Below are 69,934 nucleotides of genomic sequence, written 5' to 3'. Positions count from 1 at the left end.
TTTTTTAGTTTCTGTTATAAAATTTTGCAATAAAGTAATTTTTCTCCTTCACTGATGTCCATTGATAGACTGCACCGATGGGCACTAACGAGGCGGCACTGATGAGGCTGCACAAATGTGCACTGATGAGGCACTGATGAGGCAGCACTGATGAGGCTGCACAAATGTGCACTGATGAGGCACTCATGAGGCGGCACTAATGAGGCTGCACTGATGGGCACTGATGAGCACTAATTAGGGGGCACTGATGGGCACTAATGAGGCGAATTTAATGTCCACTGATGAGGCTGCACTGATATGCGGCACTGATAGGTGGCACTGATGGGCACTGATGGACACCGTTAAACAGCTTTGATGGGCACTGATGGGGGTGCACTGACCATCAGGACACTGATGATCAGTGCTTTATCTGTGTACATGTCCCCAGTGTCACTGGCCAGTTACTGGCTCTGCTTTCCTCACGCTGTGGCAGCCAATGACGAAAGTACTGCAGATAATTGTCAAGTCTATTTGCAAGTCTACTTACATTGTGATAAGCTGTAATTAAACACAGCTGATCACATGGTAAAAGGATTGCTTAAGCTGGCCATACACCATACAATTTTCTTATTCAATTTTCTTTAGATTTACCTTCAACTATGTAGTGCAAGGGCCTGCCTGATTGCATACACATTGAAAGTGTTTAGGTTTCACCCTAATATTATATGGTTTTGGTAAATCTAAAGGAAAGTTGAACAGGAAAATTGTATAGTGTATGGCCAGCCTTAGATTGCCCCTTTACCTCGATCTGTGATCCTTCAGACACAGCGATCACAGAGTGCGCCAGATGCATGCCCCAGGGGGCAGGTGAGGGACGTGGTTCCAGGAGGACGTCCATGAACAACAGAGCCGTGCTGCAGCTGTCTTTTGGCTATAGTGTGGTGAGGAAGTGGTTAATTGAACAAACTGAGGTTACAAGCTGATTGGCTCCCATGCACAGTTGCACCAGATTTTGCATTCTCCAGTTTTAGTAAATCAACCCCATTGCATTTATTCCTCAACAAAAGTGGCGACAGCCAAAGTTACACTGGGTTTATGTTTCACTTTAATAGTGGATATAAGTAAATTGGTGTTTTAGGGCAGCGTTTCTGAACCAGGGTTCCTCTAGAGCAGGGGTCTCAAACTTACGGCCCTCCAGCTGTTGCGAAACTACAAGTCCCATCATGCCTCTGCCTGAGGGAGTCATGCCAGTAACTATCAGCCTTGCAATGCCTCATGGGACTTGTAGATTTGCAACAGCTGGAGGGCCGCCAGTTTGAGACCCCTGCTCTAGAGGTTATCAGGGGTTTCTTGAGCACTGAGTAATTTTTGATTCTCAGGTAAGTTACCACTAGTTGGACCAATGATTCTTTTAGCTATTTTTAAAGGGGGACATTATACCCACTGGCCTCCAATCAAGAGGCGTTATTCCCACTGACCACCACACTAATGTGATCTGAGTTGTGGATCTAGTAATTATTGGCAGGGGTTGTGAAAAGGTTGTGAAAAACTGCTTTAGGGCTTTACTTTCTTCTATTTCCCTTAGAGTGATGAGCCTTTTAGCCACTTGCTAAGACATTTTTTTAATACTTCACCTGATAAAAAGCAGACTTTTTTTGCTAGAAAATTACAATCTTTGTATATTTTCTGAAAGAATAAAATGGTAGACATGTGCAGTTAGTTTTGTTTCAATTTTTTTTTTTTCGGAAATTCGGACGTATTTGAATTTCCGAATGACAATAGTACCGGATTTAAATGAATCTGAAATAACAATTTTTTTTTTTTTTTTCACGAAATTTGAATCAAATATTTTTCAGATCAATTTTGAATAGTTTTCTAATTTGAATCATTTTCAAATTCGAAAATGTTTCCAATTTTAATAGTTTTCCAATTTCCAAAGGGAATAAAATAGAATAGAATATAATAACAGAAAATAAAATGAAAGAATAAAAGCCCCCCCATAAAAGCCCCCCCCCCCGCTCCCCCCCTTTTTTTCCTTTTTCTTTTGTACGGGTGAGTGTGGTTTGGTTGGTTTTATATATTGCATAGAAGTTGACCTATATAAATGGGAAAAAGGACCTAAGATAGAGGAGAAAGGATGGAAGTATACAGATAACGGTTCATTCTCTCATTTATTTTTTGTAGAACAATGTGTGGTCTGTTGTAAATGAAAAATTTAATTAAAAAATTAATTATAAAAAAAGAAAAAAGAAGAACAAAATAGAATAGAGAGTAAAAGACTAGAATACAAATAGAATAGAATAAAATATAATATAACCATCTTCTGAAAATCGAGGTTCATATAGAATAAATTCAAAGTAGAATGCATAAGAATAGAAAAGAATAGAATAGTAAAAAAGAATATGATAGACTATAATAGAATAGAAAAGAAAATAATTTAAAAAACAATAGAATACAAAGAATATATCCATTTACCAAAAATTCAAATATCTTCTATTCTATTCAAATTTGAATTGATTCTAACAGATACGTATAAAAAAAAAAAAAAAAAAACAGAATATAACAGAATAGAAAGAATATAACCATCTTCTGAAATTCGAATTTCAAATAGAATACATTTTAATTTGAATAGAATAGAGTAGAATAGAAAAGAGTAGAATAGAAAAGAATAGAATAGAAAATAAAATAATAAAATAAAAGAATAGAATAGAATAAACAAATAGAAAAAGAATAGATTAAAAAAAAACAATAGAATATAACCATTTCCCAAAATACAATCAATTTGAATAGAATAGAATAGATTAGAATAGGAAAATGGTTATATTCATTATATTTTATTGGTTTTTGTTTTATACTATTTTGTTATTTTCTATTCCATTCTAATCTGTTCTTTTTTATTCTATTCAAATTGATTCTAAATTAATTTTGGGAAATGGGTATATTATTTCTATTCTATTCTATTGGGTTTTTTTTATTCTTTTTGTTTCTAATGTCTATTTGTTTCTAATTGTTTTGAATGTCAGAAGATTGTTATATCCTTTCAATTTTATTCCATTCTTTCTTATTCTATTCCATTTTATTCTGTTCTTTTATTTAATTTTCTATTCCATTCTTTTGTGTTCTTTTACTCTCTATTTTGTTCCGTTTTACTCTATTATATTCTATTCTTTTATTTTCTGTTATATTCTTTTCTATTCTATTGTATTTTTTTCTGCTCTATTACTTTAGTTTCTATTCTATTTTAATCACTTTGGAAATTGGAAAACTATTCAAATTCGAAAACTTTTCAAACTCGAATTTGAAAACTATTTGGATCAATACAAACGCAAATTCAGAAACTTTTAATTAATTTGAATAAGAATAAACTAAACAGGGGGCGTGGCCTGACGCGGACCGTGATGGATGCCTAAAGCCTAAGCTCCGCGCCGCTGACGGGATCTAACGCTACTCTCCGCCACCATCCGACCCTCATTCCGATCCCACGGAGGGGGGAAGGTAGCAGGACCACCCCGGGCATGTCTAGGAGGCGGAATAAACCGCCAGCACCTCGCCGCCTCACAGATTATTATTCCCCTGCAGCTATGAACGAGGCCCAAGATGGCGCCGGCGCCGGGAGCTCCACCTCAGAAGCGTCCCGCGCTGCACAAACTGTGACACAGCTGACAGCCTCTCCTCACAAGGATCTCCTCTCCCAACCGCTGGATCGCTCAAACAGGGAGGACATGGACATTCTCCCACCACCAGATGCCTCCTCCTCACAACTAGGAACAGACAGAGGTAAGAGACTGGCCTCCTCCCCAGCCATCTCCCCCAGTAAGGAGCCACAGTATAAACGACATCAGTGGGCTGACAGAGAGCTTGACACTGCACACACCCCAGCTCTAGCAACCATCCCTGTCTCTGATAGCCCTGTGACAGAATCAATGATGAAAGCTATGCTCCTTACCCTGCAGAGAGACCTCCACAGAGAACTGCAACTCTCTGTCTCTCAGATACATGGCAGAGTAGATCACCTGGCAGAAAGAACAACTGTGCTTGAGGATAGCATGCAGGATCATGTCAGGGCTCACAATGAATTACTAGACGCACACGAACACCATGCGTCTGAAATACACCACATGAAGCTGAAATTAGCAGATTTGGAAGATCGTTCCAGAAGGAACAACATTAAATTCAGGGGTATCCCCGAATCTGTTAAGCCGAATGAAATTACGCCCTACCTGCGAGAGATGTTCTCCAACTTACTACCTCGTCTAAACGCACGAGACATCACGATTGATAGAGCACACAGAATCGCCAAGCCAGCACACCTCGCCCCTGACACCCCCAGGGACATACTAGCGAGAGTGCATTACTTTCAAACTAAAGAGCAGATTCTACAAATCGCCAAAACCACTAAACCGCTGCCAGCACCCTATACTAATGTCCTCATGTTTAGTGACCTTTCCAAGGCCACGATGGAAATGAGAAGAGCATTCACCCCTGTCACCTCTGTGCTACAGGAGAAGAAAATTACCTACAAATGGGGTTTCCCTACCAAGCTACTAGTCACATACCAGCAACAGATAATTCCCATCCTTACTCCCAAAGATGGATATAAAAAGTTGACCAACTGGGGATTTCTACCCGTGTCTGCCAACCAAAAAGATAACAGGGGCTCCTATTCATGTCCTCCGTCTGCAAGAAATGGAATACACGATCCCGGCGAGGTCTGTAACAACAAACAGGCCCCTGGTCCTCCGCACCACCACTAAGATCCCTGATGGGCGCAGTTGTTGAAACACATCCACTCCCTAAGGTTATAGTGTGCTAAGTACACTGTTCTAATTGTTCTATTTACTTTTTGTTCCTAAAGAGATATATATTGCTTTTCTCTTTTTATTCTTATTTTTTTTTCTTTTCCTTTTGGTTCTCCTAACAGTGTTTAAGCATTCATACTGAACGTATACTCTATTTAACATCTGACCTACTTCCGCACTGTAACATATTTGACAGTCCTGAGGGACTGTAACGAGTGTCTCCTATACGATTTTTGTATATAACAGTCGTACTCTGTATAGATACCTACTCTATTGTTTGATTCATATTTAGTCAGGGCAAACAGAAGAGGTGTGGAATCTCGCTCCTTTCATTCCTAACCCGGGTCATCCCACACTATCATGGCCCTCAAAATCACCTCCCTAAATGTAAAGGGTTTAAATTCCCCATTCAAACGCAATCTCCTCTGGAAAGAGGCACTGTCCCAGCACGCTGACGTGTTTTGCGTACAAGAAACGCATTTCGCTAAAGATAACTCCCCAAAATGCTTGCATACGCGATACCCACACTGCTTCTTTGCCAGTGCCCCCACCAAAAAAAGGGGAGTAATGATTGCGGTCAGTTCCTCTGTCTCCTTTCAATTACACCACTGTGAAGCTGATGAAGACGGCAGATACCTGATTCTCTCAGCCACGATCGCAAACCAACGCCTCACCCTAGTAAACCTATACGCCCCTAATACTGGCCAAAAGATATTTTTCCACACATTGATCTCCAAACTGGCACCGTATAGATGCAATCCAGTTATACTATGTGGAGACTTTAACAAAATCATTGACACAACCCTAGACACATCCAATCCCACTAAACGTAGGCCCTCTGCCTTGTCCTCCCTCCTACATAAAGAAGATCTGTATGACCCGTGGAGATGCACCCATGACATAGAGCGAGATTACACCTTCTTCTCCAGCTCCCAGCAGTCTTACTCTCGGATCGACATGTTCCTCACGGATAAATTTCTCCTCCAATCAATCGCTGAAGCACGCATAGGTACAATCACATGGTCAGACCACGCACCCATATCCATCACATTATTTAATTGCAAAAAGACTACTAGTCATACTATTTGGAGGCTAAACACATCCCTCCTCACCAACCCATCCTTTGAGAATAAACTTCGATCCGAGATTGATACTTACTTTGACATCGATGTACAATCTACTGCTAACCAATCCATGGTTTGGCATGCACATAAAGCTTTCTCACGGGGCCTCCTCATTAAATACGGAGCACAAACTAAACGACAACAAACGGCCACCACGGAAACAATACTAAAACAGATCAGAGCCTTAGAATTCGCCAATAAACAAACTCCATCTACCAAATTATCCCTAGAACTCAAAAACCTACGATATGACCTTAGCGAACATCTCCACAAAAGATTCGACTATTACGTAAAACGTCTTAAGCTACAATATTACTCCTCAGCCAACAGGTCAGGTGCGTTCCTGGCCAAACAACTCCAAAAACAACGGGCCAATAATAAGATACAATACTTATCCGACCCCCAAGGTAAAAAAGTTCATAATCCTCTAGATATAGCAAATGAATTCAGTACCTTTTATGCCAAACTTTACAATCTCAATGACATACATCACGAAACCAAGCCAAAATTAGCAGACATAGATGAGTTCCTTTCCTCAATTCACCTCCCCTCACTCTCCACTGAGCAACTAGACTCCATCTCTATGCCTTTTTCCCCTGAGGAAATTCGCACAGCCATCAAACGACTACCCCTCCACAAGGCCCCAGGGCCCGATGGATTCCCGAACGAGTATTACAAACACTTCTCGGACGTGATCACCCCACACTTATGCACTACCTTTAACCAATACACTCATACCGGCAAAATCCCCACAGAAGCCCTGGAGGCCCTCATTGTCACCATACCCTAACCAGGCAAATCTCCTGATAACCCAGCCAATTACCGCCCGATCTCACTCCTAAATACTGATACCAAGCTCTATGCAAAAATATTAGCCCAACGTTTGTCCAAAATAATCCCCCTCATCATCCACCCAGACCAGGTCGGATTCGTGCCTGGTAGGCAGGCCTCCGACGGTACCAGACGCCTTATTGACTTGATCCAATGGGTGGAGCACAGTCAAACGCCTTCTCTCTTCCTCTCCCTGGATGCAGAGAAGGCGTTTGACAGAGTGCACTGGAAATACATGGAAAAGGTCATGCTCAAATTCGGACTGACAGGGAATATCCTCCAGGCTATACTCACCCTTTACTCCTCCCCCAGCGCCCGAGTTTGGACCTCAGGCATAATATCAGACCCCTTTCGCATCACTAATGGCACTAGACAGGGGTGCCCACTTTCCCCCCTGATTTTTGCCATGGTGATGGAACCACTTGCACAAGCCATTAGATCCTCACCAGCAATTTCGGGCATTACTGTGGGGACGGTTGAACATAAAATCGGTCTCTATGCGGATGACGTTATCATTACCCTCACAAATCCCAGATCTTCCCTTCCCAATATCCAAAACACACTGGAAAAATTTAGTTCAATCTCTCTATATAAAATAAACCACAGCAAATCCACCATGCTGAACCTAGGGATAGACCCTCAAACTTCACATCACATCTCGACAACCTCTCCTTTCACTTGGGCTAAAAATTCCTCGCTCCCATACCTGGGTATCCAACTAACCTTCCCCAGTAAATCTATACTTCAACTAAACTTCGCTGCCTTACAGGAAAAGCTTCTGCGCATCTCCAAAAATATGTGTAACTACACTGTCTCTTGGGCGGGTAGAATAGCTCAGGTCAAAATGTTTTTACTGCCACATATTTTGTATATGTTTCGCACAATCCCGATACCTATGATACCCCAGCAACTGGCACAGATACAAAGTATAATTAATACACATATTTGGCAACACAAACATCCCAGACTCAAAAAAGAAATCCTCTTGTCTCCTGTACAAAATGGAGGAATGGGAGCCCCCAACGCCCACGCATACTACAAGGCAGTCATACTAGATCAACTACGGGAATGGTGGGCACCCACCTCGACCAAGACCTGGACACAAATTGAAACCACGGCCCTCAACGCGAATCCACAACACACGCTAATGGCTGCACTACTCGGCTTACAACCACTTCAACACTTCTTACTTACGGTAACCGCAGCCATCCGAGTGTGGTCAGCTACTGCAAAAAAATCCAGGGGCACTCCCAAAGATATCCTTTCCAAAATACACCTCCAAGCACTAGAGTTGATCTCTCCTAATTTATCCCTTCGGATATGGATACAAAAAGGACTTACCAACTTGGGACAACTCATCTCCACATCTGGACCCCACCCTTTCCCACATCTACAACAAGCTTTTGATCTACCTGCTAATTCATCTTTTTTATATATGAGGATCCGCTCTATCATCGGTAAACTTGATCTCACAGCATGTGAATCCCAAATAGCTGACATCCTGAATTTTTACAATACCCCGAACCCAGCAATTAAAGGCATTGCATGGATCTACAAGGTGTTAACAAGCCTCTCTGACGATCACACCTCTTCATCCATCACATTCTGGTCCACATTCACAAGCTCGCCACCGAAGCCCTCATTGTGGCACAAAGCCCTGACCATCCCTCTTAAAGCTTCAAAATGCATATCTCACTGGGAATCAACGCAAAAGCTGTTCCACAAGTGGTACTACACCCCAGCCAGATTGGCAACTATTTACCCGGCTACCTCCTCTCAATGCTGGAGAAACTGCTCAGGCAAAGGCACCCTAAGACACATCTGGTGGGACTGCCCTAACATTCGCCCTTACTGGAAAGAGGTCTCCGACCTCCTCTCACAGCTCTGCAAAATCCCTTTGCCGATATCCCCACTGGACCTCCTCCTGGGTCTCAACATCCCCAACTGGCCCAAAAATATCAGAGTCCTGGCGACACACATACTCATTGCAGCCCGTTTAGCTCTAACGAAAAAATGGAAAGCATCACAAGCCCCCTCTGGATCGGAACTCATCGTTCTACTAAACAACCAATTTCTAATGGAATTCTCCTTTGCTAAGGCCAACATGTATACCGCGACATTTCATCTCAACTGGGAACCCTGGATCGCTGACCCGAGGAGTATAACATTACTCTGATTGCCTTCTTCTTCCACGTCGCAAACTATCTAAGATTCTGCATCTTTGACCCCGCGGTCTGCCACAACCTCGCATATCTAACATGCACAGAAAGTAGAAACCCCCTTCCCATGCACCGCTCCGCCTGGGGACATTTCTCTCAGTTACTACTTAGGGTGGGACATGCACTCATGTCCTACACTCATAACAAGTAGGCTCGCAAGTTACCTTCGCTCTACAATTAATCTTTTTTTTTGGTCTGTTCTTTTCTTCTTTTTCTTTTTAAGCCTTACGTATCTAGAATGTTAGTAGCTCTACAAGTTACCTGGCTTTCTCAGGTAGATGGTTGGTGGCACCACCTCTAGTCTCATGGCACAGTAAGTACCCAGATGGGGTGCCGGGGAGTGGAGTTGGTGCCTCCTCTCATCGAACTTCAACTTTAAATCACTATGTACTCGCTATATGCATTTGTTACAAAACAACGCTGGTTATTGCACTATGTACTAAACCATGTAACTTTGCTATTACATCAACCGTCTGTACTGATAACCTGTGAAAATTTCAATAAACATATTGTTAAAAAAAAAAGAATAAACTAAACAAATTCTGAAAATAAATTCAAGGGATTAAACAAATTTAACGAAATAAATTTATGTAAATAACAAATCGGAGCAAAAAACATTTTTTTTTCGTTCTGCACATGTCTATAAAATGGTGACCATTTCAAATTTTTATGTCACAGGATTTGTGAGCAGCCATTTATCAAACACATATTTTCAGGAGAATATATACTAAAATTAATTTTATCAATAAATTTTTATTAGTATTTTGAATAAAACAATACAGAATCAAAGCAGAGAGCCGCTGACTAATGCCCCGTACACACGGTCAGATTTTCCAACAGAAAATGTGTGATAGGACCTTGTTGTCGGAAATTCCGACTGTGTGTGGGCTCCATCACACATTTTCCATCTGAATTTCCGACACACAAAGTTTGAGAGCAGGCTATAAAATTTTCCGACAACAAAATCCATTGTCGGAATTTCCGATCGTGTGTACACAAATCCGACGCACAAAGTGCCACGCATGCTCAGACTAAATTAAGAGATGAAAGCTATTGGCCACTGCCCCGTTTATAGTCCCGATGTACGTGTTTTACGTCACCGCGTTCAGAACGATCGGATTTTCCGACAACTTTGTATGACCGTGTGTATGCAAGACAAGTTTGAGCCAACATCTGTCGGAAAAAATCCATGGATTTTGTTGTCGGAATGTCCGATCAATGTCCGACCGTGTGTACGGGGCCTTAGAGGTAAATAAACAAGTCGTATGGGCTGACATCAAGATAGTGGAAGCCAGGTAATCCAAGGGTGCCATGCTCTAAGAAACATTGGGTATTTATCCTGTCAAAGAGCTAGGAGTCGTTCATTTACAAAATTGGTTTTGACCATTTCAATAGTTTCTTAGAGGCTCGGTGCCAATTGTTTCTTCAAGGTAAAAAACAAGGTGCACCAACTAAGTGCAGTATATTAGAATGAACCGAATTTATTGGTAAAATCAGCCAAATGGCTACTCACATGACAATAGTGAGAAACAAGCATGGGTGTCTATGTGGTATTCGTGGTCACTGGAAGTCCGGAACTTCATCCAGGAAGCTGTCCCAGCAGGCTGCAGCGGTGCGTCAGCAGGGAGATACAAGAAGATGGAGCCGGCCTGTTTCCCGCTAGGTCAGTGGTTCTCAACCTGGGGGTCGGGACCCCCTCAGGGGTCGAATGATAATTTGCAAGGGGTCACCGAATCCTGGGCTGTTCCTGAAGCCCGCACTGCTCTCCCAGCCTTTTTGCGGCTACCCAGCTGGGCTGTCCCTGGAGCCTGTGGCCGTCCACTTAGCCTATTCGCAGCCGCCCATTCAGTTCACGGCATGGCTGGGGGACAGAGACTAGAGGCTAGAGGTCAGCTGACTGGTGAGGAATGTGAAGTGGGAGGGGCTGGAGAAGACCCTATCTCCTGATTTCGGCATAGGTGCCACTGTTACGAGACACCACAAAGTCAGAGACACAGTGAGTAACCTGTGATTCTGGTTGCCATTAAAAGTGCCCACTACAGTTCTCAGATCAGCAGATGACCTTGATCAAAAGCACCTAAGTTGGCCGATCAGCACTGCCACTTATCCCAACTATCCACCAGCACTGCCACTCATCCCATTCCCCCCACTCCCCACCAAGGAGTAAGAGAAGGAATACAAATAGAGAATACGTGGAAGGGAGAGGAAAAGAGGGGGAGGAACAAAGAAAAAGGGAGAGAAAGAATAAGAGAACAGACGGCTAGAGAGAGGAATGGGGGAAAAAAAAATAAGAAATTAGGATGGTGAAAGAAAGGCAAACAAAGAGAAAGAGAGAGTGGCACATCCTAAAATGTACCATAAGGGGTTTCAATACTGTACAAGTGGAAGGAACTCAGGGAGCGCTGAATGTCCATTAGGGGCGCAAATTACTTGTCTTGCCTTGGGTGCTGACCACCCACGCTACGAAAATAATTTTACTGTTGGGGTCCCCACAACTTGGGAAATTTTATCAAGGGGTCACAGCACTAGCAAGGTTGAGAACCACTGCGCTAGGTGATGACATGCACACCAGAGTGGGATGCACACGGAGAGATCCGGAAGTGACGTCGGGGCGTGTCAGATGACACGTTTCAAAGCTTCCGCTTTTTCTTCAGATCTAATTTGTTATCGGGGCTGTCAATCTTATATAGGCTCACCTGGGCTGGAGCAGATGAAACGAGACACTGGCTAATGTTTAAAGGAGGATTTAAAGGAGCCACTACTATGCTGTAACATAGCAGATGTCGTTTTGTGGAAATACAAATACAATAGAAGTGGTAGTAATAGAAGATTGAATTGAAACTATAAAAAATATATATGTATATCGATATATCAATGGTGAGGTTCTAATGACCATGGGAGATTATTAATATGATCAAATTAATAATTAAAAATTAAAACAATAAATAATTCTAGAAAAAAATATTGAATGAAAAAATAAGCATATAAATATAATAATAAATATAATACATTTAAAAAAAATAATAATAATTTGTACTAATAAGAGAAGTGATAAACAGACACATCAATCAAAGAACAGCAATCATAACAATGCAGCAAACATAACAACAATATGTGCATTTTTGTTTTTTGTATGACAGAAAGTTTATGTCCACTAATAATGATTTTCAAGAATTTTTAGTGAACATATCGTTTTGATATTTTCACACGCAGGAGGAGGGCGTCAGCTAGGCTGTACGGGATTTCTAACAGTGGTCCTGGTCAAGGTACAATTCGGAAATAAAAACACAAATCTGTTGCGCTAAATATGTGAATAAATATGGAGGAAGCAGCTAACACTAAATTGCTGGATACAATTGACGTAATGTGAAAAAAAGGGTGTAGTGCTTATGATCATATGCAAAGTTCATAATAGGAGGAAGTTCCAAGCATAAGTAAAAGTGGAGCCAATCAGAGCCATCATCATCAAGGAGAAACAAAAGCTTCTATTGGACGAGATCCACCATGGAGAGAACTTCAGAAGGGAATAGAAATACCATCACCATCACCCAAACTGACTGACCCTTACCATCAGTGTATGGGTTATACACATAAATTGTAACCAAGTGATGAAAACGATCTTCCTAGAATCAGAAGCGATCCTCTGCTCATACAATCCCAAAACATTCCTCTCCCTCTGGACCAGTTGGAAATCCTAGAAGACCCTCCTCTCAACAGGATAAAGTGCCAGGTACGTTCCAGTGGGTCTGTAATAGCTCGAGAGTTATGTACATGTAGGGAGTATAGAAGGAATGCTCATTGCGCAAAATTCATAACCAGGGGTATTTATTGTAAAGATAAGTAAAACAAACTCACATTCAATAAGAAATCCAAAGGCAATATGAAGCAACCAGCGCTTCTAACCATCAAGATAGCCGCCGTGTCTCCGTCCAATCATGTCCAGCGTCACTCGTCTCTGACGTCACCCAACGTTTCGTCATCAACATGCATCTTCAGGGGCGTGGATATTTGCATTTGATCATAAGCGCTACACCCTTTTTTTCACAAGGTACAAGTTGGGTCAGTGGAGCAGTAACAAATGGAGCAGGCAGAAGCAGTGGTCAGAAGACAAGTCGAGGTCAGTACAGACAGAGTTCAGGGAGTAGCCAGGACTAGCTGGGTCAGCAACTGGAGTCAGGATACAGGATCACAGGGTCTTAGGACATATGAAAGGCTGAAGACAAAGCAGCACTAGAGCTAAACACTGGCTCAGTTTAATTAGCCCATTTGGTGCCATCATCTGTCACAAGTGCATGTGAGCACACTGATACACAGGGGTATGTGCATACATGGGTATGCGCGCCCATGCGCATGAGCATGTGCCCAATTCCTACACCCTTGAGAAGGAATGCAAATTAGCTTGTGAAGATGCACAGAAAGTCAGACCCGAGGAGCCATCTTGTCTACTGTCATGCCCTTCCTGACACTTGTGCAGTAATAAACACACATTTTAATGAATCAAATGCATTCACTACTGTAACCAAGGAGGGTGAAGCAACTTCCCTCCCTTCATCACTTTCCTACTGACCACGAAGATCTGTCAGACATGGATTCATACAGATTCTCATTGAAGGCGCACTGCTACTAGTGCAGCCTTTGCAGCAAGCATGGCCAACATTGAGTTCTAGTGCATAGGGGTGTCACTTATCAGGCACTTGGAAGGCAGCTTGTGTTACTGCTGCACTTGTAGGGTATGGCCACCAAAAGTGACCCCACACTCTTCTGACCTGAAGGAGGACATCCTGGAAGCCAAGAAACTTAAAGGACAAGTACAGCCAAAGCTTGTTTGGTTGTACTTCTCCTGTGGATCACAGGAGTGCAGTTCGTTTTACACTCCTGTGACCCATTTTCAGCAGAGAATGGGCTGAATTCCACTCTCTGCTGATGTCACAGAGCTGGTCCAGGTGCCGGGTCATCATGACAATGGAAGCCGGGATCCGCCAGGTGCCTGGACTGACACCCAGCTCAGCCGCTCAGCGAGGGGGGGGCAGAGCAGAGAGCCGCTGACTAATGCCCTGTACACACGGTCAGATTTTCCAATGGAAAATGTGTGATAGGACCTTGTTGTCGGAAATTCCGACCGTGTGTGGGCTCCATCACACATTTTCCATCGGATTTTCCGACACACAAAGTTTGAGAGCTTGCTATAAAATTTTCCGACAACAAAATCCGTTGTTGGAAATTCTGATCGTGTGTACACAAATCCGACGCACAAAATGCTAAGCATGCTCAGAATAAATTAAGAGACGCAAGCTATTGCCTACTGCCCCGTTTATAGTCCCAACGTTTGTGTTTTACGTCACCGCGTTTAGAGCGATCGGATTTTCCGACAACTTTGTGTGACCGTGTGTATGCATGACAAGTTTGAACCAACATCCGTCGGAAAAAATCCATGGATTTTGTTGTCGGAATGTCCGATCAATGTCCGACCGTGTGTACAGGGCATTAGAGTCAGTGGCTCCCTGCTCGGGGAGCTGTGAGAACCGAGTGATCGGCGGTGTTTGATCGCTCAGTTCTCCCTACAGGGCCGGTGCTACCACTAGGCAAACTAGGCAGCCGCCTAGGGTGCACTGCTGCCTAGGGTGCCGGGCCACTGGTGCTCCTACTCTCTTCTCTCTGCAAGCAACTAAGTCTCAGCATCAGAGTGCAACCGCCACTCCGTTTGCACATAGTGTCAGAGGCGGAGCGGTGATGGAGGACTGTGTCTGTGTCCTGACTCCAAAATGAATGGAAGCAAACAAACATTCATTGATGGGCGCTGGTGAGGCTGCATTTAATGGGCGCTGGTGAGGCTGCATTGATGGGTGCTGGTGAGGCTGCATTAATGGGTGCTGGAGAGGCTGTTTTGGTGGGCACTGGTGAGGCTGCATTGATGGGCGCTGGTGAGGCTGCATTGATGGGCGCTGGTGAGGCTGCATTTGATGGGCGCTGGTGAGGCTGCATTGATGGGTGCTGGTGAGGCTGCATTGATGGGCGCTGGTGAGGCTGTATTGATAGGAGCTGGTGAGGCTGCATTGATGGGCGCTGGTGAGGCTGCATTGATGGGTGCTGGTGAGGATGCATTTGATGGACGCTGGTGAGGCTGCATTGATGGGCGCTGGTGAGGCTGCATTGATGGGCACTGGTGAGGCTGCATTTGATGGACGCTGGTGGGCTGCATTTGATGGGCGCTTCATTTAAAAGGTGGGGTATACATGGGCAGGGCAAAGAGGATGGAGTCAAGGGTTGAGCCAAGGGGGAGGCAGCAAAATGAGGTTTCGCCTAGGGTGTCAAAAATCCTTGCACCAGCCCTGTATCCCTAGGACACATTTAACCCCTTGATCGCCCCCTGGTGTTAACACCTTCCCTGCCAGTGACATTTATACAGTAATCAGTGGCTATTTTTAGCTCTGATCGCTGTATAAATGTCAATGGTCCCAGAAAAGTATCAAAAGTGTCCGATATGTCCACCGCAATGTCGCAGTCCCACAAAAAATCGCATGTCGTCGCCATCACTAGTAAAAAATAAATAAAAATGCCATAAATTTTTCCCCTATTTTGTAGATGCTATAACTTTTGTGCAAGCCAATCAATATACGCTTATTGTGATTTTTTTTTTTTTTAACAAAAATATGTAGAGGAATACATTTTGGCCTAAATTGATGAAGAAATTCGTTTTTTACATTTTTTTTCCGGATGTTTATTATAGCAAAAAGTAAAAAAATACTGCTTTTTTTTACAAAGTTTCGGCCTTCTTTTGTTTATAGCGCAAAAAATAAAACCCGTAGAGGTGATCAAATACCACCAAAAGAAAGCTCTATTTGTGGGAAATAAAGGACATCAATTTTGTTTGTGTACAACGTTGCGAAAAATGGCCTGGTTCGGAAGGGGGCAAATCCTTCCGGGGCTAAAGTGGTTAATGGCAAAAATTTCACATTTTCTGCCAGGGTGTGCAAACTTTTGAGCAGAACTGTACATAACAAAAATGAATAGTGTTCATTTTCCAATTGACCCAGAAGCCTATTCCCTACATTCTCCTTGTTCATACAGAAAATTACTCATACCCCATAAATGTCATACTGAAGTATATGTTTCACCTTTGATAAAGGAAAGGTTTGTCATAGTAGATCAGGTTGCAGGGACGCGCTCATTTTTACAACGGTACACACAATAAATAGTATAAAATCAGGGTTGGCTATCTCCACTTTCAACAAACAGAGGAATACCTTTCACCCCTTTTCGAAAAAGGCTGAACCTTCTACTACTCCACAATGATTCCCATTGCCCATTTTATACAGGCGTCATGTCCTAAACACAGGAATTCCGCTAAAGAATAACTACGTTGCTGTTTTTTTTTTCCCAAGTTGTACTTTGTACCTTTTCCTTCCTCCCTCGTCTAACCCTACCCAGGTCTTGTCTTTTCTGTCCACTCATAACTGGTATAGAACAATAAGTTACCTAATAAAAAAAAGAGAGAGAGAGAGAATGACTTGTGTATGACGTGTTCTTATGACCGGTGTAAAACAAATAGAACTTTATGAGACACAAAAAAAGATTGCAGAAGCAGAAAAGGTTTACAGTTATGAAGGGAAAACTGTGTTCTTCAGAGATCAGAGAGAGGGACCTCTGCTGAATATCATCCTCTCTGCCGGAATGGGAGCGCTCGCTGTCCTCATCCTAATCACCACAGGTAAGTAGCCCACCTAGAAGTCTGCACTGACCTAAGGTCTCATGGAAAGCTGACAAACAAAAAGTTAAACAAAGAAAAACTGGGGCCCCAATGAGCTTCCCATCATCATATCTGGGAATTGTCTGCTTGCTATGGTGACCTGAAGATTCCTGAGATCATTGTTACTATTTATAAAGGATCTATGATAATAAATAGCTTCATGTGATCGCTATCCTTAAATAAAAGACAGTTTTTTTTGGCATGATCAGCCATATTTTCAATATTAATTGAAATGATTAATAGAGTGATTTAGCTAATTTGATTTTGCTGTCCTATTTCTGATTTCACCCTCAGCTAATTTTCGTTGAAGCGCAATTTCACCTATTGAACTACTTAGACGAAACCTGCTAGAAATAAGTATACTTTCTTATTGATTTAGAACAGACACATGTCTGTTTAGAGCAGATTTATGTCTACCACTGGCGGCTGGTGTTTTTTTGTTTGGGAGGGGGCCGCAAACACCCCCTCCCCCGCGCTGTCTGCCGGTTCACCGGCACTTACTCCATCTAGGCGGCGGGCACATCGTGCAACGTCCGGGGATCAGGCAGTGGTGCGCACATTGGGGATCGGTTATCAGTGGGCGCATTGGGCAGCGGCAAGGATCGGGGCACCGGCGGACATCAGACTGCGGTGGGCATCAGGCAGTAGCGTGCACTTTGAGCATCGGTGGGCACATCGAGCAGCGGCAAGGATCGGGGTATTGGCGGACATCAGGCTGCGGTGGGCATCGGGCAGCGGCTCCTGTGCCTTCTCCTCCTCACTTCCACCTTGCATCTCCCCCCCTCCTCCTAGGCGTCCAACAGGATCGCCTGTCCTTCCAACCAATTGGGTGATGGGTATCAGACCTGCTTCCCAATTGGCCGTGCGGAGGATCAGTGTTCCAACAGCGAATATTTATTCGCTGTTGCAACACACCTGGGTGGGCTCCAGATGCAATGCTCTGCGTCCCAAGCCCACCCTATTTTGAAGCCTATTAGAGCCTCTGGCTCTAATCAGGTGCTTCAAAAACACCCCCCGTCCACCCCCGCTATAGGAATTCATGCAACTGGTGTCCTGAAAGGGGCCGGGCGCATTGGATAGTGGGGGGTGGCGGCATGGATGGGGGGAGGCGCCCATGCGCCCACAATGAACGGGTCGCCCCTGAAATGTCTATTTAACCTCTAACCAAGTAACCAAGTCTTCAGGCTGATCACACACATAGTACTCTTTATCTTCAGATCTACTGAATGGTGGGCTGTTCTTAATGATGCCGACATAATGAGGATAGTGTCACTCTCTGTATTGTTGCATTGTGAATGAAGGGGGCCATAGTAATTCACCTCATTCACAAGATTGTGTCAATATTCAAGATAGAATGACCCAGGGTGTTAATTAATCCAGAAGACTGAGAATATCTTGTATTTTGAAGGGATTTCTGCAGAGGACAGCACCAGAGGAATGGTATGTATTGCAGCCTGAGCTCTTTTTTTTTCATTTTAACCCCTTCATGCCTAACACCCGTTACTTACAAGTTAAAATCCATATTTTTTGGTAGAAAATTACTTTGTATTGTTTTTGGAAGAAATACATTTTCATGAATAAAAAAAAGACAACAGTAAAGTTAGCCCAGTTTTTTTCTATAATGTGAAAGACGATGTTACACAGAGCAAATAGATACCTAACATGTCACGCTTTAAAATTGCGCACACTCATGGAATAGCGACAGACTATGGTACTTTAAAATCTCCATAGGCGTTGCTTTAAAAATTTCTACAGGTTACCAGATTAGCGTTACAGAGGAGGTCTTGTGCTAGAGTTATTGCTCGCTATAATGATTGCGGCGATACCTCACATGTGTGGTTTGAACGCTGTTTACATTTTTGGGCTCAACTTACGTATGCGTTCGCTTCTGCGCACGAGCACAGAGGGATGGGGCGCTTTAAATTTTATTTTTTTTATAATCTGTTTTATTTTTTTTTTATTTTTACACTGTCCCTTTATTTTATTTTTTTCTGATCACTTTTGTAAACATCCCTTGTGACAGTAATAGACAGTGACAGGTAATCATTATGAAGAGATCTGGGGTCTATAAAACCCCAAATCCCTCCTTTGCACTTAAAAGCATTCAAATAGCCAAGTTTGGCTATTTTGAATACAGTCATTCTTTAAAATTTGTCACCTTTAAGCCTCCAGTAAACTGGAAGGGATGTCATGATATGGCTTCTGGGTTACTAGATCCAAGACCCGTATTTGGGTCTCGTTTGGGTCTCCGGCCAGCCGGTGGACATGCCGGCTGGTCACTGGGGCCTCCTGGTGGGATGGGATAGCCCGGGTGAGACACGGAAAGTGGCGGGGGGGCCTACCCTGAAAATAAGACCCAGCATGATTTTCGCGGGAGGGCTTCAATATAAGTCCTGCCCCGAAAATAAGCCCTAGTAAAGTCCTTGTAAAAATATATAATCCGTTTTGTAAAAAGATTATATAATGTCCAGTGTATCTCCTTTTGTAACTTTATTGTCGAAAATACCTTTTTTACAGTGCCCCGCTGGAGATCTTCTCCTCTCCTTCCGGCTGATGTCAGCGCCCCCCCCCCTCTGCAGTGCTCGGAGCGTGGCTGACATCAGTGGTGATCTCGGCCCTTCTCTCGGCAGTGCTCGGATTGGAGAAGAAGAGCTCCTGCAGATCACGTGAGCGCCCAGAGACACTGCAAATAAGGTATTTTGGACAATAAAGTTACGTAAGGAGTCCCACTGGACATTATATAATCTTTTTATAAAGTTACAAAAGGAAATACACTGGACATTATATACCGTAATCTTTTTATAAACTTACAAAAGGAGACACACTGGACATTATATAATCTTTTTACAAAACGGATTACATATCTTTACAATGACTTAAACCACTTTCCGCCCCCTGTCAAATGACAGCGGGACGGTGCGGCTCTCATTCTGGGTGGATGTCATATGACGGCGCACCCGAACGGCCACTCCCGCGAATCCGATCTCTGTAAGGAGCCGCTGGCTCTTTAACCATGTGATCGGCTGTGTCCAATCACAGCTGGTCACATGTAAACAAAGAAGGGTCGATAATCGGCGTTCCTCACCTCACACTGCCAGAGTAACAGAGGTACAGTTATAGATGCAATCAGGCCACTGATGATCAGTGCCCTGATTCGATTAGAGTTCCAGAGGTGCCAGCAACCAGTGCCCACCAGTGCCAGCAATCAGTGCCTGCCAGTGCCAGAAATCAGTGCCCATTAGTGATGCCGGTCAGTGCTGGCTTTCAGTGTCCATCAGTAAAGCCCATCAGTGCTCATCAGTGTCCATTAGTGCCGCCTATCAGTTCCCATCAATGCCATCTATCCATGCTGCCTATCAATGCCCACCAGTGCCGGCTATCAGTGCCCGTCATTGCCACCTATGAGTGCCCACCAGTGCCACCCATAAGTGTCGCCTATCAGTGCTTATCAGTCCCACCTATTAGTGCCCATAATTGCAGAATATTAGTGCCACCTCATCAGTGCCACCTAATCAGTGCCCAAAAGTGCCACCTCATCAGTTCCAATCAGTGCAGCCTATCAGTGCCCATCAGTGCCGCCTCATCAGCGCACATTAGTGAAGGAGAAAAGTTACTTATTTACAAAATTTACTGACAGAAACTAAACTAAAAACTAAAAAGAAAAATCCCAGCAGTGATTAAATACCACCAAAATAAATTTATAAAAATTGCACATGGTTACAGTGTGGCATGACCCTGCAATTGTCGTTCAAAGAGTGACAATGCTAAAAAGCTGAAAAATGCCCTGGGCAGGGAGGGGGTGAAAGTGCCCTGTAGGTAAGTGGTTAACTAAGGTTTATTTTTGGGATTAAAGATGTCATAATGAGCGGAGAGGGGGAGAGAAGACAGGGGACATAGATAAGACATCCCCTGAAAATAAGCCCTAGTGCGTTTTTTTTTTATAGCCAACATTAATATAAGACCCAGTATTATTTTTGGGGAAACATGGGTAGAGTTGTTGGTTAGCATTCACAACCTCTGACGGATTAGGAGCCAAATTTTGCCAAACTGTGTATTCCTGTACATTGGAGATCCACTCAGACCCCGACCATCCCTGAGTAGCTCAAGCGAATTGGCAGAATTGCAGAAATGGAGGAATTCATCTTGCCTGAGAGTCCCCAGGTAAATTCTCACATACCTGGGCATGCTGGACTCACTTCCAAACTACGGCTAGATATTCTTCACTGATGAGATAAACCCAGCCTGATACCACACACTGACCAGTTATTGATTCTTTCTCCAATACCCACCCAGCCTCATCTCACTATCACTCGACTCGACTTGAGGCTTCCCACTCCTACCCAAGGGACGAGTATGGTAAGACCTCAGTCCACCTGTTCAACTGAACCCTCATTAACAGGGGGGATTACCCTCCCCTACCCACTCCCTCCCTTCTTTGGGGGAGGGGGGGTGTGTGTTTCTTCCCCCCTCTTTTTTTTTTTGTTTTTTGTATTCATCCCCTTCACATTACTACACTGTATATAGGTAATACTAAACCTTTAGAGGAGACTGAGGAGATGACCGCCTTACTTCCCACTCTCCCCATGCCTCCCCACCCTCTCCTTCCTATCCCTGTCCCTCCTTTACTCCTCTGTTTTCCACCCTTTCTTTTTTACCTACCTTAGTCCAATTATTGGACCCCTATACCAATACTTGTGGCCAACCGGCTTGTGACTCGTTTCTTACACTGTTCTATAATACCATACAAACAGTCAAAAACCCAACTAAGCATATGAAATCTGCTTAGAGTTTTTGTTTTCCCTTAATTCCAGACAGAAGATCTGTTACTATTATTGTATTTTATGTTGATCGTCACTAGTTTAACTGTTGATGCCCCGTATGCCTTATCTTATACCTCCCGATTTCCCATTAGATTTCAGGTTTAATAACTACTACAACCGTTGATGTTAATATGCACTTATTGCAACTGTCTGATCTGTAATGAAGAATGCCTTTTCTTATGTCATCCTCTGTATGATATTGCTGTAATTCTGATTACACCTTTCAATAAAAACTTTTTGGAAGAAAAAAAAAAAGAAGCCAAATTTTGTTTCCAATGTCTAGTGAGGATTAGTCTATCTGAGAGTAGTCTGTTGGCAACTATTCCGCAAAATTGAGGTATAGGGGGGGGAGGTGCTGCGCTAACCAGAAGAAAGCTGTAAATCACTGTCTGTAGTCAATTATTAAAATGACATAAAATCGCATAATAAATCGCATAAATCGCATAAATAAGTGTTGACACTAAAAAACATTCAAGTCTTAATAATCAGCATCATGTGTATGTGAAAAAAAGTGCATAAAAAATCCTTTTCAATTGGTATATACTAAATGACAAAAAATCGCATGTAAAATCGCATAAATAAGTGTTGACACTAAAAACATATAAATCTAGATAATCATGTGTAGGTGCACAAAGGGACATAAACACTACTTCATGTGAATAATTCTAAATAAAAATACATAGAATAAATCAGAAATAACCATCAAAAACATATCCTTATAAATGGTGCAAAACGTACAAAGTGCCAGTGCTTAAAGGTGATCTAGATATTGCAAATAAAACACATCAATCCAACGCAATATGGATAATAAATAATATCGATAAATGTCCCAATAATAGTGATATAAAATATATTGTGCTGGCCTGCGAAACAAATGACCAATGACATGCCAGTAAGTGCAGCAAACTTAAAGTGCCAGTGTGAAAGTCATTGAAGGTGCAAAAGCTGGTTCTGGTGTATTCAACAAAACAACAGTGGGGTGTCTGGGATGCAATTCACTCAGTGTCCTCTTCGTGCATAAAACACTAATGTAAGCAGTGGCCCCTTACCTAGCAGTGCTAGGTCAACCGCATGAATAGTAGCTAAAACGTCAGGTCCTGAGCCTCAATCGTGTCCCTATATCCACGCTTGCCGGTGTTGGGTTATCCTAATGGCAGCTGATTCCAAGTGGCTATGGTCCTATCAAAGGTCCTGGACCAGCGCGGATCCTAGCTCAGCCTCCACATCTCAGGTATGTATGTACAGGAATATGCAGGACAAAGGTACTTGATAGTGAAGTATGTATTAACCAGGTAATGCTTTATTAAAAATCTTTAAGTAGATGTACTCACATAAAAACAATGCAGAGCAAACCTCTCTCCTACGAGCAGCGAACTCGTTCTGTGTCTAGCAATGTGAAACAGCCTATTCCGTCCCTACGCGTGTCATCACCGATCACGTGACTTCTTCAGGGGATTCCGCAAAATTGAGAGGGATATTGGTCAATGCCAATATTTAGTAGGGCCAAGGCAGAGTTTGTGGGGGTAATAATAGCAGTAACCCCCGAGATCATAGAATTTGTATCTCTTGAAAGCTAACATTTTTTTGTGTGTATTATTTAGGTATATATGTTTATGTACTCATTTTATTGTGGAAGATAACCAAGTTCAAACTTAATTTTTTTTTTTTTTTGCTTGTGGCAGTTGGCAATGCTTTTGGTGCTGCAGATTCAGTGTGCGGTTCCCCGTTGGTGTCCAGTCGGATAGTTGGTGGTACAAATTCATTGGATGGGGATTGGCCCTGGCAGGTCGGTCTCACAGATAAAGAATCAAATGCAGAGTATTTCTGTGGAGGCTCCCTGATCTCACCAGAGTGGGTTATGACGGCAGCTCATTGCATCCACAAGTAAGTATAACTTTATAAACCGATTCTTCCATCAGGCACCAATCATTCTGCTTTTGGAAAATGTTTGAGTTTGAGTTTGGACCTGTCACATCCCATGCTATCATAAGGGGTGTTTTTCATCCCTTGTGATAGCAATAAAGTTCAATAATAAGTAATAATAAAATAAAGAGACAGTGCAAAAAAAATAAAAAAAAATAAAATAAATAGTAAAATAATAAAGAAAATTTGAACATGCCTCCATTCCCCTGTGCTCATGTGCAAATGCGAACCCTCACGTAGGCCCCACACATATATCTAAATGGTGATTACACCACACACATGAGGTTATCCCTGTGAATGTCAGAGTAAGAGCAGTGATCTATCCCCAGACCTCCTGTTTTACTCTAAAGTATTATCTTGTAAAGGCTTTTAAATAGATTTTTAGGTATTGTGGTTTGTTGCTATTCCACAAGCGTGTGCAATTTTAAATCATCACATGTTAGATATCTATTTACACAATTCATATCTTTTCCTGATTTTGCACTTGATAAATAGCTAAATTTCATTAAAGTGTATTTTTCCCTGCAAACTTGCATTTTAAAAATGGCGGCGCCAATCTCACGTGACGTAAAAAATTGCAGCAACTACAATTTTTTCACCATTTTACCACTATTATCTGGGGCCTCTGATTAAAAAAATGTAAAAAATATGTAATGTCTGGGAGTTCTAAGTAGATTTCTAACAAAAATTTTTTTTTACATATACTGTATGTGATAAATGTCAATTGACCCAATTTTGAAGCCGTTAGCCTTTTAGGTCTCACTTGTTTACACTTACTGTACTATCTCAGTAAACTGATAATCCTGCCTAAGTTCATACCATCGGACTTGTATACATACAGGCCATTCACAGAGAACAAATAATGAACAAGTTGTATTTCATTCATTAGATTCTGAAGTTCATTGATAATAATGATATTGCATTGCCTTCTACAACAGATGGGTCCTCATTTATACATGTTATGTTCTGTTTTCTTTCTGCAGTCCTATCCAAGTATCGAATTATAAAGTATATTTGGGCATGTACGAGCTGGGTGTGATCAGCCCTCATACAGTTGTTGCCAATGTAACGTCTATCATCATCAATAGTAGATATGTAAGTGAGGGAGGCCCTGGAGACATCGCCCTGGTACAACTGGCCACACCTGTCACCTATACTCAGTACATCATGCCAATCTGTCTGCCATCTTCCACCACCACCTTCCCCTGTGGTACGGAGTGCTGGGTGACTGGATGGGGTGCAAGATATTATGGAGGTGAGTCCATGAAATGGTAATCAATAGTAATTTCACTCATTTTCCATGTTAAGAAGCCATGCCTGTCATTTACACCCAATACATCATGTTTAATAGGGATTTGCGATTTTACTTTGGTTAGATTTGCGGGGGGGGGGGGTTGTTAAATCCTGTTTGAAATGTGTAAAACCCTTTCCCTCTAAAAGTGGCAGCAGTCTTTTGAAAAATGAAAATGAAAAATTCCTTTAAATATAGTGCCTGGGGGGGGGTCCCCTTACTCTGCCTGTAAAGTGACACATCTGTTGACTGCATAGAACATGCTGAAGCAAAAATTACATTTCTAAAGAAAAAACAATGCATTAGATGACATTTAAAATGCCGGCAATACAATACCAGTGGCAGCAATAGAAAAATGTAAAAAAAAAAAAAAAAACAGTGTGGGCCCCTCTCCCCCAGTCCATACCAGGCCCTTTTGGTCTGGTATGGATTTTAAGAGGAACCCTGCAACAAAATTTTTTAAAAAAATGGCGTGGGGTCCCCCTAATATCCATACCAGATCCTTTACCAGACCCCGCAGCCTGGTAGGCCAGGAAAGGGGGGGGAGAGTAAGCACCTCCCCTGAAAGATACCAGGCTACATGCCACCCCCACCTCAAAGCACCTTGCCCCCATGTAGATGGGGACAAGGGCCTCATTCCAACAAACCTTGTCTGTGGTTGTGAGGGTCTGTGGGCAGAGGACTTACCCCTACCCATTCATCAAAAAAGTGTAAAAAAAGTCATAAAAACACAGACAGTTTTTGACAATTCCTTTATTAAAAAAATAAAAAAGTGTCTGCTGTAAATCCATCATGATGCCCGCCACACCCAAAAAAAAGAAAAAAAACGCTCCGCTGTCAACTAAGGCAAACCTCCGAATGCCTGGCTTGCCATTTGGCAGTTGTTATATGGGTAAGTGTGGGGCCACCTGGCGACATCACCTGGTGGCACTGACCCCTTGTGGCATCACCAACCTAGCATGCACTGATCCGTAATGTCACAAGGGGATGATGCCACTAGGTGAAGTCGCCAGGTGGCTCCGCCCCTTACCTATATAGGAACTGTCAAACGGCAAGCCAGGCATTTTGCGGTTTGCCTTAGTTAACGGCGGGGCAATCTTTTTTTTCTTTTTCAGGTCCAGTGGCGGCATTGTGATTAATGATGGATCTACATCAGGGGACACGTTTTTTTTTATTTTTTAATAAAGGATTTGTCAAAAACTGTCTCTGTGTTTTTATTACTTTTTGACACTTTTTTTGGTAAATGGGTAGGGCCATGTTCATTCACATTAGGGGGCGGGATCTGGGGGCCCCCTTGCTAAAGGGGGCATCAAGATTGGATCACTGGTCTGTACTTACACAGTACTCTCTAATTTTTGTTTTTCAATAACACCTGCCTGGCCTCTCCCTCTGAAAATGCAGCCTAGTAAAACTGTTTACCTACTGTACATCAAGTCTGTATGATATTTCTAGCTACCATCAGGAAATGTGGCCAAGAGTTACTTTGCTATGCATCCTGATACAGGGGCACTTTTCACTTTTCCACAATACAAGGAGGAGATCTACTCCTAGATGGTGGCAGTAGAACCCTGCATGATTTTCCCCTTTTATCGAGGAAGGGTGAGATGTCACCCATAAAGCCTCCCCAAAAAATGTGCTCCTCCTCCTCACTGCCAGCATCCCAACACTGTTCCGCAAACCCCTCCCATTCCTCCTACATCCTCATGGCATACCACAGGCAGGTGGAGGGCAAGGATGGCAGTTTTGTACAATATTAATGGTGCTGTAGGCTTGGCGACCTGACATTTTGTTGTAGCACAGGTGACAAAAAAAATGCATATAAGCACTGTAAGCAATAAACCATTGATGCTATGAACTCTTGAGGAGGAGGAGAAGGAGGAGGAAGAGGAAAATGGGTGTCTGTGGTGCTGGTGGAAGATTTGAAAAAGGACAAATTATGTTAAAAAAGCATGGCTTGCTATTCACCCTAGATGAGGAAGGGGAGAAGTAAAGGTCTGCATAAGGAATTCATAGAAATACCTGGAAGGAAAGCATGCATTAGCAATACTTGTAGACACGTGGCTACTCTGTGCCTGGAAGGATCAAAAAGAGAGATGGTTCTCAGCCATTTCACTAACTCCCTTTATCACTGCTGCCTGGCCTTCCCCTGAGCAAACTGCAGCCTTTTTTTTTATTTTTCATACATTACTCCTTCTCAATGCCAGAACCTCAATGCCTATGTGGTACTATGGTTCAAACTACTTCATCGCACAATGCTTAAAGTGAAACTTAAAGTGCATAATGCCTTTTAATAAGCTGCCTGGGGGTGTCAAATATTTTACATGTTGCTCCACAATCTCACCTTAGGTGCTGGCTCAGTTCATCTCCACCAAAGCAATTAATTGTACCAGCAACTGGAATCCTGCACACTGAGATACAAAATAATATTGATTCTTTATTTAAATAGCCAAGAGGAACCAGTTCTATTCCAAAATGTTTTGTGCTAGGCACAATACTTTTTCAAAGGATGACAAAGCCACTACCCATACAATTTGCCTCTGTGCAGGAGCTTCCTGTAATAAAGACCGGTCACGGTTGCTCTTTCTCCTTGTGCAGGGTGACTGGCCCTGTCTTGCCCCCTCCTAAAGTTTTCTGCAGGAAGCCTGTCGTGGGTGGAGCCTGCAGGGTCCCTCCCACAGCTCTGCACAGGCTATGTACAGTGATGATGTCACTTCTCCTTTTTCAAGATAATATCTGGGTTTGCAAAGACATTTGGTACACAAAGTGGATTGCTATCCTTTGTGGCAACTGAGGAATATATTTAGTTGAATGTTTTTGTGCCCAGAATGCAGCTTTAAAGGTGATCTATCTATGTATAGCTTTGTTATAGCTATGACCTTGTAATCATTGTCTTGTCTATGTTTCATCACCAGGGAAGGTCATTCAAAATGGGGTCCTCCAGGAGGTCATGGTTCCCCTGATAGACCAAAATACATGTCAAAAAATGTATAGAAATGCAGGAGTTGCCCTCATTATACAGAATGATCAGATTTGTGCCGGCTACAAGAATGGGCAAAAGGATTCCTGCCAGGTGAGTGACACCAAGAACATTCTAGCATGGCTTGCCTTTAGGTCTGGATCTCTTCATAGAAAGCTTCATAGAAAGCAGAAGCAATGCATAACAAAATGTTCCTCTTTACCTGGAATGGATTAAAAAGGTTAATTGCTGTAATTGCTGTCTTTGGCCTAGACGGGGAAATTTCTCCTCACTTACTGTCCTCTATTGAATTTTTTTTTCACGGTAAGAAGCAAGTTGTTGTTAGCCTTCCAATGCTTCTTACTGCGATAGTCAGCTATAGATGGGGGCAAGTGGAGTACCCTTTTTGTATCACTGTTGTGTTTTATGGTCAGGCAACGCACTGACACCTTTGCAGCCATTGTGCTATATGCTGGGTGTTCAGTGTGCCTCTGTACCTTTAAGAAGGGGTGAGGCTCCCCTTCAGTCCACCTGCTCTCACCTATCCATCAGAATGCATGTGCCTCCACTGTGGGGACACTTATAAGTTAGTGTTAGGTACCACAGATACCAGGGTGCCTTGAAGAGGCTCTGCGGCTGACGCATGAGTTTGCAAATGTGTGCAGACTAAACCCCTGCTTTTAACGCATACTGTTAGACAGGTTTACTTGGTTGTCTGCCGGCTGGTCAGTAGATGAAGCTTGGTTTTTTCCTTGGATTTATCCTTGGCCTTGTTTATAACTGTTGTTAGCCTTCCAATGCTTCTTACCATAATAGCCAGCTATAGATGGGGATGTACCCTTTTTGTATCACTTCTGTCGATATGTGCCCTCCGTCAAAAAGTACATGCACAGAACAGAAGGGCACTCCAGCTGAGTTGCCGATCAGCTGGAGTGACGTCCCATAGTGCATGCGCACATCGTAGGAGCCTTTTTTTCGATGGGAGATAACATTTCTCAGGCACAATTTAATGCTATGCAAACAGCGGAGGGACACCGTATTTGTTATATTGTGTCTTGCTGTTGCGCCGCGGGTTTAAAGCGAGGCACAATGTGACATCTATGGTGTCCCTCCGCTCTTTGCATAGCTTTCAATTGTGCCCGTAAAATGGTATCGGCTGTTGGGAGAAACCCTCCTACGATGTGCGCATGCGCTATGGTGACGTCATTCCAGCTGATCGGCAAGTCACCTGGAGTGCCCTTCCGTTCTGCACATGCGCGGGCACTTTTTGACAGAAAGCACAAATCGATAGAACACCGGGACTGGCTGAGTGATGCCAGCCAACAGCGGGCTTTGGCTGAAAGTGGGTCACATTAATGCAGAACAAATTGCACTCCTGTGATTCCCAGGGGGAGTATGTCTGTAGCATCTAGTGCTCCTGCTCCTCATTCCAGCATCCGGGTTTTGGCTATGGCACTCTCCTTGTTTGTCTGTCCACCTGCAAGGTGATTATTGTGATCAGTCTCTGGGTGCAAACCAAATCTGTTATAAGCCAGCCAAACCCTCACTCGCATGCTTGTGAAAGAGAGTGACATGTGTGCAATTCCTGATTAAGCCCCCTGTCTGTCTGCCCTGCTCTGCTAGATTGGATTTCCCTGTGTATGACCTTGGACTGGATTTTAGACTATTCCCTGAATTCAGCCTGCCTTTTACCTGGACTGTCATAGGACCACAAGACCAGTCTGCCCACCGCAAGTACCTGTTTTCTTTGTTCAGTTCACGCTGCCCTGGTGTGGTTAGGCACTATAGTATTGTGTCTAAGACCTGGGGGCAACTGAGTACTGGTGAGCCTGCTTGCCTTATGGGAAAGGGGGCTGCTACAGGTGAAGAACACAGTAGACAGCTATAGTGTCTGAATAGTGACCACCTGTGTTGGGGTAGACATGACAGAGTATTACCAAAATAGCTTTAGCTATACTTCTACGTTAAAATAATTTATTAGTAATGTGGGGAAAGGTGAAAACCTTTCACAGTGCCATCATTGTTTCCAGTTACCTTATCTCTTTTATTTATATCTAGTCCTGGTGTCACTTGGTCAGGAGTGAGGGTGAAATTGGCCTCTATGGACAACAATAAAATCTTGAAGGAAAAAGAAGGAGAACCACACCAAAATAGTTAGAGTCCAAACATTATTTCTTTTATTAAAATAATACAATAAAATCCACAAAAAATATCCAACCAATTTTGTGAGAATGCTCCCTTTATCAGGGCTAAAATTTGCTAAAACATGACCCACAAATCCCGTAAGCAAATGGGTGGGGAGTGAAGCGGGTAACATAATTTCCTAAAAATGGCCATATGCCCATATTTGGGCAAGGATGTCATCACTATCCCTGCCCCTTCCTTTATAAAGCTGGTGACAGCTTGGGGAGGTAAAAATCACACATTGTGATAGCTTGGGCAGCGACAGATACTCTTAACTGAGAGATTGGGGGTCTATAAACAAACAAACAATCAAACAAAGCAATCAAACATACAATTATAAATATTCAATGCAGACTTCATGAAACCTTTTTACCATTCTACTATTCCAGAGGGAATGAGCAGGCAGATCACATGTTTTGAAGGATACATTTTAAATGAATACTAAAGGCTCATACTTTCTATTTTTCAGGTAAGTATAACAAACATGTTATACTTACCTGCACGGTGAAAAATCATTGCCCAGGAGCCCCAATCCTCCTCATCTGGGGTCCTCCACTGGCGCTACTGGCTCCACCCCCTGCCAAGTGCCTCCATAGCAAGCTGCTTGTTGTGGGGGCACTTGTGCATGCTTGCTCCCGAGCCCCACTCCGTATGCCCATAAGACACATACAGCAAGACTCTGCCCCACCCCTGCTCTCTTCTTACTGGCTCTAAATGACAGTAGTGGAAGCCAATGACTCCTGCTGCTGTATCTGAGCCAATGAGGAGTGAAAGACCTGGGAGCCTCAGCACTCTGGATTGAGATTAGGCTCAGGTAAGTATTTGGGGGTGTGGGGGCTATTAGCTGCACGCAGACATTTTTTTACCTTACTGCATACATTGCGTTAACCAGCTCCATTGAGAGCTGGTCACATTGTCCTGTCATGCGAATTGGATACGGGGAAATCCACATCCTATTCACATATGTGTGAACCTGGGCCAAAGCCTTTATGATATAGGCTGCACATTTTGGAAAATTGGTCCAATTAGCCATTTTCCCTCCTCGGTGTCATGTGACTCATTAGAGTTACAAGGTCTCAGGTGTGAATGGGGAGCAGGTGTGTTAAATTTGGTGTTATCGCTCTCACTCTCTCATACTGGTCACTGGAAGTTCAACATGGCACCTCATGGCAAAGAACTCTCTGAGGATCTGAAAAAAAAGAATTTTTGCTCTACATAAAGATGGCCTAGGCTATAAGAACATTGCCAAGACCCTGAAACTGAGCTGCAGCACGGTGGCCAAGACCATACAGTTTTTTAACAGAACAGGTTCCACTCAGAACAGGCCTCGCCATGGTCGACCAAGGAAGTTGAGTGCACGTGCTCAGCGTCATATCCAGAGGTTGTCTTTGGGAAAAAGACGTATGAGTGCTGCCAGCATTGCTGCAGAGGTTGAAGAGGTGGGGGGTCAGCCTGTCAGTGCTCAGACCATACGCCGCACACTGCATCAAATTGGTCTGCATGGCTGTCATCACGGGAGGAAGCCTCTTCTAAAGATGATGCACAAGAAAGCCCGCAAACAGTTTGCTGAAGACAAGCAGACTAAGGACATGGATTACTGAAACCATGTCCTGTGGTCTGATGAGACCAAGATAAACTTATTTGGTTTAGATGGTGTCAAGCATGTGTGGCGGCAACCAGGAGGAGTATAAAGACAAGTGTGTCTTTCCTACAGTCAAGCATGGTGGTGGGAGTGTCATGGTCAGGGGCTGCATGAGTGCTGCTGGAACTGGGGAACTCCATGCCCAAGAGGGTTAAGGTAGTGCTGGAAATTAATGGTGGCCACACAAAATAGTGACACTTTCGGCCCAATTTGTACATTTTCACTTGGGGTGTACTCACTTTTGTTGCCAGCGCTTTGGACATTAATGGCTGTGTGTTGAGTTATTTTGAGGGGACAGCAAATTTACACTGTTATACAAGCTATACACTCACTGCTTTACATTGCAGCAAAGTGTAATTTCTTCAGTGTTGTCATATGAAAAAATATAATAAAACATTTACAAAAAAGTGAGGGGTGTACTCACTTCTGTGAGATACTATATGCCTTGAAATCTTTAATATTTCTCTTCTGAGGAGGACTAAAAATGGAAAAAATGTGAAACTTTTATAGCACAATTATTGCGTCTCTATGTATAGCTTGCAATTTACAAACAATTGAACAGGCATTTAGGGTCTTTTTTTGGGTTAGGGTTTTTGGATAATGAAGATAAAAATAGCATACAGGTTTGCACCACAGCTAAAAAGCCTTTTTCTTGTTCAATATTTTTATTGAAAGTAGGTAATAACAAACAATACAACCCCCCTTCTTCAGTGAATGGATCTGCGAGAAGGTAACTACTGTAACTCATCAAGGACACTCTCATGCCCCGTACACATGGTCGGATTTTCCAATGGAAAATGTCCGATCGGAGCGTGTTGTCGGATATTCAGACCGTGTGTGGGCTCCATCGGACATTTTCCATTGGATTTTCTGACACACAAAGTTGGAGAGCAGGAGATAAAATTTTCCGACAACAAAATCCGTTGTCGGAAATTCCGATCATGTGTACACAAATCCGACGGACAAAGTGCCACGCATGCTCAGAATAAATAAAGAGATGAAAGCTATTGGCCACTGCCCCGTTAATAGTCCAGACGTACGTGTTTTACGTCACCGCGTTTAAAACGATCGGATTTTCCAACAACTTTGTGTGACCGTGTGTATGCAAGACAAGTTTGAGCCAACATCCATCGGAAAAAATCCATGGATTTTGTTGTCGGAATCTCCGAACAAAGTCCGACCGTGTGTACAGGGCATCAGTCTTGCAGCAGTACAAAAGGCTCACTCTCACTTTTGAGCTGTCACATAGACTCACCAGTGGGCTTTCAGTCTTGTTTTTGGTTTTATGCACATTTAAAAAAGAATATATATATATATATATATATATATATATATATATATATATATATATATATATATATATACACTATATTACCAAACATTTTGGGACGCCTGCCTTTACACGCACATGAACTTTAATGGCATCCCAGTCTTAGTCCATAGGGTTCAATATTGAGTTGGTCCACCCTTTGCAGCTATAACAGCTTCAACTCTTCTGGGAAGGCTGTCCACAAGGTTTAGGAGTGTGTCTATGGGAATGTTTGACCATTCTTCCAGAAGTGCATTTGTGAGGTTGGGCACTGATGTGGACGAGAAGGCCTGGCTCACAGTCTCCGCTCTAATTCATCCCAAAGGTATTCTATTGGGTTGAGGTCAGGACTCTGTGCAGACCAGTCAAGTTACTCCACCCCAAACTTGCTCATCCATGTCTTTATGGACCTTGTTTGTGCACTAGTGTGCAGTCATGTTGGAACAGTAAGGGGCAATCCCCAAACTGTTCCCACAAAGTTGATGAAATTATCCAAAATGCCTTGGTATGCTGATGCCTTAAGAGTTCTCTTCACTGGAACTAAGGGATCAAGCCCAATGCCTGAAAAATAACTCCACACCATAATCCCCCCTCCACCAAATGATTTGGACCAGTGCACAAAGCAAGGTCCATAAAGACATGAATGAGCGAGTTTGAGGTGGAGGAACTTGACTGGCCTGTACAGAATCCTGACCTCAACCCAAAAAAAATCTTTGGGATGAATTAGAGCAGAGACTGCCAGCCAGGCCTTCTTGTCCACATCAGTGCCTGACCTCACAAATGTGCTTCTGGAAGAATGGTCAAACATTCCCATAGACACACTCCTAAACCTTGTGGACAGCCTTCCCAGAAGAGTTGAAGCTATTATAGCTGCAAGGGGTGGGCAAACTCAATATTGAACCTTATGGACTAAAACCGGGATGCCATTAAAGTTCATGTGCGTGTAAAGTAGTAAATAGAAAATGAAATGCTGTACATTCATCAACATTGCCAAATCAAATTTGTGTTGAGTGCCTATTTTTTCAGTTCTGGAATAATGTAGATTCAGCAGATATTCACTAGGTACTCAACTAGTTTGTTTGATTATACATTTCTGAAAATGGAAAAATTGAATTAACATTTTTTAATTATTCTGAAGAAATAGTTGATAGGTAGACTCTAGTGAAGCTAATCGCTGTTGCTGTCTTCCAGGGTGACTCAGGAGGACCTCTGGTGTGTAAGGTTCGGGGTGTCTGGTACCAAGTTGGAATCGTAAGCTGGGGAAATGGCTGTGCTGAACCATATTACCCTGGGGTGTACACTTTGGTGATGGACTACCAAAATTGGATCAGCAGCCACCTGAACGCAACCTTCAGTAATGTCCAAGATATCCCACCACCAACACTGGAATGTGGAGGAGACTTCAATGGCCATGGAGGAAGCATCCATCACTCACACTTTCACTGGACCACCTTGGTTATAGCTGCTTTAGTCTTATTTTATCTATAACAAGTTACTGTCCATCTATATAATCAGAAGACTGCAATAAAGGGTTTAACAGAGCACAGAGACACATCACAACTGCCTTCTAAAGTGACAGAAATGAACACAGGTTGATATTAGTTATGGTTGTTATTTTTTTACTTGTTTTTAATGTGTATGAATAAAATGGATTGTTTTATTTTTGGAAACTTGCTGATGGTCGGGTATTACTTTTACAAATGATAGATTGTATTTATTTCTCTATAAACGTAGCCACAGCCAAATATTACACTGTGTCTATGTTTGACTTCAATAGTGGATGTAAGTAACTTGGTGTTTTCACTCTAGGGATATACTTGTTTCCTTTTCCCTTCGAATGATGAGCCTTTTAACCACTTGCTGTCTGGGACAACTTTTTAATGTTTTCACACATATAAAAATCAGACATTTTTGCTAGAAAACTACCTAGAACAGGCAAACACTGTATATTTTCTGAAAGCAGAGGCCCTGAAGAAACAAAAAAACCCCAATATAATACTTTTTTGTAAAATATAAATGATGGGGGTCATGTTAAATGAATAGATACCAAACATGTCAAGACTCAAAAATGTGTGTCTGTGAAAATGGCGGAAAACTATGGTGCCTACAATTTTTTATAAGTGGCACTTTAAAAGTCTTTACAGGTTATCATTTTATAGCTAACCATGAATTATTGCCCTAGAATTATTGCTCTTGCTCTGATGTTCGTGATGACCCCTCACATGTGTGGTAAAATAACTGAAGCTAATACTGACCCTAACAGATGGGTGACCTGTCCCTACACTACCCACATGCAAATATGTGCCAAACCCAAGGGCCAGGCTCTTAAATAGACTCTGCCACACCTAAGATGGCCTCCAGAGTCGCATGGGCAACCAGCATTCAATTGTATTGCTGTCCCAGTGACTCAGAAAAACCATAGAGGACCCATGTTCCTCGTGACTTTCTCTTCCTCTGCATTGCCGCTGCAGTTGGAGACAGCAGACTGCACCTGCCTACACGTTCACTGTCATATCTAATACACTTTTCTCCTGTATATACTGCTCACTGTCATAACCTTTGCACACCTCTTCTGTAACTTCATCACATCAAACTCCCTGCCATCCTTGTGTGTTTTCTGACAGGAAGAAGTCCTTTTCCAGGTGGATATGAGATAGCAGTGAAGTGTGTCCTGTTCTATGCTCCTCAGGGAAATTGTATGCACAGTCATGCACAAAGACATGCTTACTCGCGCACATGTGCATAAGAATTCTCGAGTGACAACTAGACACTCCTTAACTCGCTAACGTATCTGCTCATGTGCGTTAATACTTGGCTCCCTCTTGTCTATTTAAACTGGCTGCATAGACCAGAAGATTGCTGAGCGGTCGTCTGTGATCTGATCCTGTACTTGTTCTTGTGTATACCCGGCCTGTTTGACTCTGCTCGTTCTTGATACCTTATTGTTGCCCCGGCTTGTGACCTGACTCTGCCTTTTGCCTACCGTTTCAAGGACTTCTCTGCTCGCCTGATGCCAACCCTGGCTTAGCCCTGAATCTTCTCTGGATCCAATTCTTTACCTCTGCTGCTTTGCCGTTACCGACTTCTGCCTGCCTGACCACCCGAGAACCTGCATACGCCTGCTCACCAGCTTGGCTGCTGCCTACTGTCCTACACCTGTTGCTGTGTACCTGCACCTGCCAGTCCACCAGTCTACTTGTTGTTCTGCACCTGTTGGAGTGTACTTGCATCTGCCAGTCCATGAGCCTGCCCACTGCTTGGCACCTGCTGCAAGTGCCTTCTGTCCAGAATCTCCAACCAGGCACCTGTGCCAGTCCGTGCCCTGTTATATCCTGTTACCACCTTCAGGAGAAACACAACAGGAGGTGTAACGGAAAGCCCTCCTGTCAGCTTGGCCACAACCAGGAAGGTGACAGCTCCCCAGTAGGAATTGTATACCTCCACTTTCTGTACCATACTAGGCCACTTGCCTTTCAACATTGAGACGGGGTATTCATGCAAGGAGGTAACAGCTTATTACTTATTCCCCCCCAAAAATGTAAATGAACATATAGACAACTAATAAAAGGTAATTTAAAACCATACAAAAATGTATAAAATACAAAAACACAAAGAAATAAAATAAATCACATATACCTTGATGTAAACACAAAGCCAATCATGTTGTTTAGAGATGTAAATCCATTGTCAATAACAGCAGTTTTTGATTTTTGATTTGACCAATGAGTCCTTTAGGGAAGAATTTACCTTCAGAATCTGTATTGATATATACCCATGGGGCTGGAGTCACAATTCAGTATTAGATAGTAAATGATTAATTCCCTTTAGGGAATTTACAGATGTTCTGTCAGAGTACATGGAGATGTTGTTTTTAAAAATTGTCTTTTAAAAAGTTTGTTTTTGATATACAATAAAGTGGATTGGTTTAATGCTTTGGCTACAAATCTAATAATATATTTAAGGGACCCATTTTTGATCTGGTTGAGTCCATAACTAGTATTTTTGTCTTTGGTTTTCTAACAGCATCCAGTTATGTAAACCATCCTCAATTAATACCCTTTTTACTCTGTGAGTGGGCACAACATGGTGCTGCGGTAGAAAACCCTCAGAGTCCCAGTGTAGAGAAACAGGAATATTGTCACGTACCAGGTTGGAGGCCAAGGTGCTGAGAGGACTCCCCTTGTGGCTAAGTGCAGCACACCCCTAAAGGTGGTACAGGAAATGCAGTGCCCAGAGAAGCATGGTTTGTTAGTATTGTAGTCTGAAGAGCTGATCACTGGGAGGTGGCTGGAATAAGCGGGATACACTGTAGGGCAGGCGTGCTTGTGTAGTTCCAGATGTACTTGGCAGCAGGGCAGACCAGAAGCAAAACCAGGAGCCAGGCTAGGGGTCATACACTGTGAGATCAGTCAGTAGCAGATTCAGGTAGCAGAACTGGAACAAACTGGGGTCATATAAGGGAAGACAGAAGGTAGTAGAGTCAGAGAGCCAAGCCAGGGTCAAACACATTAGAATAAGCGGGAGTGAGGTCAGAGTACAAGCCAAGGGTCAAAACCAGAAGATTAGGATAAGCAGGTCAAGGCAACCTGGGTCAGTAAAGGGAAGTCCAAGATCAGGATACACAGAAGCACAGGGAACACAGGGAAGCTGATGATAATCCAGCAATCCAGTGCTCACAGAGGCAGATTTTTATAGGCAGTATTACTTTTCTCCATAGCCCAAAAACATCTTTCTATCCATGGTGTAGCCACTCAGTGTTCCAAAAATCCTAGACATGGATCTAAGCACACCCTATGTCACTTCCTTCGGACTTAGGTGGAAGGGTAGCTGGGAGACAGGGGCTTTCTTTCCACCTCTGTAATTTCTTATTCAGAGTCTGTCCACAGACTGGATCTGCCCACTCTAAGCTGTGTTGAAGTCAGTGTAACCTAGCAAGGACTAGAAGGGGCTATTATATGGCAACTTACTCCTTGTTGTTAGGGAAGCAGCATCTGCCAGCATCCTAACAACCAATGACTCATCTCTGTCCAGCACATTCAGCTGTCAAGTAAATGTAAACAAAAACACGGAATGGCGTACCCCCAAACTAACTACTAGAGTCTAGTATGTATTTTAAAGGTGAACCTCAAGCAAAAAACAAGACATTACTATATAGTGTCAATGATGTCACTGATATTGACCATATATGATCAATGATCTTACTGGGATTACCCCAGCATCATTGACAATGTACGATTATGTCCATATGTGGTCAGATTCTGATAAGCCCTCCGCAAGCAGACCCCTGCAACCACCAGGCCAGAGTTGAGGGGAAGAGGTCCCTGTCTACATCAACATGGAGACAAGATTTATTTGCCATGGTTTCCCCCTGGCAAGATACCCCCTATGTTAAGGGCATGTGGCCTGGTATGATTCAGGAAGGGGGGCAGCAGGCTCCCCCCCCTTTCCTGTCCACTCAGGCTGCATGCTCAAGTATTGGTTTGATAAAGATTTTAAAGGGTTCCCACTACATGTTTTTATGGGGGTAGCCGGTCAATGGAATGAGTTTTAGGAGACCTTACACTGTTTTTATTTTTTACACTATTCCTACTGTTTTTTTTTATATTCAGCTGTCAGTTGGGAATCCCTGGCTGACAGCTGAATGTGTTAGGTGGGGATGAATCACTGGTTGTTAGGATACCGGCGGGTGCTGGTTCCCTAACAACCAGGAGAAAGCTGTCACATTTAGCAGTGGTAATAATACCCCTGTTAGATATTTTGCTTCACTCTGAAGCTGGAGGTTCCTACAGTCAAATGCACATTGTTTGACAAATGTCAGGGATTGTTACTTTCACCCTGCGAAGGGCAATAAGGAAACTAGTATACATATTGTAACATATATTACAAACATTATGACAATTATGCATTATGCTTGTTAAGAAATTTGAAAAATGAGTTCAGCTTTAACATATATGTGTATGGATAAAAAGGGTTAAAACCCTCTGCTTGCCATTCCTCTATTACATATCACTATCTCACACCACTTTCCTTTGACATTATCACTAAATACAAACATGTCAAAACGTAAGACCTTTACCGCCAATTTTTTTCTGATCTTTGCTCTGCTCAGGAGCAACATCTGTCAGAATAATCTTTGCATTCAACACCTGTGTCCCCAGCCATGTGTCGTGGTTCCATTTGCTGACCCATCACTGTAGAAGCCAGCTAGAGGAACCACAGGGCATGGCAGGGGACCAATCATGTAACACACCAGTAGGTATGTTGGATGTGGAAAGGCCATTTCTCACAATCAGAAGAATAGACGGCAGGGTGGTTGTTGACATTTTTTTTACTTGACAGCAGAGTTGCTTTAAACAAAATTAAAATTGACCTGGTTGCTAATTCCATACCCATTTACTGAGTGCTCAACTAGTTTGTGTAATAGCTAAGATTGAAACTTTTTGTTGAATTTTCCTGAAAAGATATCCATTGGTACAGCTGGTGAATATCGATGTCTTATGCCGTGTACACATGGGCAGACTTTTCGGCATCAAAGGTCTGACGGTCTTTCTGACGGACTTTCGACGTGCTCTTGACGGACTTCCGACGGACTTTCAAACGAACGGACTTGCCTACACACGATCACACCAAAGTCCGCCGGATTTGTACGTGATGACGTACTACCAGACTAAAATAAGGAAGTTGATAGCCAGTAGCCAATAGCTGCCCTAGCGTTGGTTTTCATCCGTCGAACTAACATACAGACAAGAGGATTTTTCGACTGGACTCGAGTCCGTCGGAAAGATTTGAAATATGTTCCAAATCTAAAGTTCGTCTGATTTTCGACCGAAAAAGTCAGCTGCAGATCCGATGAAGCCCACACACGGTCGGATTGTCCGACGGATTCGTCCAGTCGGACCAGTGCAGTCGAAAAGTCCGCCCGTGTGTACACGGCATTACAGGAGGACCTCTGGTGTGTAAGGTCCAGGGCGTATGGTACCAGGTTTGAAATGTTGGTGGGGAAAAGTCTGTGCATTACCTAACTTCCCTACTGTGTACTCACAGGTCACTGTCTACCAAGCCTGGATCAGCACCTACCTAAACGTTATATTTAATTATATGTCACATGTCCCTACACCAATGATGACATGTGGGGGAAACCTATCCAACACAGGAAACATCAGCTCTGTAGGATGCACTGACTATCCTTACACCAATGTTTATTTACCAACAACGACATCTGAAGATGCATCTATCATCATAAATGATCCAGACAATGGAGTGACCCCCAGCCTTTCCTATCATTACTGGATGACACTGGTCCCAACTACTCTTCTGCTGACACTAATATAATGAAAAATGTCCATCTCAGCTGACTTATACAATGAAGATAGATATGTGTAACGATCAGTGCCACCAATTCCTATAAATAAAGTGCTAAGTGCTAATAAATAAATAAATATTCTAGTGCAAAATTACAGTATACGATTAACTACCGGTAATTATCCACAGCTGCTGTAACACTCTCAGTGAATCACAACACCAAACAGTAAACAATTATTCTAATAGTGCGGCGCTGCCTCAGAAAAAAACATATATCACCTGTGCAATTACCTATATTATTAACCAGTCTTATGTGAACTAATAAATATGTGCTCTAACGAATTTCCAATGTATATAGTTCATATATGTATATTTCAATCTTGATTGTTGTGAACTTCAGTCCTTATATACAAAAACACCACTGTGCTCCTCTGCTCTCCAGCAGAAGACCTGTAATTGTGCACACCTTCACCAGCTGCAATGCCTGCTCACCTCAAAATTTTGTTAAATTAACTCAGAAATGGTCTTTCTTTCACTCCGCCATGGTTTCTTTCCTTCACACCAGAACTAATGCTCTCTCGATTCAACAACCTCACGGGTGATTTCAGATGGATACAGATAATGATTTCTCATGTAAAGATTCCTTCTATACTTTCCTTCCTTTACTCCAGGGACTTCGGTCTGCTATTCATCTGATACAGGTCTCCGTAGTAATATGCAATCATAAACAAGACTACGTAGTGCTCTTTGTATGCATATTTATTAAAATAGCCCCAATACAGGAAAACTTACAAGATATCCTTTAAAAATTTTCATATACACAGGATTAATTCTCACATCTGCTTGCTCACCACTGACACGCTCTCGTGGTGGCTGCATAATGTCACGGGCTCGGCTCCTCCCCTATATACGCATATTGCCCCCTGAATGGGCTTCTTCAGTAGACTAATGCCCAGTATGCAATTGAGCTGCAGGGCTGCATTTAGCATGCTTTCTGAATGGACATTTAGTGCTGCCGGAGGTTTTGTGACAGATAAAGAGCGCGTCTATCCGCAGACTCCATTGACCGGCTGACTTTTATCAAAATTAATAATTCCTGGATTAGCAGCAGCAATCAAGCCCCTGATGCCGATGTCGCCAATTAAGTGTTTTTGGGATGTGGAATATGTGTAAGACTGTTTAGGCTGCCTAGCTTTGTGGGTTTTGAATGTATCGGGAAGACATTTTTGGTATAGGTTTCATGGGCACAATTAACACCCACGGACCAATTTTTCCAAAACAGTTTGACAGGTGCATATCATTTAAATTTTTTTTAGCAAGGCAAAATTCTTGCTTTCATCAACAGTACCTCTAGAAGGTTACGGGGTGAAGGCACCACCAACACCCAAAGCCCAATTTTTCCGCCACTGTTTGACTAGGTATGTAAAAACTGCTTTCATCAAGAGTACCTCTATAAGGTTACATTGTGAAGGCACCACCATATCAAAGCCCAGTTTTTCCTGTATCCACAAAATCTAATCTTGATCCGAGTGCACTAATTTGTGGCCTCATCATACAGGCTGGCCCTCCAAGCTGTTGTTTATAAAATAAAGAAAGCTTGCAGGGAAAATTTATTTAAATGTAATTTTTTTTTCTTGCTGTAGCAGTGTCTATACACAGTACAGATGTGCCACTTTACAGGCAGACTAAGGGGACCCCCTAGGCACTATATTTAACCACTTGTTTACTTGGCACTTAAACCCCCTTCCTGCCCAGACCAATTTTCAGCTTTCATCGCTGTTACACTTTGAATGACAATTGCACGGTCATGTAACACTGTACCCAATTAAAATTTTTATAATTTTTTCACACAAATAGAGATTTCTTTTGCTGGTATTTAATCACTGCTGGGTTTTTTTTATTTTTTTCGCTAAACAAACAAAAAAACAGTTTTCATAGTTTGTTATAAAGTTTTACAAACAGGTAATTTTTCTCATATAGTTACATAGTTACATAGTAGGTGAGGTTGACAAAAGACACAAGTCCATCAAGTCCAACCTATGTGTGATTATGTGTCAGTGTTACATTGTATATCCCTGTATGTTGCGGTCATTCAGGTGCTTATCTAATAGTTTCTTGAAGCTATCGATGCTCCCCGCTGACACCACTGCCTGTGGAACTCAAGACAATACACAGGTACTCAACAAGACAATACACAAGTACTCACAGACCTACGTGCACTTGCAGAACAGTCGCAGAACTACGTGCACTCGCAGACCCACGTGCACTCGCAGACTCACGTGCACTCGCAGACCACTCGCAGACCTACGTGCACTCGCAGGCCACTCGCAGACCTACATGCACTGGCAGACCTATGTGCACCCGCAGACCTACGTGCACCTGCAGGCCACTCGCAGACCTACGTGCACTCGCAGGCCACTCACAGACCTACATGCACCCGCAGACCTACGTGCACCTGCAGACCTACGTGCACCCGCAGGCCACTCGCAGACCTACGTACACTCGCAGACCAACGTGCACTCGCAGACCAACGTGCACTCGCAGACCTATGTGCACTCGCAGGCCACTCGCAGACCTACATGCACTCGCAGACCTAAGTACACTCGTAGACCTACGTACACTCGCAGACCTACGTGCACTCACAGACCTACGTGCACTCGCAGACTCACGTGCACTCTCAGACCCACGTGCACTCGCAGACACACGTGCACCCGCAGACACACGTGCACTCGCAGACACACGTGCACCTGCAGATCTACGCGCACCCGCAGGCCACTCGCAGAACTACGTGCACTCGCAATACACAAGTGCTAACGATCCACACACACTACTCAGACAACACTCAGGTACTCACACTACACAGGTACTATGACCCCTGTTATAACCTCCTGTTTTAAACTCTGGTATTAACTCACCACTTAGAACAGTTGCACTTGGACAGAGTTCCAACAGGCTCACTATGAGTTCTACACAAGGTTATATAGGCCTCAAGCACCTGTGAGCAATTAACCACTCCCCTTAATTAATAGTCTGAAGGAAGCAAAGAAAAAAAAAAGAGCTGTTTAAAAAGTGATAGAAAAAGGTGATTGAAAAGCTACAAGGAAAAGCCCCAAAAATGCAACCCAGCAATCAAAAAGCAAGATTTGTTCACTCTCCCTCTGATTTTAACTCACCACTTAGACCAGTTCCACTTGGACTGAGTTCCAACAGATTCACAATGAGCCTTCATTGATATGCACTGATGAGGCTGCACTGATGGGCACTGATGGGCTGCACTGATAGGTACTGATGGGCTGCACAGAGCGGCACTGATGAGATGGCACTGATAGGTGGCATTGATGGGTGGCACTAATGGGTGGCACTGATGGGCAGCACTGGGGATGAGGCACTGATAGGTGGCACTGATAGGCATTAATAGGTGGCACTGTGGGCACTGATAAGTGGCACTGTGGGCACTGATAGGCAGCATGTTGTGCACTGATAGGTGGCACTGTCAGGTGGCACCAGTGGGCACAGTTGTGGCGGCAGCTGCTTTCCATGATCGTGAACGCTGTCCCTCTTACAGCCGCCGGTAATCGGCTTTTGTTTTTCTCCTCGCACTATTATGCCCCGTACACACGGTTGGATTTTCCAACGGAGAATGTTCGATGGGAGCTTGTTGTCGGAAATTCTGACCGTGTTAGCTCTATCAGACATTTTCTATCGGAATTTCCGTCACACAAAATTTGAGATCTGGATCTCAAATTTTCCGACAACAAAATCCGTTGTCGTAAATTCCGATCGTGTGTACACAATTCCGACGCACAAAGTTCCACGCATGCTCGGAATCAAGCAGAAGAGCCGCACTGGCTATTGAACTTCATTTTTCTCGGCTCGTCGTACGTGTTGTACGTCATCGCGTTCTTGACGTTTGGAATTTCCAATAAGATTTGTGTGACCGTGTGTATGCAAGACAAGTTTGAGCCAACATCCATCGGAAAAAAATCCATTGATTTTGTTGTCGGAATGTCCAATCGTGTGTACAGGGCATTAGTGCGAGGAGAAAAAATAGCCAATTACCAGCTCTGTTTACATCACATGATTAGCTGTCATTGGCTGACAGGTGATTACATTGTAAGGGGTCGGGATCGACCCCTTACTCCGATCTGTGATCAACCGAGTCTCCTTGACTTGCTGATCACAGAGCGTGCTGCGTCTTACAGGGGGCGCTCAGGCCGCTAGAGCACAGGTGTCATATGACGGCCTATCGGAAAACTAGGTCTGCGCTGTAACCTTCATTTGGCAATAGTGTGGACAGGTTAAAGGAATTTTTCATTTTTATTGGTGCACTTTAGGCATCATTAATGCACTGCTCATTTAAAAACGATCTTTTAAAAAAAAAAACTTTCTTAGCATTGATGCATGTCCCCCAGGGCAGCACCCAGACCCCAATACCCTTTGTATGCCCAATTACTTTTATATACGCCTTTAAATTTGGCACTTTTGATTTCTTAAGCTTCAGTCCCATAGACTTTAATGGGGTTCATTGTTCGGCTCCAAACTTTTGCACTGTTCGAAAGTTCGGGCATGAACCAAACCAAACCGAGGGATGTTTGGCCCATCTCTACTGGTGACATGTATAAAAATACATATCAAAACTCAATAGTATTCATTTACCAACTGACCCTCAAGCTTATTCCATATTTGCTACCACTGAATCTCCTGAATTATAACCCATAAATCTCAAACTGAAGTATAGGCATTCACCCTTGATAAAGGAAAGGTTTTGTCAAAATAGATCAGGCTGATGCAGGAAACTCAATAACAAGGGATAGGTTCCCCATTGCACACAGGTGTCACGTGCTTAACACTGGAATTTCATATGGAAACTCCACAATATCCTTTTTTTTCAAAGTTGTACTTTGTACCTTTTCCTTCTTCTATTGCGTAACCCTACCCAAGTCTTGTCTTTTTTATCTACTTATAGCTGGTATAGATCAATAAATTACATAATAAGAGAGAGATAATGACTTTTAAATGACGCGTTCTCCTGTTGTAAAACAAATAGAGGCTTTATCAAACACAAAAAGGACTGAGGAAGCAGAAACGGTTCACATTTATGAACAGAAGATTGTGCTCTTCACAGATCGGAGAGAGAACGACGTCTACTGAATATCATTCACTGTGCAGGAATGGGGGCACTCACTGTACTCATCCTGATCGCCACAGGTAAGTAGTTCACCTAAAAGTGAACAAAGACAACCAGACCACAATGAGCTGCTCATTATCATATCTGAGAACTCTCTGCCTAATCTTGCTACACCGACCTCAAGATTCTTGAGATCATTGTAACTAGGGGTGATTTTAGCCAATTTGACTTTGCTGCTGAATTTCTGATATCACCCTCAGCAAATTTTTCTTGTAGCTCAATTCAGCTCATTGAACTACTTAGACAAAATCTACTAGAAATAAGTCAAACAGATGTGTATTTAGATCAGACAGATGTCTGTTTAGAGCAGACAGATGTCTATTTAACCTCCAACCCAGTAACCAAGTCTTCAGGCTGATCACATGACATGCAGGGTCCCCTTTTTCTTCAGATCTACACCTTGGTGGACCATTTCTAATGACACAGACATAATGAGGACAGAGTCACTTTCTGCATTGTTGCATCATGAATGAAATGTTGCTACGGTCTCAGTCCTCAAGATAGAATGACGCTGGGTGTCAAATAATCTAAAAAAAACAGAGAATGTCTTGCGCTCTAAAGGAATTACTGGGGGACAGCACCAGAGAAGTGGTGTGTATTGCAGCCTGAGCTCCTTTTTGCGTTCTAAACACTGCATGGTGGACATTAAAAAAAATAAATGTGTTGGGCTTGATGTTGAATGTACAAGGATGTAATCTGTGTCATCAAAATCTCCTTTGCCAGAATGCAGTCATTTGAAAGCTAACATACAAATGAATATAGTTGTGTGTTATTTATATATGTTTATGTATTTACAGTATGTTTATAATTATTTTATTATAGAAGATAAATAAATTCAAATAACATTTTTTTTTGCTTGTGTCAGCCGGCAATGCTTTCGGTGCTGCAGATTCAGTGTGCGGTTCCCCGTTGGTGTCCAGTCGGATAGTTGGCGGTACAGATTCATTGGATGGGGAATGGCCCTGGCAGGTCGGTGTTATAGATAATGAATTACATGGAGTATATTTATGTGGAGGCTCCCTGATCTCACCGGAGTGGGTTATGACGGCAGCACATTGCATCCACAAGTGAGTATAACATGTTACTTTTATAAACCAATTCTTCCATCAGACACCAATCATTCTGCTTTGGATTTTTCTTTTTCTAAAAATCAGTCATGTACATGTGAATAGATCCAGTCTACATATTTTATAAAGTGTTGACTTTAAAACTGCCAAGTGTGCATCATTGATCCTCATCGATTGGTTTACATCACCAAAGAGTCCATGTGTGCTCCTCATTCAGCTATTGAGTTCCTTAGCTTACTCACTGTAGATAGGTAGATAGATGTACATCACGTACAATACCCTGACACCACTTGGATAATACAAACCAGGAGCACACTTGGGGCATCTTGAAGGGTGCTTTGAATTTTTTTCTGCCTAGAACTAAGCAGGGTCCAAGTCTATAGGACAGCAGGAGGGGGTCCTAGGGGCAGTATAAATGGCCCGCGGTCACAACACTGCCTAGATTTGAAGTCTCTGATGTGCGGAACCTTCAGCATTAGCCATGGGATCATTTATTGCAGTGTAAAAATGCAGAAAAACACAGTGCCTCTGCTAAGGAGTAGGAGTGGGCCGAACAACTGTTTGGTTTACAGCAGAGCTCCCGAACAGGGGAAATGCTCTATTCCGAATGGCGAACCCCATTGAAGTCTATGGGAGCCGAAGAGGAAAAATCAAAAGTGCTAATTTCGAAGGGCTATATGCAAGTAATTGGCCATAAAAGGGGTATGGGGGTCTGGGTACTGCCCGGAGGACATGTACCAATAATTTTACTTTATTTTTTTAAAACAATCATTTTTTCAAGAGCAGTGATTTTAATTAAGCTTAAAGTGCAACAATAAAAATTAAAAATTCCTTTTATTATAGTGCCTTGGAGGTTCACTTAATGTGTCTGTAAAGTGGCACATCTGTATGATGCATAAAACATGCTACAGCAAAAATTACATTTCTAAAGAGTCAAATCCCATTTAAATGATTCACGGTTACAATTGCCGACACCTGGCTATTGAAAAAAATAAAGAAAAAATGGCATAGGGTCCCCCCCAGTCCATACTAGGCCCTTCAGGTCTGGTATGAATTTTAAAGGAAACTCCACGCCAAAAAAAAAAAATAAATAAAAAAGGCCTGCCCCCCCCCCCAAATCCATACCAGACCCTTATTGGAGCATGCAGCCCGGCAGGTCAGGAAAGGGGAGGGGACGAGCAAGCACGCCCCTCCCCTCCTGAACCATACCAGGCCACATGCCCTCAACATGGGGGGGTGGGTGCTTTGGGGCGGGAGGGTTATTGGAATTTTGGAAGCCCCCTTCAACAAGGGGGGCCCCAAATCCCCCCCACATGAATGGGTATCAGGTACATCGTACCCGTATCGATTCACAAAAAAGTGTCAAAAAGTGATAACCACAAGAAACAAGAAAAGACAAGTCTTTTATTAAAAAAATTTTAAAAAGTGTCCCTTGATGTAAATCCACCGTCAATCACAACGCCCGCCGGAGCTGAAAAATATAAAAATGTTCCGCCTCCTGGGAGGCCACCAGCCAACTGGCCGCTCTGCACTTTTATTTTTTCTATTTTTTAGCAAAAATCACAGCTCCCGATGACAGAGAGCAGTAGCTCCCTGTCATGTTGCTAGGCAGAACAGGGAAATGCCTTGTTTACATCTCACCGTTCTGCCGCTGCGTGTCATGATCGTGGACCCCTGGCGGACATCGAGTCTGCGGGACCTGCGAACACACTCATGGAGTATGCGGCGGGCGCGCGTCCACTAAGCCACGATTTAAAGGGGACGTACAGGTATGCCCATTTGCCCAGCCGTGCCATTGTGCCAACGTATATCGCTGGTCGGCAAGGGTTTAAAAGCAGAAAATGACAGTGTTCTAAAAGTGAGGCCTCACACTATCTTCACTGGCACATTGGAGCTCTAAGAACAAAGGTCAGAGTGAAAAGGAACAGGGTAAGATAGCTGTCTTATGATTAGGGTTGCCACCTTTTCTTTAAGCCAAACCCGAACACTTTAGCGGCGCACGGCATGGCACCCCAACCGCGGCACGATTTTGCCGCGATTGTCACCCGACAAACGGCGGCAAAATCACATAAACAGAATTGTGGGATACCTGTCACCCAAAAGTTTTGCTTTTGGGGTGCCATTATCCCCATCCCCTCCTATTACAAATCTTCTTCCCCTACCAGCACAAATCCTCCTCCCTCCAATACCCCCATGGCAGCCGACAGGGAATACCATGGGGCCCCAGCACACAGGGGTGCCCGGACAGCAGGGGGATCGGAGCGGCGGGCGGGGGGGCAATTACAGAGGAGGGGGGGCAATTACAGAGCGGGGACAATTAAAGAGGAGGGGAGGAAATTACAGAGGAGGGGGGCAATTACAGAGATGGGGGCAATTACAGAGGAGGGGGGTGCAAATACAGAGGAGGGGGGAAATTACAGAGGAGGGGGGGCAAATACAGAGGAGTCAAAACGTAAGGGAATGAGATGACAGGCAGCTGCTGGTGCGGAAGTTTTTAATTAAATAAATTGTTTCAAAACAATCCACTCACTCTCCATGTCAGAGCTGTATATGTCAGTCTGTGAACTCCGCTGCCCCATCCTCCCCTCTGATCCACGCTGCTGTTTCACTGAATCACTGGAGGAAACATGGAGGAAACCTGCTACACAATAAAGTTCAATAAAAAAAAAAAAAAAAAAAAGAGAGAGAGAGAGAGTGCAAAATATGTACAGTGTCTCCCAAATGTGAGTACACTCCTCACATTTTTGTAAATATTTTATTCTATCTTTTCATGTGACAACACTGAAGAAATGACACTTTGCTGCAATGTAAAGTAGTGAGTGTACAGCTTGTATAACAGTGTAAATTTGCTGTCCCCTCAAAATAACTCAACACACAGTCATTATTGTCTAAACCGCTGGCAACAAAAGTGAGTACACCCCTAAGTGAAAATGTCCAAATTGGGCCCAAGGTGTCAATATTTTGTGTGGCCGCCATTATTTTCCAGCACTGCCTTAACCCTCTTGGGCATGGAGTTCACCAGAGCTTCACAGGTTGCCACTGGAGTCCTCTTCCCCTCCTCCATGATGACATCACAGAGCTGGTGGATGTTAGAGACCTTGCGCTCCTTCACCTTCCGTTTGAGGATGCCCATATTTACAAAAATGTGAGGGGTGTACTCACTACCGACATATATATAATATATATATATATATATATATATATATATATATATATATATATATATATATATATATATATATATATATATCATGTCTGGGGGTTCTGAGTAGATTTCCAGCAAATAAATGCAGATGTTTACATATATATGATAATTGTCAGAATTGGCTTAGTTTTGTTAAACTTTTAGGTCTCACTTGTTTACACACAATTTTATTCCACTACTGAGGCATCAATAGAGATTATTGTGACTTAGCATCTCAGTAAACTCTGGTAAACCCACCAAAGTTCATACTATTGGGCTTCTGTACATACAGTCCATTTATAGGGAACACATTATGAACAAGTTTCATTCTTTAGATTCTGTAGTTCATTGATAGTAATTATATTGCACTGCCTTCTGCAGCAGATGGATCCTCATTTATACATGTTATGTACTTTTTTTTTCTTTTTACAGTCCTATCCAGCTATCGAATTATAAAGTATATTTGGGCATGTACAAGTTGGGTGTTATTAACTCTCATACAGTTGTTGCCAATGTAAGGAATATCATCGTCGATAGTAGATATGTAAGCGATGGAGACCCTGGAGACATCGCCCTGCTGCGGTTGGCTACTCCTGTCACCTATACTCAGTACATCATGCCAATCTGTCTGCCATCTTCCACCACCACCTTCCCCTGTGGTACGGAGTGCTGGGTGACCGGCTGGGGTACAAGATATTATGGAGGTGAGTCCATGAAATGAAAATCAAAAGTGATTTCACATATTGTCCATACTAAGAAGCCACGTCTGTCATGTTAATTAGGGATTTGCGATTTTACTTTGGTTAGATTTGCAGGGGATTTGTTAAATCTTGTTTGAAATGTGTAAAACCCTTTCCCTGTAATAGTGCCAGCAGTCTTTTGTCAGTGTGTGTTAGAAAGACCTGGAGTAGATAGGGAGACCGTGTAGAGATAGTTTCTGCTACCTGTGTTCACTATATGGTGTTATGCTACATTGCTCTGAATTAGTGTGTTGGGCTACATATTATTGTGTACCCCTATCTGCATGGACCCAACAGTCCTTTCTTTTTTTTTTTTTCCATAATCTTTTTATTGAGATCGTTACAGAAAGATACGGGGTAAATGCACATACAGTATGTGGCTCTCAGAAATATATTCAGAAAAGGAAAAGAAAGACAATCCTCATACAACTAGCAGAGCCATATCCATATGCAAAATAAAAGTACAGTATTTGGTCTGACAATAGACCCACAAAAACAAGATATGGACATCCAGAGCAAGGGCCATGGAAATACAGTGTGCATGCCCCCGGGAGCCCTTATATATATTAGAATGGTAACTATAAGGCAATACACATATCTCTGGGATTGAGATAGCAGGACTGGGGTAGTATCCCAAAGGGTATCCCTGGGGAGAGTTCCCGGTTTAAATCCAGAAGGACGTATCAAGAATTAAAAAAGAAAGAGAGAAAGAGGAAAGAGAGAAGAAGAAAGAAAAAAAAGGGGGGGGGACAGGCGGGGGGGCTCGCTCTTTGCTCTACAGTATCATCTCTTCCAAGGCAGGATAGTACAAGAGCACCATAATTTGCTGTGTCCTGCAAAATAGAAAGCGGCATGAAGCTAAGATCAGGAAAAAGTGAGTGTGTCATGTACCTGGTGGTAGAGCCTGATATGCAGAAGACGGCCTTTCTTACATCTCTGACTTGAGGCCCCTGAGCAGACAGGCGGCGCGGTAGTGCAGAGTCTCACAAGTGCCGGCAGGGTTGCTAGCAGCGGTGCTGGACCGGAACTTCTGGCGGAGTTGTGGAGGAACACCGACACAGCTGTGAGACCAGCAACAGCAGGTAGACTGGAAGCTGGAACAGGCTGGTGCTTGAATGCCACGGACCAAGAAGCAGGTACGGCAGCTGGTGGGATGGATGCTCCTTGAGGACCGGAACACAGACGGGTACAGGCAAGGCTGGATCACACACTGGCGAGCAGACCAGGAATTGATGCCGAGGCTAGAGCAGAGTCAAGGTGCAGGCCGGGTCGGTTACAGGCTGGCAGCAAGGTAGTAGAGGGAGCAGGCAGGTCAGAGACAAGCCGGGGTTGGATGCAGGCAGATAGCAAGAGAAATCAGAAACAAGCCGGGTCAGTCAACAGGAACAGGTATCAGCAACAGATAGCAGGGAACACAGGGAGTGCTGTAGACCAGACAGCATTGATCCTGGGTGCTGACCCAGTTTAAATAGCCCATTTGGCACCATGACCTGTCTCAAGGTGCGCGCGCGTGCACAGGCACACCCGCTGCATTCTTTTCACTGGAATGGGGAGCTCAGTATGTCTTCTGCGGCCACCATCTTGGCTGCTCGCATGCCCTTCCTGACTGAGTGACTCTTGTATTGTTTTAAAGTGAGACCAGCAAAGCCATGTAGACATAAACTTGGACAATTGGTCTTGTGAAATATGAATATCCTCCTCCTCCAGCTCCTCCATTTCCTCCATTTTGTTGATTCTGGCAAACCATTCCCTGGCCGATGGAACATGTGTGGACCGCCAGTGAACAGGAATACATATTCTGGCTGCATTAACCACTTCCAGACCACCCACTGCACATATACTGTACCTGTACCTGTACATCGGTCGGTGCATGAGATACAGCCAGAGGAGGACTGACCATTGGGGAACTCGGGGATCTGCCCATGTAAACAAGGCGGATCCCTGTTCTGACAGTGGACAATACTGAGATCTGCTGTTCCTAGTGATCAGGAACAGCGATCTCTGTGTTGTCCCAGTAAGCCCATCCCCCACACAGTTAGAACACACCTAGGGAACACAGTTATCCCCTTGATTTACTCCTAGTGTTAACTCTTTCCCTGTCAGTGTCATTTATACATTGATCAGAGCATTTTTTTTAACACCGATCATTGTAATACTGGGGACCAAAAAGTGTCACTTGGGGTCAGATTTGTCCGCCGCAATGTCGCAGTCCTGCTAAAAATCTCCTCCATTACCAGTAAAAAAAATAAAAATAAAATAAAGGTCCATAAATCTATCCCATAGTTTGTAGACGATATAACTTTTGCGCTAACCAATCAATGTACGCTTATTGCGATTTTTTTTTACCAAAAATATGTAGAAGAATACATATCGGCCTAAACTGATGAATACATTTTTTTTTATATATTTTTTGGGGATATGTATGATAGCAGAAAGTAAAAAATATAGTTTTTTTTCAAAATTGGCAGTCTTTTTTTGTTTAAAGCGCAAAAAATAAAAACTACAGAGGTAATAAAATACCACCAAAAGAAAGCTCTATTTGTAAAGGGAAAAAAGGACATCAATTTTGTTTGTGTACAGTGTTGCACGAAAGCGTAATTGTCAGTTAAAGCGACGCAGTGCCGTGGTCATTAAGGGGGTGAATCCTTCCCGGGCTGAAATGGTTAACCAAGTGCATAGCAAGGGACTTCTTGTAGGTCTTGCTATAGAGAGAAATATGGTGCAACAGGTATTGTTCTGGTGTAAAGTCTAGCGTGTTGGTTGTGGCTCACACAATCGTGTCATGAACTCTTTTCCAAAAAGGACGGATCACTTTTTAAGTCCCCCGACAGTTCTTTCTGGGATGACCATTTTGCGTATATCCACTTCAGTTGCTGCTTGGTTACTGGGCCCCCCTTGAAGTTTTCTTTTTTTTTGGGGGGGGGGGGTTGATTGTTTTTATTTCACAATATTACATGTCCTTTTACTTGCAGTTAGTTTAAAAAAAAAAAGACAAAACAAAAGAAAAAGGTCTGGAATTAAGTGTTTTTATAATTGAGGTTTTTGGTTTAAGGATTTAGGGTTGGGGTTTAGTAATTTAGATTCTCTCTTTTTGGGAGAGATATTTTATCCTAATATAATTTTACTAGAATTTTTTATTCAGGGTCAGCAGCGTGAGACGTGTTCTGATTAGGGATGGGGAAGCCCGAGCACCGAACAATATGCGGTATTAGGGGCAAATTCAAAAGCCACCGGAACACCGTTAAAGTCTATGAGACAATGAAAAATCAAAAGTGCTCATTTTAAAGGCTTATATGCAAGTTATTGTCATAAAAAGTGTTTGGGGACCCGGGCCCTGCCCCAGGGGACATGTATCAATGCAAACATTTTTTTTTAAAATGGACATTTTTTCGGGAGCAATGATTTTTTTAATGCTTAAAGCGAAACAATACAAATGAAATATTCCTTTAAATATTGTGCCTGGGGTGAGTCTATGGTATGCCTGTAAAGTGGCACATTTTTCATGTGTTTAGAACAGTACCACAGCAAAATGACATTTCTAAAGGAAAAATTGTCATTTAAAACTGATCGCGGCTGTAATGAATTTTAGAGTCCTGGCAATATAAATAAAACTAATTGAAAAAAAGAGCATGGGATCCCCCCCAGTCCATTACCAGTCCCTTTGGGTCTGGTATGAATATTAAAGGGAACCCTGCACCAAATTTATAAAGAATATGGCATAGGGGTCCCCCCAAAATCCATACCAGACCCTTCCGGTCTGGTATGGATTTTAAGTGAAACCCTGCACCAAAATTGAAAAAATGGCGTAGGGGTCCCCCTCAAAATCCATACCAGACCCTTCTCCGAGCACGCAACCTGGCAGGCCACAGGAAAAGAGGGGGGGACGAGAGAGCGCCCCCCCTCCTGAACGGTACCAGCCCACATGCCCTCAACATGGTAGCCCCCCAAAGCACCTTGTCCCCATGTTGATGGGGACAAGGGCCTCATCCCCACAACCCTTGCCCGGTGGTTGTGGGGGTCTGTGGGTGGGGGGCTTATCGGAATCTGGAAGCCCCCTCTAACAAGGGGACCCCCAGATCCTGGCCTACCCCTGTGTGAAATGGTAACGGGGTACAAATGTACCCCTACCATTTCACAAAAAAGTGTCAAAATGTTAAAAAAAAAACAAGACACAGCTTAGGGCAAGGCCTTTATTAAAAAATAAAAAAATTAAAATGTCCCGCAATATCCATTCATCTTCTTATATCGCTCCACCGACAGACCGAAAAAGAAAAAAAAAAAACGCCACCGATCTACCTCCATGGGAGGCTCCCGCCATGTGACGCTTCTTCTCTGTGACAGTTCTTATATAACCGAGGGTGGGGCCACCCAGTGATGTACCCAGGTGACCCTGCCCCCCTCTGATGCACGGGGTCTTTCCCATGGCTTTCCCGTGGTGTCAGAGGGGGCGGGTCACCTGTTTACGTAACCAGGTGGCCCCGGCCCCTCTAAAGCTATGGGGAAGTCCCCATACGTCAGAGGGGGGCGGGGTCACCTGGGTACATCACCGGGTGGACCCGCCCTTAGTTATATAAGAACTGTCAGAGAGAAGAAGCATCACACGGCGGGAGCCACCCATGGAGGCAGATCGGCGGAGGATTTTTTTTTCTTTTTGGTCCATCGGCAGAGCGATATAAGAAGATGAATGGACATCGTGGGACATTTTTATTTTTTTATTTTTTAATAAAGGACTTGTCACAAGCTGTGTCTTTTTTTTTTAACATTTTGACACAATTTTTTGTGAAATGATAGGGGTACATTTGTACCCCGTTACCATTTCACACAGGGAGAGAGGCCGGGATCTGGGGGTCCCCTTGGTAAAGGGGGCTTCCAGATTCTGATAAGCCCCGTGGCCATAGACCCCCACAACCACAACCACCAGGCATCAACATGGGTACAAGGTGCTTTTTTTCAATTAGTTTTATCTACATTGCCGAGACCCGACAATTCATAACCGCCACAATCAGTTTTAAATGATAATTTTTCCTTAGAAATGTCATTTTGCTGTGGTACTGTTCTAAACACGGAAAAATGTGCCACTTTACAGGCATATTATAGAAACCCCCGAGACACAATAATTAAAGGAATATTTCATTTTTATTGTTTCACTTTAGGCATTAAAAAAATCACTGTTCCAGAAAAAACTGTGTTTTAAAAAAAAAAAATTGCATTGATAGATGTCCCCTGGGACAGGACCCGGGTCCCCAAACACTTTTTATGACAATAACTTGCATATAAGCCTTTAAAATGAGCACTTTTGATTATTCATGTTCGTGTCCCATAGACTTTAACTGTGTACGTATGTTCTGCCAAATTTTTTGCCTGTTCGGTATGTTCTGGTGCGAACCGAACCGGGGGGTGTTCGGCCCATCCCTAGTTCTGATAAAGTCAAAGCTGCCCTTTGTATCTAACACATCACTGCATTCTAGTGCAGTAGTGTTTAGTGCATTCAAATCAGCACATTGTTAAGTGCACCAAAGCACCACATCCTTAATCAACCTATTAACATTGTTGCTAATAAAATTATTTAATATCCTGAATTTATAATGTCGGAGGAAAACTAAATGGAGAGGCAGAGGTTCTGCATGCACGGCTAGTAGGGGGCAAAAACATTCATAATCAACAAATGAAATCATTGCACCAAAATCATATGATTCACTCTATAAAGTGAGAACCCCATGAACTATTTGGTGTCCAGACTGGACTGCTGGTCTGTACTTACACAGTACTCTCTAATTCTTGTTCTTCGATAAAACCTGCCTGGCCTCTCCCTCTGAAAATGCAGCCTAGTAAAACTGTTTACATGCTGTTCATCAAGTCTGTATGATAATTCCAGCTACCATCAGGAAATGTGGCAAAGAGTTTCTTTACTATGTATCCTCATACTGGGGCGCTTTTCACTCTTCCACTGGAGGCTTGGTACCTGCCATTTTGGTGTAGCACAGGTGCCAAAAAAGCACTGCGTTAGTGCACATTTACTGCAGTTTATTGAACTGCGTTAGTGCACGTGTACTGCAGTATATTGAGATGTATTAGTGCACGTGTACTGCAGTATATTAAATTGCGTTGGTTCATATTTATACATGTTTATACATGTTTACTGCAGTAAATTGAACTGCATTAGTGCATTTTTTGGCAGTATATTGAAGTGCCTTAGTGCACTTTTGTGGCAGTATATTAAATTGCATTATTGAAGTTTTACTGTAGTATATTTAAGTGTGTCAGTGCACTTTTACTGCATTATATTGTAGTGTGTCAGTGAAGTGTGTCTGTGAAGTGAGTATTCAAGTTAAAGTGCACCAAACAGCACTTTACATTGATTAACGTGCATCCAAGTACACATTTCCCCTTCTATATTACATTTTGGTAATAAGCCCCCATCCCCCATTATGTCTGGGAGGCCAACAAGGAGGCAGATGCTCCCATGGCACTGTAAGGGGGCCAGCAGTGTATGTGTCCACAGGCAAAGGTGGACGTGGTCAGTCCTCAGGCAGGGCATGATTTCCTCTGTTTAGTGATGTTACCCGTGCTATCCAGCCACAGCATGCAGGGGAGGTGGTGGACTCTAAACCATCACCATCCTCCTCATCCTCTGTCCCCCAAGCAGAGACTAGTGCACAGTCCATCACAGCTGCCAGAGCGGCTTATTATGCCTCCTTGTCAACAGCTATGACTGCCACAGCCCCAGCATCATGCACGGAGGAGTTGACTGAGTTATTTAAACATAGTGTCAGTCATTTGCTTCTTGAAGATGCACAGGCATTACTTGATTCATCAAGAGTACCTCTGTAGGGTTACAGTGTGAAGGCACCACCAACACCCAAAGCCCTATTTTTTTGCACCTGTTACTTCTATCCAAAGTCTGCGAGACAGACACCAGAATTTAACCAAAAAATCTCGAATCTGTTCAGAGTGAGTGCACTAAATTGTAGCCTCATCATACAGACTGGCTCCCCAAGCTGTTGTTTATAAAATAAAGAAAGCTTGCAGGGAAAATTAAATTTTTTTGCCTTTATAAATGATTTTTTTTTGCTGCAGCAGGTTCTATACACAATACAGATGTGCCACTTTACAGGTGTACTAAGGGGACCCCCCAGGCACTATATTTAACCACTTCCCATCTGGCCTATAGCAGAATGATGGCTGGGCGGTGGTTCCATTATCGTCTTTCAGGATAACAAGCTGGTGCACTCACGGGGGCACGCAGCGCGGTGATCGGTGGTGTTGTGTGTCACTCTGACACACCGCATCTCTGTTCATGGTAAGGAGCCTCTGACGGAGGCTCCTTACCACGTGATCAGCTGTGACCAATCACAGCTGATCACAGCGTGAACCAGGAAATACCGGTAAACAGCTTTCCTCGGTATGAGCTGACAGGGAGAGCTGACCGGCCGCTCTCCCTGTCAGAGGGGGGGTCTGCACTGATAATCAGCACATTGATTATCAGCGCAGCCCCCATGAGAGATGCCAATCAGCTGCCAATCAGTGCCCATCAGCTGCCAGTCTGTGCCCCATCAGTAATGCCTGTCAGTCCTCATAAAAATGCCAATCAGTGCCCATAAATGTGCCAATCAGTGTCCCATCAGTAATGCCTGTCAGTGCCCTTCAGATGCCAATCAGTAATGCCTGTTGGTACCTCCTCATCAGTGCTGCCTATCCAGTGCCATCTATCAGTGCCCATCAGTGCCCCCTATTAGTGCCCATCAGTGCCACCTATCAGTGCCCATTAGTGCTGCCTATCAGTGCCATCAGTGCCGCCTATTAGTAAAATGTATGTCCTTTTTTCCCACAAATAGAGCTTTCTTTTGGTGGTATTTTATGACCTCTGCGGTTTTTATTTTTTGGGCTATAAACAAAAAAAGACCGACAATTTTGAGAAAAAAAAACAATATTTTTAACTTTCTGCTATAAAACATATCCAATAAATTATTTTTTTAAATCTAATTTTTTCATCAGTTTAGGCCAATATGTATTCTGCTGTATGTTTTGAAAAGAAAAAAATCCCAATACGTGTATATTAATTGGTGTGTGCAAAAATGATAGCAGCTACAAATTATGGTATATATATTTTTTTCTTTACTAGTAATGGCGGCGATCAGCGATTTTTAGTGGGACTGCGATATTGCGGAACACAAATCGGACACTAACTGACACTTTTGACACTTTTTGGGGACCAGTGACACTAATACAGTGATCAGTGCTAAAAAAATATGCACTGTTACTGTACTAATGACAGGGAAGGGGTTAATATCAGGTGGGATCAAAGGGTTAAATGTGTTCCCTTTGAGTGTTTTCTAACTGTGCAGGGATGCTTTGGCTATGGGAAATATAAAGATCCGTGTTCCTGCTTTGCAGGAACACAGAATCAGTACATTCCTCTCACAGAACGGCGATCTGCCTTGTTTACATAGGCAGACCGCCGTTCTGCCTTTCTCCTCAACGATTGGCGGGTCCTGGTGGACATCGTGTCTGCCGGACCCACTGATTGGCTAATCACAGTGTGTCTAATCACAGTGGGAGCGGGTCGCCCAGTGGTGCGCTCGCGCGAGCCAGACCCGGAAGTAGTTAATAAGATACCTGAGGGTGCCAAATATTTTACATGTTGCTCCACAATCACACCTTAGGTGCTGGCTCGGTTTGTCTCCAAAGCGATTAATTGTACCAGCAACCGGAATCCTGCACACTGAAATGCAAAATAATATTAATTCTTTATTAAAATAACCAACAGGAACCAGTTCTACTCTGACTAGAGCTGCATGATTAATCGCCAAGAATTGTTATCGCGATTTTTTCACCGTTGCGATCTTGACAAAGGGTTTTCCGATCTTTGGTATGCAGAGAATTTTCGCTCTGCTCTATGCTCTCAGCCATCAAAAGTCAAAGTCTGGGCAGTCTGCCAATTTTTAAAACATTCCATTAGTGGAAACAGTCTAAAGTCTAAACATTGTATCAATTTGTCTTTTACATCAAAGGAATAGACTTCTGTATGTAAATTAGGAATGTTTAACCACTTAGACACTAAACCTTTTTCTGACAGTTGTTGTTTTCAAGTTAAAATATTTTTTTTTTTGCTATAAATTGCTAGACATTACTTAGAACCCCCAAACATTATATATATATTTTTAGTAGAGACCCTTGAGAATAAAATGGTGGTTGTTACAATATTTTATGTCACACTGTATTTGCGCAGCGGTCTTTCAAATGCATTTTTTTTTTGAAAATTACTTTAATGAATTAAAAAAAAAACTAACCAGTAAAGTTAGCCCACATTTTTTTGTACAATGTGAAAGATTTTATGCTGCGAGAATCGTGATCTTTATTCTAAGCAAAAAAATCATGATTCTCATTTTGGCCAGAATCGTGCAGCTCTAATTCTGAAATTTTTTTTTTCTAGACACAATACTTTTGCAAAGGGTGACAAAGCCAATACCAATACATTACCACTGTGCAGAAGCTTCCTGTAATAAAGACTGGTCACTGCTGCTCTTTCTCCTTGTGCAGGGTGACTGGTTCTGTCTTGCTCCCTCCTATAGTTTTCTGCAGGAAGCCTGTAGTGGGTGGAGCCTGCAGGGTCCCTCCCACAGCTCTGCACAGGCTATGTATGGCACAATGACGATGTCGCTTCTCCTTTTTCAAGATAATATCTGGGTTTGCAAAGACATTTGGTACACAAAGTGGATTGGTATTCTTTGTGGCAACTGTGGAATATATATATTATATTTAATATTTTATTTTCCAGAATGCAGCTTTAAAGGTGATCTATGTATAGGTTTGCTATAGCTATGACCTTGTAATCATCTTCTTGTCTATGTTTCATCACCAGGGGATGTCATTGATTATGGGGTCCTCCAGGAGGTCATGGTTCCCCTAATAGACCGCAATACATGCCAAAAAATGTATAGAAATGCAGGAGTTGCCCTCATTATACAGAATGATCAGATTTGTGCCGGCTACAAGAATGGGCAAAAGGATGCCTGCCAGGTGAGTGACACCAAGAACATTCCAGCATGGCTTGCCTTTAGGTCTGGATCTCTTCAAAGAAAGCAGAAGCAATGCATAACAAAATGTTCTTTTTTACCTGGAATGGATTGGAAAGGTTAATTGCTGTAATTGCTGTCTTTGGCCTGGATGGGGAAATTTCTTCTCACTTACTGCCCTCTATTGAATTTTTTTATAACTGTATTGTCCCCCTTTTTTATGTAAGTGCTGCACAAACTGTCACAGGAAAGGTCCAATGCTGCATCTGTCCCTGTGGCTTCTAAGACTGAGAATTAAGCACTCAAAGACCACTGATCACTCAATTTTCAGTCTTCAGTGATCAGAGAGCCAGTTACTGTCAGTGACTGGCTTTTTACTCCGCTCCTCCAGTGCTCACTGGAACGCTGAGCTGTGCAGGGGGTGGGAGTGGCTGGCTCAGTCTTCTAGCAGCTCAATGATCCAGCTGCCAGCCCAGGGATCTGAGTGGATCCTGACTGTAAACTCAGGATTGATTCAGAGCCTGGACTGGCTGAGTGATACAGCCAACAGCAGGCTCTGACTGAAAATGGTCACAGGAATAAAAAAAGAAAAAGGAAATATCCCCCGTGGGGTTTTCTAAGCAGGAAAAAATTATGAAAATGGTAAGCTGTAAGTTGAAAAGGTTTTTATTTTGAAGAACTTTAATGGCAACATGATCACATGAAATGACCATGATGGTTAAAATAGGAGCTGGTTAAAATGAAGCTGGCATAAAATTATACAATGTTCAAGCGCTATAATAGGATAATAATCTTGACGCGTTTCGACCCCGTTGGGTCATCTTCAGAGGATTCAGGCGCTGTAACAAGATTTGCATATTGAAATTCATGGATATGACCATAAAAATTAAAATGTAACAAATATATGTTTTTAACAGTGTAATTACCAATCACATTGCATTTAAACAGTTTCTCCTGAGCCTAAAATTCTCCCCCACCGGGTCCCAGAAGGGGTCCCAGGCCGTCCACCACATCAGCAGGGGGAGGAAGGCTAATCTCCCATGCGTGTCTTACAAGGAGTCACACCAAGATATTTCCCAAAACCAGGGAGGGGCGTGGGGGCAAGCGAGCGGGACCTGTAGTCAGAGCATCAAATAACAGACAACAGTACCATCAGTGCATTATATTTAGCATGGATAGAAATATATGTATCATTATCACTTTTTATTTTTGAAAAATAACTCTGTTTGTCATTCATTTAATGTTGTCTGTACTTGTTGGGGTCAGCAGTATGTGGATATTCCCACATATGCTGCATATATGTTGCTTAGAAAACCCCACGGGGGATATTTCCTTTTTCTTTTTTTGACAATAATCGGGGTGTGCAGCACTTCATATCTTCTCAGCATGTGTGCCTCCCCTTTTAATGGGTCACAGGAATGCAGAACAAACTGCACTCCTGTGATTCCCAGGGGGAGTATGTCAAGAGCATCTAGTGCTTCTGCTCCTCATTCCAGCATCCGGGTTTTGGCTATGGCACTCTCCTTGTCTGTCTGTCCACCTGTCTGCCTTCCGCAAGTACCTGTTTGCTTTGTTCAGTTAATGCCTGCCCTGGTGTGGTGGCCAGGCACTATAGCAATGTGTCTAAGACCTGGGGGCAACCGAGTACCAGTGAGCCTGGGCGTCCGCAGCAGGGGCCAAGGGGGGTCAAGTGCCCCCCCCCTGGAATCGGCAACATGACAGTACGGGCAGTGCCGGCTAAACTGTGCTTGATGGCAGATGAACATGCACATCAGTACACAGTCACAGATCACTACCCAAGTCAGACCTAAAGTGTCCTTGCAGAGCTGCAGCAGGGTGCCGAGGGCTGGAACGCTCCCTGTGCTCCTACACTCAGCTGAGAAGACATCAGTTACACTTCTCTGTCAGGAGGAGTGAACTCCCCCCCACAAATCATTTCTAGTCCCCGCCTTTGACATGATGTCATTCAGAGGCCGGGACAGGAAGAGAGAGAGAGGCACCGTGAGGGAGCGTGTATGTTGCTGGAATTAGGTAAGTGAGCAATGGCAGACAGAGGGGAAGGGCTGTTGGTGGATATGTGATGAAGATGATTACTGATGTGACTTTTTGTGGTTTGGAATGTGACGCTCATGTGCGGTGACACCATCTAGTCAGGTGCCATCCTTCCTCCCAGGTGACACTGCCACCCTCCCCTCCCCACCACCATCGCTATGCAGTAGGTGTACTACTAGGCTCTGGATATTTCTTGCAGGGCATGTTGCTTAACGGTGTAATGTTGCAGTGACGCTTTTCCAGTGCCCTGGACTGGCTAATGTCTTGGGAGCAGTGGTGGGTTTTGTGATTGGGGTTTAATTAAGCCCTTAGCCAGTAATATGCAGCATGAAGGGGTTAATGTACTGACACTGGCCACTAATTCAGCACAAGGCGTTTATGAACACTGCCATTGATCTCTAATGCATTAGTGGCCAGTAGTAGGCAGTTAATTAACCCCTTTGTGCTGCATTAGTGGCCAGTGTCAGTGTTAACCTATTCCTGCTGCAATACAAAGGGGTAATTAACACTGCCACTGGCCGCTACAGCATTAGTGATCAATAGCAGTGTTCATTAACCCCTTGAGCTGAATTAGTGGCCAATGTCAGTGTTAATTAGCTCCTTCATGCTGCATGGTTTTAAATTAGCATATCACCACTGACCATCTATGCTGGGGCTAATATTGCAGCTACTGCACCAACGCTGGGGATTATTATTGCAGAAACTGACACCAATACTGGGGATCATTATTCAGAAACTGACACCAATATTGGGGATCATTATTCAGAAACTGACACCAATATTGGGGATTATTATTGCAGAAACTGACACCAATACTGGGGATCATTATTCAGAAACTGACACCAATACTGGGGATCATTATTCAGAAACTGACACCAATATTGGGGATTATTATTGCAGAAACTGACACCAATACTGGGGATCATTATTCAGAAACTGACACCAATATTGGGGATTATTATTGCAGAAACAAACTGTGCCAAATGTGGCAGTGGAAGGGGGAGGGTTATCACGCTTTATGTGATAATGACTAATCCCCTCCCCTTCATGACATTATTGAAAAGGGGCGGAGCATTGGTGACCTTAAAATGATGCCCCCCCTGAAAAAAGTTCTGCGGACGCCCATGCCAGTGAGCCTGCTTGCCTTATGGGAAAAGGGTCTGCTATAGGTGAAGAACACAGTAGCCAGTTATAGTGTCTGACCACCTGCATTGGGGTAGACATGACAGAGAGTTTTAGCTATACTTCTCCTTTAAAATAATTTATTAGTAATGTGGGGAAAGGTGAAAACCTTTCACAGTGCCATCATTGTTTCCAGTTGCCTTATCTCTTTTATTTATATCTAGTCCCGGTGTCACTTGGTCAGGAGTGAGCGTGAAATTGGCCTCTTTAGACATAGACAACAATAAAATCTTGAAGGAAAAAGTAGGAGAACCACACCAAAAAATCTAGTCCAAACATTATTTATTTTATTAAAATAATACAATAAAACCCACAAAAATATCCAACCCATTTTGTGAGAATGCTCCCTTTATCAGGGCTGAAATTTGCTAAAACATGATCCACAAATCACATAAGCAAATGGGTGGGGAGTGAAGCGGGTAACATAATTTCCTAAATATGGCCATATGCCCATATTTGGGCAAGGATGTCATCACTATCCCTGCCCCTTCTTACCTGCTCTGTGCAAAATCATTGCCCAGGAGCCCCAATCCTCCTCAACTTGGGTCCTCCACTGGTGCTCCTGGCTTCACCCTCTGCCAAGTGCCTCCATAGCAAGCCGCTTGTTATGGGGGCATTCATGCATGCTTGCTCCCGAGCCCCACTCTATATGCCAATAAGACACATAAAGCAAGACTCGCCCCCACCCCTGCTCCCTCCTTACTGGCTCTGATTGACAGCAGTGGAAGCCAATGGCTCCTGCTGCTTTATCTGAGCGACTGAGGAGCGAGAGACCTGAGAGAGCCTCAGCTCTTGTGCACATCGCTGGATTGAGATTAGGCTCAGGTAAGTATTTGGGGGTGCCGGGGCTGGAAGCTGCATGCAGAAGTTTTTTTAACTTACTGCATACATTGCAGTAAGGTGAAAAACCTTCTGCTTTTGCAACCGCTTTAAGGCTTTGCACATATTCTGCGGCCACGGCTCACAGCATGGGGTCCAATACATTCCTATATATGTGTGTCTGAATTTGCACCTGAATTGGACCAGAAGATGCACAGAACCCTTCTTTAATGCGGACTGCATTAACCTGAGCAAGATCAATAAAGACATGGATGAGCGAGTTTGAGGTGGAGGAACTTGACTGGTCTGTACAGAGTCCTGACCTCAACCCCATAGAACATCTTTGAGATGAATTAGAGCGCAGACTGCGAGCCAAGCCTTCTCGTCCATATCATTACCTGACCTCAAAAATGCACTTCTGGAAGAATGGTCAAACATTCCCATAGATACACTCTAATGCCCTGTACACACAATAGGATTTTCCGATGGAAAATGTATGATAGGACCTTGTTGTCAGAAATTCCGACCGTGTGTGGACTCCATCACACATTTTCCATCGGAATTTCCGACAAACAAGGTTTGAGAGCTTGCTATAAAATTTTCCGACAACAAAATCCGTTGTCGGAAATTCCGATTGTGTGTACACAAATCCGACGCACAAAGTGCCACGCATGCTCAGAATAAATTAACCACTTAAGGACCAGCCTCGTTTTGGATTTTAGGTGTTTACATGTTTAAAACAGTTTTCTTTGCTAGAAAATTACTTAGAACCCCCAAACATTACATATCGTTTTTTTTCTAACACCGTAGAGAATAAAATGGTGGTCATTGCAATACTTTTTTTTGCACCGTATTTGCGCAGAGGTCTTATAAGCGCACTTTTTTGGGAAAAAATTAACTTTTTTGAATAAAAAAATAAGACAAATGTAAGGTTAGCCCAATTTATTTTGATATTGTGAAATATAATGTTACACCAAGTAAATTGATACCCAACATGTCACGCTTCAAAATTGTGTCCACTCGTGGAATGACTTCAAACTTTTACCCTCAAAAATCTCCATAGGTGACGTTAAAAAAATTCTACAGGTTGCATGTTTTGTGTTACAGAGGAGGTTTAGGGCTAGAATTATTGCTCTCGCTTCACCCGTCGCTGCGATACCTCACATGTGTGGTTTGACCACTGTTTTCATATGCGGGCGCTACTCGCGTATGTGTTCGCTTCTGCGCGCAAGCTCATCAGGACGGGGGGTTTTTAAAGACATTTTATTATTTTTATTATTTATTTTACATTATTTTATTTATTTTTACACTGTTTAAAAAAAAAAAAAAACTTGTGTCACTTTTATTCCTATTACAAGGAATGTAAACATCCCTTGTAATAGAAAAAAGCATGATAGGACCTCTTAAATATGAGATCTGGGGTCAAAAAGACCTCAGATCTCATATTTACATTAAAATGCAATAATAAAAAAAAAAGTCATTTAAAAAAATGACATTGAAAAAAATATGCCTTTAAGAGGCATGGGCGGAATTGACGTTTTGATGTCGCTTCCGCCCAGCAGTGTCATGGAGGCGAGTGGGCGCCATCTTAGCCTCACTCGTCTCCAGGCAGAGGAGGAAGACGGACACGATCACCTCCACCACTACCGACGGCTCCGGTAAGTGGCGGAGGGCACCGGATTGCGGCGGGAGGGGCGTGCCCTCTCCCGCCACCTATAAAAGTGATCTTGCGGCGAATCCACCGCAGGGGCCACTTTTATCAGAAAGAGGACCGCCACACGAAAATGGGGATACCAGGGTTCTGACAGCTAGCTGCTGCCATAACAACGATATACCCCTTCAAAGTTTGGATGTACATCAGCGTGCGGCGGTCCGGAAGTGGTTAAGAGACGAAAGCTATTGGCTACTGCCCCGTTTCCCCGACGTACGCGTTTTACGTCACCGCGTTCAGAACGATCGGATTTTCCAAAACTTTGTGTGACCGTGTGTATGCAAGACAAGTTTGAGCCAACATCCGTCGGAAAAAAATCCATGGATTTTATTGTTGGAATGTCCGATCAGTGTCCGACCGTGTGTATAGGGCATTAAACCTTGTGGACAGCCTTCTCAGAAGAGTTGAAGCTGTTATAGCTGCAAGGGGTGGGCAAACTCAATACTGAACCCTACGGTCTGAAACTGGGATGCTATTAAAGTTCATGTGCACGTAAAGGCTGGCATCACAATACTTTTGGTAATATAGTGTGTGTATATGTGTGTGTGTGTATATATGTGTGTATATATATATATATATATATATATATATATATATATATATATATATATATATATATATATATATATATCTTAATAACTTTATATTTTGTTATAGCCAAAATTAATAAAGAGAAAATTAAATGCTGTACATTCATCAACTTTGCCAAAGCAAACTTGTGCTGAGTGCCTATTTTTTCAGTTCTGGAATAATGTAGATTCAGCAGATATTCACTAGGTGCTCAACTAGTTTGTTTGAGTATACATTTCTGAAAATGGAAAAATTGAATGAAACATTTTTAATTATTCTGAAGAAACAGTTGATAGGTAGACTCTAGTGAAGCTAATCGTTGTTGCTGTCTTCCAGGGTGACTCAGGAGGACCTCTGGTGTGTAAGGTTCGGGGAGTCTGGTACCAAGTTGGAATCGTAAGCTGGGGAAATGGCTGTGCTGAACCATATTTCCCTGGGGTGTACACTTTGGTGACGGACTACCAAAATTGGATCAGCAGCCACCTGAACGCAACCTTCAGTGATGTTCAAAATATCCCGCCACCAACACAGAAATGTGGAGGAGACTTCAATGGCCATGGAGGAAGCATCCATCACTCCCACTTTCACTGGACCACCTTGGTTATAGCTGCTTTAGTCTTATTTTATCTATAACAAGTTACTGTCCACCTATATAATCAGTAGACTGCAATAAAGGGTTTAACAGAGCACAGAGACACATCACAACTGCCTTCTAAAGTAACAGAAATGAACACAGGATGATATAATAATTATAGATGTTCATTTTTTTATTTGCTTTTAATGTGTATGAATAAAATAATTTGTTTTATTTTTGGAAACTTGCTGATGGTTGGGTATTACTTTTACAAATGATACATTGTATTAATTTCTCTATAAACGTAGCCACAGCCAAAAAATGACACTGTGTCTATGTTTGACTTCAATAGTGGATGTAAGTAACTTGGTGTTTTCACTCTAGGGATATACTTGTTTCCTTTTCCCTTCGAATGATGAGCCTTTTAACCACTTGCTGTCTGGGACAACTTTTTAATGTTTTCACACATATAAAAATCAGACATTTTTGCTAGAAAAGTATTTAGAACAGGCAAACACTGTATATTTTCTGAAAGCAGAGGCCTGAAAAAAAACAATCCCAATATAATACTAACTTTTTTGTAAAATATAATAAAATTAAATAAATAGATACCAAACATGTCAAGACTCAAAAATGTGTGTCTGTGAAAAGGGTGGCAAACTATGGTGCCTAAAATTTTTCATAGGTGACACTTTAAAAGTCTTTACAGGTTATCATTTTATAGTTAACCATGAATTATTAAATAATGATATTTGAAGCGCTTCACAATGTGCATGAAAATGAATATATAAAAATAAATATAAATATAAATAGTCAAATAAATCCAGCGGTGAGTAAAAATTCCTAAAAAATCCAGCAATCAAAATAGTGTAAAATTATAAAAAATTAGTGACACCAAATGTGTAAAAAAATTCACATAAAAAATCCACATAAAAATAAATATATAGGGATGTATTCAGAAGGTTCAATTATACAGGTGTAGAATCCTGATTGGTATAGAGCTTTTGATCACTAGCAAAGCTGTTTAAAAACACTTGCTTAATCAAGGTGCTCATTGACCTTCATAGTAACAATGTGCTTTTTGCTTCTATTCACAACCAATGTGAGAATCATAAACAGGCAGATAAGAGAAAAAACCAATCATTGTGCAATAGTTAGGATACCAAGGTACACAGGCAAACTTCAATCCACTCACGTGTGCCTTATAATGATAAGGCATATGCAGGTTTTACTATAGCAGTCAGCCGCCTTTAGACAGGAGCAGATTCAGTGCAGTACACTGTGTGATACTGCTGATCTGCACAGAGCGTCCTTGGCTCCTCCCACGCGTTACATCACAGTCACGTGACTTTTTCAAGGATCCTTGAAAAAGTCACGTGACTGTGATGTAACGCGTGGGAGGAGCCAAGGACACTCTGTGCAGATCAGCAGTATCACACAGTGTACTGCACTGAATCTGCTCCTGTCTAAAGGCGGCTGACTGCTATAGTAAAACCTGCATATGCCTTATCATTATAAGGCACACGTGAGTGGATTGAAGTTTGCCTGTGTACCTTGGTATCCTAACTATTGCACAATGATTGTTTTTTTCTCTTATCTGCCTGTTTATGATTCTCACATTGGTTGTGAATAGAAGCAAAAAGCACATTGTTACTATGAAGGTCAATGAGCACCTTGATTAAGCAAGTATTTTTAAACAGCTTTGCTAGTGATCAAAATCTCTATACCAATCAGGATTCTACACCTGTATAATTGAACCTTCTGAATACATCCCTATATATTTATTTTTATGTGGATTTTTTATGTGAATTTTTTTACACATTTGGTGTCACAAATTTTTTATAATTTTACACTATTTTGATTGCTGGATTTTTTTGGAATTTTTACTCACCGCTGGATTTATTTGACTATTTATATTTATTCTTATATATTCATTTTCATGCACATTGTGAAGCGCTTCAAATATCATTATTTATTCTTTTTAAGTGACTCTGAAAACACTCTCTTTTGATAGCAGCCTCACTTGGTTTTATGTGTAATTATCAGCTATTTAGCATCACAGCGCTTTGTGTTTTATATATATTTTAACCATGAATTATTGCCCTAGAATTATTGCTCTTGCTCTGGTGTTCGTGATGTCCCCTCACATGTGTGGTAAAGTAACTGACGCTAATACTGACCCTGATAGATGGGTGACCTGTCCCTACACTACCCACATGCGAATATGTGCCAAACCCAAGGGCCAGGCTCTTAAATAGACTCTGTCACACCTAGAATGGCCTCCAGAGTCGCATGGGCAACCAGCATCCAATTGGATTGCTGCCCCAGTGACTCAGAAAAACCATAGAGGACCCATGTTCTTCATTAATTTATCTTCTTCTGCATTGCTACTGCAGTCGGAGACAACAGACTGCACCTGCCTACACGTTCACTGTCATATCTAATACACTTCTTTCCTGTATATACTGCTCAATGTCATACCCTCCACACACCTCTCCTGTAAATTCATCACATCAAACTTTCTGCCATCCTTGTGTGTTTGCTGACAGGAAGAAGTCCTTTCCCAGGTGGATATGAGATAGCAGAAAAGTGTGTACTGTTCTATGCTCCTGTCAGGGAAATCGTATGCACAGTCATGCACAAAGACATGCTTACTCGTGCATATGTGCATAAGAATTCTCGAGTGACAACTAGATGTGTCTTAA

The 69,934-nt window shown here is 42.8% G+C and overlaps 2 protein-coding genes across 2 annotated transcripts; both read left to right on the top strand.

Annotated features, from left to right (window-relative positions):
• The first annotated feature begins 16,436 nt into the window (after positions 1 to 16,436).
• LOC141148247 (serine protease 27-like) lies at positions 16,437 to 34,497 on the top strand. The gene is made up of 5 exons (XM_073635513.1): positions 16,437 to 16,660; positions 23,202 to 23,403; positions 24,426 to 24,697; positions 27,646 to 27,803; positions 34,016 to 34,497. The coding sequence occupies exons 1-5, from the start codon at positions 16,480 to 16,482 to the stop codon at positions 34,310 to 34,312; spliced, it is 1,110 nt and encodes a 369-aa protein (XP_073491614.1). The 5' UTR covers positions 16,437 to 16,479; the 3' UTR covers positions 34,313 to 34,497.
• A 10,630-nt stretch (positions 34,498 to 45,127) lies between these two features.
• Positions 45,128 to 67,785, top strand: LOC141148254 (serine protease 33-like). Its single transcript, XM_073635521.1, has 5 exons — positions 45,128 to 45,334; positions 46,180 to 46,381; positions 49,998 to 50,269; positions 60,168 to 60,325; positions 66,992 to 67,785. Exons 1-5 carry the CDS (start codon positions 45,298 to 45,300, stop codon positions 67,286 to 67,288), a joined length of 966 nt encoding a protein of 321 aa, XP_073491622.1. The 5' UTR covers positions 45,128 to 45,297; the 3' UTR covers positions 67,289 to 67,785.
• The last annotated feature ends 2,149 nt before the right edge of the window (positions 67,786 to 69,934 follow it).

Source organism: Aquarana catesbeiana, linkage group LG06 (genome assembly GCF_042186555.1).
Source record: "Aquarana catesbeiana isolate 2022-GZ linkage group LG06, ASM4218655v1, whole genome shotgun sequence".
Lineage (NCBI taxonomy): Eukaryota > Metazoa > Chordata > Amphibia > Anura > Ranidae > Aquarana > Aquarana catesbeiana.
This window is presented reverse-complemented; position numbering and strand designations above follow the sequence as displayed.

Bases quoted from the DNA above. Each gene is read 5' to 3' on its own strand.
- LOC141148254 (XM_073635521.1), top strand. From the start codon at position 45,298: ATGGGGGCACTCACTGTACTCATCCTGATCGCCACAG. The intron at 45,335-46,179 runs GTAAGTAGTTCA...TGCTTGTGTCAG, and splicing joins ACTCATCCTGATCGCCACAG to CCGGCAATGCTTTCGGTGCT. The intron at 46,382-49,997 runs GTGAGTATAACA...TTCTTTTTACAG, and splicing joins GCAGCACATTGCATCCACAA to TCCTATCCAGCTATCGAATT.
- LOC141148247 (XM_073635513.1), top strand. From the start codon at position 16,480: ATGACCGGTGTAAAACAAATAGAACTTTATGAGACACAAAAAAAGATT. The intron at 23,404-24,425 runs GTAAGTATAACT...TTCTTTCTGCAG, and splicing joins GCAGCTCATTGCATCCACAA to TCCTATCCAAGTATCGAATT. The intron at 24,698-27,645 runs GTGAGTCCATGA...TTTCATCACCAG, and splicing joins GGGTGCAAGATATTATGGAG to GGAAGGTCATTCAAAATGGG.